Source organism: Oryza sativa, chromosome 4, assembly GCF_034140825.1.
Source record: "Oryza sativa Japonica Group chromosome 4, ASM3414082v1".
NCBI lineage: Eukaryota > Viridiplantae > Streptophyta > Magnoliopsida > Poales > Poaceae > Oryza > Oryza sativa.
The window spans coordinates 4,383,176-4,454,620 of record NC_089038.1 but is presented as its reverse complement, the minus strand read 5'-3'; the positions used below and the strand labels follow the sequence as shown (position 1 = coordinate 4,454,620).

Genomic DNA, 71,445 nt, shown 5'->3' with positions numbered 1-71,445 from the left:
TCGGTCTATCTAAACCCTCTCCCGTTTTCAATCTCTATAGTTCAAACCTCAATCCCAAATAGAACCACCCGACTAGATCTAACCTAGGTGATCCTAGTGCAAAGTATAACAGCCGCTATCTGGGTGTCGGTCCGGCACCTATCGCCTATTCTGTAACCCTGGGATGTAAGGGCACTCAGCCGTAAAATGTTTCAAATTTGATCTCGATCGATCATTTTACACGCTCATATCAGATACATATAGATCACTAATCAGCAATGATTCGTTTATGCCTCATCATTGGGATCCCCTTCAAGGCTACAGATTAAATTAAGCTATATATACGCGGCTACTAGATAGAGATACAACATCTCACGTCGATTCAATTGGCAACAAGTAGGCCACATGTTTGGACGCCGTACGTACTGCTTAACTATGTAATCGCCTGAACTAATCCAAATTTACTACTGAACTGCGCTACCTAATGATCACATGACGATCGATCGCTGCAGTGCAATGCTAATGCAATATATAATCACAGCATGACTTGTCACATGCATGACTTGTGTCACCGTTTCTGCCCTCAGAATCCCTGCTAGCTTGTCAATTTATTTTTCTGTTAAATATGTAAGATATGAAGATTGTACTATCTTTTATTGCTCATTAGCTAACTACTCTCTATGCGCTAGATAGTATATACCTTGTACTGTATGTGCTACCTTCCGGCCTCCCAATTCATCTTTCAATATTAAGATTAGTGTGTGGGGAAGTGGTTTTTCCCCTTGAGGTATCAATCAAATCAAATAGTTACAAAAATTTCTTAAAACATTGGCAATCATGATAAATTAGTCATCTGTCATCCTTAAAATATTCAATTCGAAATCTGACCCACAATATGAGATAAAAACAAATTATAATCACGATATGTTTTTTTTTGTTTTGCAATTTGTATAGATTGAATTTGAATATACATGCTGGTGAAGTGGTGCATATCATATAGTAATATCTATGTTCTCATTTCTTTTTTAAAAAATATAGCTATAACTTGTAAAGAATGAGTTTACAAAATGACTTTTAGATTCCTAGTGGTGAAAGTGAATATAGCTCAATTATTGGTCAACTAGTTAGGTTATTACTTGTGGTGAAAACCAACTCACGGAAGTTCAAGTTTCAGACTTAACATGGCCGTATTTACGGCTAATTATTTTTTCAGGGATAGCCTCCCGTGAAAAACTAATTATCCCTGACTACTACATGTTTATGTCTAATTAGCACACAGGTTTATGTCTCCATCTACATGTGCCCTCCCCTCACTACTACTAGTCCTCTATCTCTGCCACTTTGTCGCAACCGGAGCAGCTAGCTAGCTCGCTGGCCAACAATGGCGGGGGACGGCAGATGGGTGTTGGATATCATTTGGCACACGCTGTTGCTCGGCGGCGGCGCCGTGGGCAACCTCTGGAGCAGCTGGTCGATGGAGATCCTGCTCGGCGTCAGCTTCGCGGCGCAGCTGGTGCTCACCGTCACCGCCGGGTTCCGGTGGCGCAGCGCCTCCGCCGCGCTGCGCCGCGTCATCTGGCTCTTCTACGTCGGCGCCGACTTCGTGGCGACCACCGCGCTGGGGCACCTCTCCGTCAGCGGCACGGCCGGCAAGCGCCGCCTCGTCGCGTTCTGGGCGCCCTTCTTCCTGCTCCACCTCGGCGGGCCCGACAGCATCACCGCCTACGAGCTCGAGGACAACCAGCTGTCCGCGCGCTACGTGCTCGAGCTCGTCCTCCGCGTCGCCGGAGCGGTGTACATCGTCTACAAGTCCACCCATGGCAGCTGGGCCTTGATCTCGGCGTCCTGGCTGATGCTCTTCGTCGGCGTGGCCAAGTACACCGAGAAGACGATGGCGCTCCGCCGCGCCAACCTGGCCAGCGTCCGGAGCTCCGTGGAGAGGCAGCGCCGCCGGCAGCAGCGCCACCGCACGGAAGGTGGCGGCCGGCGTTCCACCAAGCTCGTGTTTGCCGGAGACGACGATGGCGCCCTTGTGATGAAGGCTCACGCGCTGTTCCACATCTGCAAGAACTCCATGGTGGACTCGTCGGTGGAGACGGCGTCGAACACCTACGACGCGGCGGCGGCGGCCGACACCAAGGAGACCCTCTTCCAGCTCGAGTGGCCGCAGCTGTTCAGGGTGATGGAGATGGAGCTCTCGCTCATGTACGACTTCCTCTACACCAAGGCCGCCGTCATCTACACCTGGCACGGCTACGCCATCCGCGCCGTGTCGCCGGTGTTCACCGCCGTCTCGATGGTCCTCGTCGAGCTCAGCAACGTAGGCGGCCACCACCGGCGATCCGACGTCGTCATCACCCGCCTCCTGCTCGTCGCCACCTTCCTCCTCGAGACGGCGTCGCTGCTCAGAGCCGTCGGCTCGTCATGGACGGGATTCTTGCTGCACCGTGGCCTCCGACACGGCTGGATTCGCCATGAAGCCCTGTGCGCGAGCCGGTGGCTCCGGTTCCATCACGCGATGGCCTCCGTCGGCCGGATCGCCAACTCGCAAGCTCACCGGAAATGGTGCGGCAAGATGGGCCAGCTCAGCGTGTTGCAGCTCATCATCACCGGCGCCGGCAGCGACAGGGGGGAGAGCCAAGATCGGTCATGGGACAAGGAATGCGCGCGATACTCGGAGAAGAACACGATGGTGATCCCAGCTGAGGTGAAGGAGGTGGTCTTCCGGCGAGTGAGGCAGCAGCTGCTCGACCTGAGGGCGAGGATGAACAGGGAGGCGGCGGACATGGACCTGAGGAAGATGGCGGCGAACTTGAGGACGAAGAGGGGCCAGCTCGCGCTGCAGGGCCGCAACCTTCTCGGCGAACTCCGGTGGAGCCTCGGCGACGAGCTCCAGCTGGGCATCCTCACGTGGCACGTCGCCACCGAGATCTACCTCTTGCTGTCCGGGAGAACCGCCGCCGCCGCCGTAGCACGGCTGGTGAGGACGATCAGGACGCTGTCCGACTACATGATGTACCTCCTCGCCGTCCGCCCCGACATGCTCCCCGGACTCGTCACCCGCAAGCTGTTCGAGCTCACCTGCGACGATCTGGCCCGGGTTTGGTCCAAACACCAGGCCGCCGCCGCCGCCGCCGCCGCCGCCGTGCCGAGGAAATTCTTCTTCCGGCGGCACAACCGGTGGCGAGTTTCTCCAAGAATCAGCGACATGAGGAGCTGGGAGGAGGAGGAGCTCGCCAAGATGCTGATCGATCAATGGCGGCGCGGACGGGACGACGACACCGGCGGCGGCGGCGGCGGCGGAGTTGCGCTAAACAAGTACCTGTCTCGCGGCGTGGAGCTCGCCATGAAACTGCTGGACCTGGAGAGGGAGGGGAAGGCGGACATGGTGCAGGTGATCCTGGAGGTGTGGGTGGACATGGTGTTCTACGCGAGCTACCGGTGCAGCAAGGAGGCGCACGCCAAGCAGCTGAGCCAGGGCGGCGAGCTCACCACCGTCCTGTGGCTCGTCGCCGAGCACGTCGGCCTCTTCCTCGTCGGCAAAACCGGCAGGGGAGTTGAAGAGGATAACTGGAGGAGGAGGAAAGATGCTAAACGAGGGCGCTGAAGTTTAATTTGATGGTACTATATTAATTTACCAAGCTACTAACTAAGTTATTAACTTTCTAATTGATTTTTAATTAATTAATTAATTAATTAATTGCATGTCCTCCTGTTTGATTATATAATCTTTTACCAGGTAGATATGATATACTCCCTCTGTCAGTTTGTCCCTAAATATTTGACGCTGTTAACTTTTTTAAATATGTTTGACCGTTCATTTTGTTCAAAAAATTTAAGTAATTATTAATTTTTTTTCCTATCATTTGATTCGTTTAAATATACTTCTATGTACACATATAGTTTTACATATTTCACAAAAGTTTTTGAATAAGACGAACGGTCAAACATGTTTAAAAAAGTAAACGATGTCAAATATTTAGGGACGGAGGGAGTACGATTTTATTTTTATGAAGTTCAACAACAGGCGGCAGCAGATCTAGGCGTGACAGCCGGCGGCGACGGATTATAGGGTTTGAATTTTTTATCTAGGGTTTCTAGATTTTTGGTTACTGGAAACGATGTCAAATATTTAGGGACGGAGGGAGTACGATTTTATTTTTATGAAGTTCAACAACAGGCAGCAGCGGATCCAGGCGTGACGGCCGGCGGCGACGGATTATAGGGTTTGAATTTTTTATCTAGGGTTTCTAGATTTTTGGTTACTTGAATTTTTATTTTCTTTTACCAAAATTACTTTTGCATTCCGACGGCTTAGCGCTCGCATCACATGCGGTCTGCTTTAGCAGCATGCAAAAGTACTGATTTTCGCTAACACCTGAGCGCATATGGATCACTCACCCACATGCGAGAATCGAATTTGACTGCATGAAAAAAAAATGTTTCTACTGTAGTGAACAGACACACATCATACCCTTATGAGCACCTCTGAAAACTAGGACGTCGTATCTTGAAACTGATAAGTTGCCACGGGAGTCTACAACTGGAAAAATAATTCATCGCCTTAAATGCAAATACACATGTCAAGTAAGTATATAGAACTTGAACTCGGGTGAGTTGTTGTTCACCACAAGTTACCTAACTTGTTGAGCTATACTCACTTTCACCACAGAGAACCTAAATGTCATTTTGTCCCTCAAAGGGATGTAAAGTCATTCTTTACAAGTTATAGCTATTTAATAAAAAAGAAATGACAACATAGATATTACTATATGATACACCACTTCAATCTATACAAATTGGTAAAAAAAAATACATATCTGAGTATGGATAATTTGTTTTTATCTAATATTGTGGATCAGATTTCGAATAGTATTTTTTTTAAGGGTGACGGATGACTTATTTATCATAATTGCCAATGTTTTAAGAACTTTTTGATAAATATTTGATTTAATTGATACCTCAAGGGGAAAAACCCACTTCCGACACACCAATCTTAATATTGAGAGACGTTAGAGATACTCTATTTTAAATCAACAGGACTGAACTGCTCCAGGTTGGGAAGCCGGTGAGGCCGGAAGGTAGCACATGCAGTAGATAGTACTATCTCTGTATTCCATAAAGAAGCAACTCCTAGCTTCCTAAGAAAAAATTAAATAAGAGGATAAATGATTAAAATACCCCTCATTAATAGCAAATTAGTATTGGTGGATAAGTAGGTAAAGGGTATTGAAGGAATAAAATTTTTCGATTTGCGAACCAAAAGTGGATGAGAAGGTAGAAGTTGATTTATTTTGGAACATAGTTTGAATTTCAGAAGTTGATTTATTTTGGATGGAGGGAGTAATAAGTAATACTTCCTCCGTTTCAGATTATAAGTCGTTTTTTTTTTGTCAAAATGAAACTGTTTTAAGTTTGACAAGTTTGTAGAAAAAAGTAGTAACATTTTCGACCCAAAACAAATATATTATGAAAATATATTCAATTATCGATTTAATGAAACTAGCTAATTTGGTGTTGTATGTGTTTAGTTGTCATGTCCACTTTAGCGTCTTATGTGGATTCAACTAACATTTTAAACAAAGGGAAAATTTAGACGAATCGTTTGAACAATAAATTAAACATGAAGGCCCTTAGCTAAAACTCTAAGGACTAAATTGGGCTATGTTTCCCTAAATTAATGCCACTAGAGAAATCATCTCTGTAAAGTATGAAAAGCACCTTTTGAAGTGCCCAAATTAAGAAAAATGTCTGATGATTGTTCCGTATGGTCTTTTTGTCAAAGATTTGGAATCAATGTCTCCATCTTTGTTTCTATTAGGGGTGAAAACGGAGCGGATATTATCCGATCCGATTTGCTCTGAATCCGTCCGAAGTGAGGACATGGTAAGGGTTTTTATATATCCGGCCGGATGTGGATGCGGATAGTTACATGCGGTTGCGGATATGATATCGGTAATATCCGGCGGATACGGATTATCCGATAAACGTTTTGGCGGATAATCCGAAATTCACAGCCCATATAACCACTCAAATTGGCCCATTTGACATGAGCATTTTCATCGTATAAAGATTCAGCCCATCCAGGTCCACCTTATCCATCAATTTATCCAGGAGTTCAGTCTGTGACTCCGTCGGCGTCGCGTCAACCAATTTTTTCATCGAGACTTCTCTCGATCATCTCCTTCTAACCTTACTTGGATATGTGTTATTATGTAATATGCAATATGCAACTTATTAGTAGTACTGTATGAGAATTGGACATCATTTCTGGACCTCCAATGTTCTATCACCTATGTCATGTGATACTGTTTTTTTCTAACATTTGTGAACTTCTATGTCTTACGTGTTATGTGAATGTGATATATCGTGATGTCAATACTGTATGTGTTGATTACATGCTTTTGGACAGAAGACAAGTCAATGTTAACAACTTGACATTATATTATGATGTGATCGGTGCTTTCATGAGTCATACGAATTGTGATATTGGTACCTCATTGTTGCTCATTGTACAGATGATCAGATGTTATATCGATTGTATATACATGTCACATCCGATTATTTTCATCCATTTCCGAGCCGAGTCCGCAACCACTCCGCACCATTTCCGATATCCGAAATAATCTGCTCCGCATCCGCATCCGCACATTATCCGCACCGCCTCCGAATCCGATTAAAAAATATGGTATAGGATATGGTATGACTAATATTCGTCCGAATCCGATCCGTTTTCACCCCTAAGTTTCTATGCACGAACCGACGGCCAAAAGCTTAATTACTATATATAAAAAGGATGCAAGGATGTGGATAATATAAGATAGGTTTATTAGCAGACAGTAGTGAGCAATTATATTACCTTAGGGTATGAGCAAGAGTTTGTTTACAAATTGCAATCCATGGAAACTATTTTGGCACGTACAAAGTTATAACTTGCCACTCTATGCAATCAAATAGGAGAATGATAACAAGAACTCTATGCAATCAAACAGGAGGACATGCAATTAATTAATGACGGAGGAGGTTAACTTAGCTTGTTAACTGTAGCATCAGACGTTCCGGCCTCTTTTTTCTTATTAGCTTTCCTTTTCCTCCAGTTAGCCTCTTCAGCTCCCTTTCTGGTTTTGTTGACAAGGAACAGGCCGGCGTGTTCTGCCATGAGCCACACGATGGTCGTCAACTCGCCCCCCTGGCTCAGCTGCTTGGCATGGGACTCCTTGCTGCACTGGTAGCTCGCATAGAACAGCATTTCCACCCACACCGCCAGGATCACCTGCACCATGTCAATCTCCTTGCGCAAGTCTACTAGGTCGAGCAGTTTCTGGGCGACATCGATTCCACGAGAGAGATATTTGTTAAGGGCAGTTTCATTGTCCCTTTCGATGAGCATCCTAGCAAGCTCCTCCTCCTCCGCCCTGCCGTGACTGAGCCTGGTAGAAACTCGCCAACGATTGTGCCACTGGGAGAATTTGCCCCGCATGAAGACCCTAATATTGCAGAAGCTCGGAGAAGACGACGACTCTAGGTCATCGACGGCGGCAGGTGCTGCCTGATGTTCGGACCAAATCTGGGCCAATTCCTCGCAGGTCAGTTCGATAAGCTTGCGGGTGACCAGGCCCGGCAGCATGTAAGGGCGAAGAGCGAGAAGGTACATCATGTAGTTGGACAGTGTCATGATTGCACACACCTTCGGTCCTTCGTCACCCTTCGCCTTGGCGGCTTTGCCGGACAACAAGAGGAACATGTTGGTGGCAATGTGCCATGTGAGGATGCCTAGCTGGAGCTCATTGCCGAGGCTCCAACGGAGATCCGAGAGCAAATTGTTCTTTTCTAGTGCCTGCTGACCCCTCTTCTTCCTCAAGTACACTGCCATCTCCAGCAAGTTAACGTCCTGTGACAACGCATCCGCCCCTTCTTGCGCCACCACCTTTTTCACATAATCCCTCAACTCCTTCAACTGACGGCTGACAAGCTCAGAAACCAGTTTCTTGACATTTTCTGGGATCATGGTTTCATTTGAGCATCGCTGATATTCCTTGTCCCAGAACTGACCACCCTTTGGCGCCGGTCGCTCTAGCTCCTTCTGGGTGATGACCAGCTGCAACATGTTGAGCTGCCCCATCTTGCCTAACCACTGCCGGTGAGCTTGCACCTTGGCGGGCCAGCCAAGGGACATGATGACGCTATGGAAACGATGCCACCGTCTCATGCACAGGACTTCATGGCGAATCCAACCCGGTTGCAACTTGCTATGCAGCAAGAAGCCGGTCCATGTCGAGCTGAGAGCCCTGAGCAGCGACGCCGACTCAAGGAGGAAGGTGGCCACCAGCAGTACACGGGTGATGACAATGTCCGATTGCTTGTGGCGGCGGCCGCCCTCATTGCTCAGCTCAACCAGAACCAGTGACACGGTGGTCGCCAGTGGCGACAACGCACGGATGCAGTAGCCATGCCAGGTGTGGATGATGGTGGCCTTGGTGTAGAGGAAGTCATACATGAGGGAGAGCTCTATCTCCATCACCCTGAACAGCTCTTTCCACCTGAGATCGAACAGCGCGGTGGAAGGAGATGTGGATTCTATATCCACCGACGAGTCCACCAAGGAGTTCTTGCAGATGTGGAACAGGGCATGAGCCTTCATCACAAGGGCGCCATCATTGTCATCTGTCGCAAACGCGAGCTGCTGAGAATGGTGGTTGCCACCTCCCATGTGATGGCGGTGCTGCTGCCTCTCTAAGGATCTCCGGACATTGGCCAGGTTGGCGCCGTGGAGCGCCAACGTCTTCTCTGTATACTTGGCCACGCCGACAAGGAGCATCAGCCAGGCTGCCGGGACCAAGGCCCAGCTACCGGAAATGGACTTGTAGACGATGTACACCGCTCCGGTGACTCGCAGGACGAGCTCCAGCACATAGCGCGCCGACAGCTGGTTGTCCTCAAGCTCATAGGCGGTGATGCTGTCGGGGCCGCCGAGGTGCAGCAGGAAGAAGGGCGCCCAGAACGCGACGAGACGACGCTTGCCGGATGTGCCACTTACAGAGAGGTGGCCGAGTGCGAGCGTCGCCACAAAGTCGCCGCTTACATAGAAGAGCCAGATGACGTTGCGTAGCATGGGGGAGTCCCCGCGCCAACGGAACCCGGCAGAGAAGGTCAGCACAAGCTGCATCAGGAAGCTGGCGCCGAGCAGGATCTCCATTGACCAGCCGCCCCAAACATCGACAATCGTGTTCCGGGCAAGTACCAACACATGCCAAATGATGCCCATCACCCATCCTTCTCCGGCCATTGTTTGCCTAGATTGCTCCTCCAATCAAGACAAGTGTTAGATATAGTTGGTTCCCTGAAGAGAGTGCAATTAGTATACATAGGATGGTAGGCAGCACCAGAAGATCGAGATCACGACATATGCAATCCAAATTATGCAATCTTGCACAAGTTGTCCTAGGTTAGCTACTATTTTAGGAGATCATAGTGCATGTGAACTCATTCCTTGCGTACCATTGGAATAGTTATGACTATGTTCTAGAAACATTGGAATATACTAATACACATAAGATGAATCACAGTACGATATGGATAAGTTGGGCTGTAAAGAGGTCACACATTGAGCCCCAATCATATAGTAACCATAAATATTCTGGTTAAAGGACAACTTGAGACCATACTAACTTAATGGATTGAAAATGAAACCATACTAATTACAAGGCATGAACGAGAAAAAATACAGGTGAGTATAGGACAAACAAACCAACTTGGCTTATGTATTAATGAAAAATTGTAATGTGGAGGTCCATTTAGTTAAATGAAGTGTTAGGTGTTGCACTGCCTCTTACTAGAAAGGGACTAAGACATACAATATGTGTTGCATGATTGCTCGATTACTACTTTTAAGCACTAAAATAAAAAGGCCCCCAAACAAGGATAAAAAAAAGGGTAAGATACCAAGGCAAATACCATGCTGTTCATGTCTGCAGTGTCATGACAATAATTATTACTCCAGTTGAGAAAGTGTTTATAATGTTGCATTTTTAAAAAAAACTTATAATCATCTGATGTTACTCATAGGTTGCTGCTAAACAGCTCCTCCGATTCTCATACAAATATTCTCAAAGCTTCAATTTCAATCAAGTATAAGAAAATAGTTTTAAAAGGAACAATTTAAATGGAAAAAACTTATACCATGCAATGATTCATTACCTCAGAAGATGTCCATGTATATATCCTAATCTAACTGGAACTCCATTCTCTTAGCTTGTCTTCAGGGATATTACACGCTGAATAAGTACCATGAAACTGCAACGGGACTAAAACTTAATTTGCTGTAGACTGACACTTGCAAACCATGCACCATGTAGTCCATTCTCCAACGAAATGACAGGTAGCAGAGAGTAACTGACCCCAGCCAATCTATCAAAGATGATCATCAATTACAACCTTTGCCAATATGCAGAAAGACATTGAACTTGGCTTAACTAAATAATTTGCTACTACAAGCAAATACACGAGATGGATTACATGATTCCATCATGCTGGTTTTTCCAACCAATAAATTCCACTTTACTTCAACTTATATTTTTTCATTACCTGCATGTTCAAAATTCAACGGATTTGGCACACAATTCTCCTTGCGATCACTTGGAACATTTGGAAATGCCAAAACAACAAAGCCTTCAACAACACGGACGAATTCGATCGCTGTCTCCGACAGTGCTGCATCAACGAGCTCCTCCTCTGGTCTCACAGATGCCCCCTTCGCCTCAAACCTCACCTAATTTCGTGGGTTGATAATCTTCTTGTAATACAAAATCCCTAGTTCAAAACCGCTTTAGTGTTTACTTTTAATTTCTCTTCCTCTAATATATTAGGCAATACTCTTGCCGCTTTCCTTTCAAAAAAAAACCCGCTTTAGTGCTTTTCTTATCCCCTTTGTAATTCCCTTCTTTGTACATTGTTTTACAAACAACTATCAATAAAGTTCAGGCCGGCGTCAAACGTCTGCCGTAGTTTCCCTCAAAAAAAAATTCAACAGGTACTCCCAGGCTCTTTTAAGTTTTGTTTAAACTATATATGTTGATCCATAGCTTCTCTCATGAAGTCCATAGCTTCTCTCAGAATTCATGCAAATGCATACCTTGCCCTTTATAATCCAGTACCGACTATCAACATAAAAAAAGGATTGTCCCATGGAACCAACTAAAACATTAACATGCCACTGAAGTGAAATGAACACAATAGCCGTCTCGAGAAGATCAATACCTCAATTTCTTTTCCTTTCTTACTGACTTGATCTAGCTGCCCATTTCATAAATCTCTGTACACTCTTCCATTCTGTCATCTTCTCTTGGTAGTATATTACTCGACCAATGCTATATGAAAGACACCGAATATATGCTCCAGGAACATAAATCTATTCGAACACCAGATAATGGAGTTGATCATTTATTCAATTATCTATGCCATATTGCCATGACAGATCTGATATTCAAGTATATTGGCTATGCTGAAAAAGGAAAATAATCATTATTCCTTTCAGTCACACAGATCCAATTAACCAAATGTACTTAATTAGCATGTACCTTAACAATTATCACCACTAATGCCTGGTTTCTTGGAAAATTGGAATGTGTGAACTATTGGAGTATACATGGTCAACAATCCACATAATTGTTCCAATCTAAAAAATGAACAAGAATAACATTGTTCCTGAAAACATTGCTTTCAGCCTTTCAGTTGTGATCTTCACAGGTTATAAAATCTAGCACCACAGTCTCATATAATCAGGAGAAAGATTCTAAAATCAAATAAATTTTCACCTACAATGAAAGAAATTTTATACATAAAGAAGGGATGTACCTGATTTTTATTTCAAGTAGCAGGGCAAAATATGATAGAAGAGAAGTCAGTTACAGGAGAAAACAGTACCAGAGGCAAAGTTGCAAGAAACTAGAATTTGGGCAGCCGCCACTGCATGCATATTGTTGTTAATTAGCAACCACCCATTGATCCTCATACATCTTGTGATTGGGGCGAGTCTGCCATTTGTTCTTTTCTGCCAGCTTCTTAGATAGTTCACCGATGAAAGAGCTGGCAATATGACATACCAAAAAAATACATCTCAAGGAAGCCCTCCTTACACAGCCATGTTCTCGGTGAACTTGGCAGTGGCATATTGCCAGACATAGCTACCACATACGTAACTCAGGAGAAACTAGGGCAAAATCTGAACCTTGATGCACTTGACGAGGAAGCTGCTGTGAAAGCTGAATGTTGCATAAGTTGAAGAGGTAATGCTTCCACTGTCTTCTCTTTGAATTGCTCGGGGGCATATGTAATCAAAATTCAGATGGCAAGGTGGTTAGCTGACCCTGCAAGCAACAAAACTTTTCCTTCCCAATAAAATCTTTAAATATTGCAGCAACTTTGAAAAGAGACATATTTTTATTTTCATAAATAAGTATCGGGCTCTAAAGAAAGCATGAATGAACAATGATGTATAAACTGAAGCCAGATTTTTATCAACCACTAATTAACTGTACAATTGAGTAATTTATATTCAAAAGAAAGATACAGATTCATGTGGATTTGACCAAAAGCGTTGAAACTCAACGTTCCAGATATTACTTAAGAAAGAAAATCAGCAGAAAAACCTAGTTTAAGTGATAAATAACCTTCAAATGCGCCTCCATTAGTATCACAATCGTTGTTGCTTCTATCATGTTTCGAACTGTTGAAAGTTGAAACAAGAAAAGCTAAATATTCTTTGATTATTCAACACAAAGAAGGCAACTGTCACTAGAATAGAGGAGCAAGATTCTCTTCGATAAATGCAGTGAGAACTTAAATTGAAACAGGGGGGAAAAAGTTGTGTAACATCTGATAGATTTGTCTAAACCAATGGAAACAATTCCGTAACAAAACTATTGTACTACTTACCTCCAATGGAGCAGCAACCCGCGACCGGAGTCCTCATCACCAGAAATTTCACAACCAGAATAATCACAATCCGTCACAAACCTACACTTGAAAATCAATTTGAGTTAAACAAAATTTCCAAATGCTCGCCTATCTATGAATGGATTTTATTTTATTTTTTATTACCCCTAACAATTGCAGGTCCACCTGTGAACCGAGATTGGCCTCGAATCCCCACCGCGGATGCGGAGCCACCGTCGCCCCGCGCCGTCCCGGGCCAGCGACAGCAGCATCCTGCTCGCGGCATGCGGCGCCATGGGTGGGGTGAGACGAGGGGCGGAGATGGAGGAGGAGGAGGGGGGGGGGGGGAGCGTGGCCATGGCGGCGAGGAGGGGAGGAGGAGGGGGAGGGAGAGGGGCGCCGCGTGGAGGAGAGGGTCGCGGAGCTGGATCTCTGCATGCGCGCCACCGAGGATTGGGCTTCTGATGGGCCTGTTTGGCTGGAACGTCAAAGTGAAAGCCCATTTGCATTTAGGGCAAATGTAGGCCCTAAATCAGGCCCAGTTACGAGCCCAACATAAGGCCTACACGTCTGGTATATAATTCCCGTCTTGTAATTAAGTTTTCGCTAGAACGTGACTTCGCTATGCTTACTGCTGCTACAAATCTATGTTTTCTATAAAGTTAAAGTCCACTAAATCTAAAACTCAATATGTAGCTCTGAACAAAATAAAGTGACAATGAGCAAACAACGATGGTGCAGACCTGCTGTGGGTAAACTGAAGATAAATTCTGATGGAGCATATATAGCTGAAACAGGGGAAGGAGGATGGGGTTTTGTAATTCGGGATTCGGAGGGAGAGGTTATCCTGTCAAGTGCTGGTTGAATATCTTATCTGCTGGATGCTTTCCAGGCAGAAGTTGTTGCGTGCTTGGCCGGAGCAAGGGCCGCGAATGCACTAGGAATGGGCCATGTCGTTTTTGAAACTGATTCCATTAACTTGAAGCAAGCTATAGATGCCGATGATCATAGACTTGCAGCAACGGGTGGCTTGATTTATCAATTGAAGAAGCTGATCGGAAGTAGTTTCCTTTCTTGTTCCTTTGTTTTTGCGCCACGAGAATGTAATAGAGTAGCGCATGCTTTAGCAGCTTTGGGTTGTAAATGTCCTCGGAATACTGTTGAACAATGGGACATGATGCCTCCGGGCATGGAGGACTTGGTGGCCAGCGATTTTGCTGAGTCCTTAAGTTAATGGAAAGTTCTTTTCCTCTAAAAAAAAAAACTCAATATGTAACTATGCCGCATCATCACCCACTAACAGTATTACATATTTAACCTTTTACAAGCACACAACATCATCTACAATTTATTTAAATTTACAAATCAATATACAAGCATATCCAATCATCACCCCTCACATCATTGTTTAGTTATTCCCGCAGCAAAGCATGGAGAATTACATAGTAAGCTGAAAAATAAAGGCCTAATTTTAATGGTCTTAATCTGGGACCACCTATGCATCACTCGGGTGATTTTTGAAAAAAAATCACCCAGATTTTTTCTTCCCTTGGATTTGCATCCAACGGACTACAAAATAAAATAATTAATACAAATTTACTTACACAACATTTTTATCATAATTACAGTGCACTTACATGTCATATCAACTAAATTTACATATATAATTTTAGTTATATAGGACTGCAATTTTATATTTGAAATAAAATAACTAATACAAATTTACTTACACAATATTTTTATCAAAATTACAGTACACTTACATGTCATATCAACTAAATTTACATATGTAATTTTAGTTATATAAGACTGTAATTTTATATTTTAAAGAAAATAATAAGTACATATTTACTTACACATTATTTTTATCAAAATTACAGTACACTTACATGTCATATCAACTAAATTTACATATGTAATTTTAGTTATATAAGACTGTAATTTTATATTTTAAAGAAAATAATAAGTACATATTTACTTACACATTATTTTTATCAAAATTACAGTGCACTTACATGTTAAATCAACTGAATTTACAAATATAATTTTAGTTATATAGGACTGTAATTTTATATTTTAAAGAAAATAATAAATACATATTTACTTACACATTATTTTTATCAAAATTACAGTGCACTTACATGTCAAATCAACTAAATTTACAAATGTAAATTTAGTTATATAGGACTGTAATTTTATATTTCACGACAACGACAAGAGGGACGGTGTCTCTAGCTGATCAGTGTTGGCCGTGCTACGGCGGCTGGCTCGACGGTCAGAGGCCACCGTGTCACCGTGCTTCTCCAATCTCCATTATCGTGTGCGCTTGGGCTAGCTAGACAGGAAGGCCGACGTGCTGGTGTCCGACGCGCCGGCTGACGAGGCTGAAAAAAAAAGTGAAATGTGAGAAAAAAAAATCACGTGAGTGATCGATAGCAAAATCGTAAAAGAATTACTTATATCTCAATCTGGCCCAATTATTTCCTGACCAATGAACGTAAATGGGCCTAAATTAGGCCCAAATCTGCAATTATATTGACCTAGGAATAAGTTCACTTTGGGTCCCTTTATTTGTCGCCCAGTCCGATTTTCGTCCCTTGACCGCAAAACCGGGTACGACCTATCCCCCAACTTCCGAAAACCGGGCAAACGAGGTCTCTCGGCGGTTTTAAAGGCGGTTTTTGCTGACGTGGCGCCTACGTGGCTTGTTTGACTAGTTCTCCGTCCCACGTGGCATTGATGTGGCGCTGATGTGACAATTATATCTTGGAAAACTAATAAAAATGGTGGGCCTAAATGTCAGCCACAGAAAACATAATTTAAAAATTGTGGGTCTCACATGTCAGTAAAAAATAAATATGGTGGGCCCCACATGTCATTCTCAAATGACCAAATCCAATCCTCTTCTTCCCCTCTCTCCGGCTCTCCCCATCTTTGTGCTCCCTCCTCTAGCCGGGCGGCGTCCAGCACGGCGGGCAGACGGCGGACAGCGCGGCGTGGCGATGGACATCGCATGGCCAGCGGCGGGCGACGGCGTGCGAGAGGAGGCAGCAAGCTACAGCAGCCATCGACTACACCCGCGGCAGCAAGCTACTCCAGCCAGCAACACTAGCAGGCTGCAACAGCCATCGACTTTGAGTTGCTATGGACAAACGAGCGAGCCAGACATCACCTCGGCACCAAACAATAATGCACCCCGATGGATAGCAACGGATATGATTCGACGACGCGCAATAATGGCGGCAGCGACGTCCCGCCGTGTCGTCAGGTCGCCGCCGGCTACCAGACGATGTCCTTGAGCGCCGGCCGGAGCTCCTCACTGCATAACGACCGGTAATCCATGGCGTCGCTGCCATCCTTCTTGACGTCCACCACGAGGCACGAGCAACAACGACGCCACGCTAAAGACATCGGCCGCCACGGCGAGCTGCACTCCGCGCGCGTGGGCGTGGCGCCGCCCGTCGCGAGCGCCTCCAGCCGCGCGACCACGCCGCTTGCCGCCTCCCGCGCCGTGAACCGCGTGCCGCCCGCGCGCGCCGTGGCCCGCCCCGGCGACGTGGCGGAGTCATGCTCGAACAGCGGCGACAGGTCGAAGCCCTCGGACAGGGAGATCAGGTGGAAGGCGTTCAGCACCTCGGGCGGTTCGTCCTTGTCATCGCCGGCATTGCCACGCGTGTCCACCGGCGCCGGCGCGGGGTCGGCGATGATGGGGCGCGGGACGGGCGCCGTCTTCCGGAACCACAGCGTCTCGAGGAGGCTAGGGACGGCGATGCGGGTGCCCGGGTTGGGGTCGAGCAGCATCTTGATGAGCTTCCGCCATTGCGCCGGCTGCCGGACCTCCCCGGACCTGCCTTCACGCGGACCGGTGGCTCTCCAGTCGAGGGGCGGCGCTGACCATGCCCGCCGCCGCCGCCGGAGCTCGCCTGCTCTGTTGCCTACCCGCGCCGTTTGCCTGGGAAGGAAAGAAAGAGACGGGAAAAGGAAGAAGAGAGAGAAGGGAGAGGGAAGAAGAGAGGAGTGAGGCTGACATGTGGGGCCCACGTGGGCCTCACCATTTTTAAATTATTTTTTGTGTGCAGATGCCATGTGGGGCCACGCTTTTTATTATTTTTCCGAGATATAATTGCCACGTAAGCGCCACGTCAATGCCACGTGAGACGAAGACCTAGTCAAACAAGCCACGTAGGTGCCACGTCAGCCAAAACCGCCTTCAAAACCGTCAAGGGACCACGCTTACCCGGTTTTCATAAGTTGAAGGACGGGTCATACCCGGTTTTGTGGTCAAGGGACGAAAATCGGACTGAGCGACGAATAAAGGGACCTAAACTGAACTTATTCCTATTGACCTATGAACGCTCCACTCCGCTCCTAGCCTCCTACCGCCGGCCGCCCTAATCGGCTTCCCGCCGATGCGTGCGCCGCCGCAGCCGCCGGCGATGGCGGGGACCGCCTTCTCCGACCTCCCGCCGGAGCTGATGGCCAAAATCCACGACAACCTCGCCTTCCTCGACCGCCTCGCCTTCGCCGCCGCGGTCTCCGCCCCATCACGCGACGCGTTGAAGCCGGAGCCGCCGTGGCTGGTCCTCCCGGGCGAGACGCAGGAGACCACCAGGGTCTTCTCCCTCGCCGACCGCCGCTCCGCCACCGTGCGCGCCCCGGACCCCGCGATGCGCGACCATGTCATCATCGGCTCTTCAGGCGGCTGGATCGCGACCGCCGACGAGCGTGGGCGGATGCGCCTCGCCAACCCTGTCACCGGCGAGCAGGGCGACCTCCCGGCCATCGCCACCATCCCCTTCCTCAAGGCCGACCAGGGAGGTCGCTACTTCGTCCTTATCATGGAACCCTTCGTCCAGCTCCGGTACAGAGGCGAACTCGAGTCGTGGCCGCTCAGGCCGCACCCGTACGGCACGTTCACGCTCACCGACGGCGACATGCGCCGCTGGTTCTACCGCAAGGTCGTTCTCTCTGCCTCGCCGCGCCCGGGCGACTACGCCGCCATGCTCCTCTTGGGCAACTACTTCGGCACGCCGGCGTTCGCCACGGCTGAGGACGGCCGCTGGAGGGTCACGCCCTCGCGCGACGGCGTCGAGGACGCGATCCACCACAAGGGCAAGTTCTTGTCCGTCACGTACACCGGCACCGTGGAAGCGTGGGAGCGCGACGGCGTCCACGGCGAGTTCACCAGCAAGGTGGTGACCACAAGGATGGCCAACGGCGGCGACCACCGGCATTGCAGCAAGTACCTGGCAGCGGCGCCGGATGGGCGGCTGATGATCGTGCTCAAGAACGCCAAACGCGTCAAGGACCTCTTTGAGTTGCAGGTGTTCGACGAAAAGACACAACGGTGGGAGGCGGCGGAGGACGTCGGCGACCTCGCTATCCTCGTGGGCATCAACAGCTCGCTGTGCGTGTCGACGACCGAACACCCGGAGCTCAAGGCCGGCTGCGTGTACTACACCGACGACAAGATTGGGAAGGCCTCGCTGCGGAGGGGCGCCAGGTGCTCGTCGTGGTATCACCGTGGTGACGAGTCCCACAACGACGACAGCGACCGGAACGTGGCCATGTACAGCCTCAAAGATGGGACGGCGGAGAGCATACCGGAGCTCGGCGAGCACCTGAGTTGGCCACCGCCAGCGTGTTCATACCTTCCTTCCCATGACAGGTGTGCTGGCTTACGTTTCCTCGACCAGCGAACGCCGGAAAGTATTTTCCGTGTATACATATAATTTAAATAGTTATATAAAAATTCCATAAAAATTGGTAAGATAGACTATAATTATATAAGACACTATACTGACATGCAAGTTCAAATTCGATCAACATACGAAGAAACAAAAAATAACAAATTTTGTCTGCATTATACGGGTACTATTCACTGTGATTTTATTATTTTTGTTTCTCTAGTTGTAGATCAAATTTAGCCTTGCATGTTTGTATATAGACTCATATCATCACAATCGATATTACTATTTTTTTAACTTTTTCTATAACTTTTTGATTTGCATGCAAATAATGGGTGCGATGGCACTTAGTGTAGAAAATCCCATCTCAGCGAACGCAAAGTAAGCATTAATAAGCCAAAATGTTTTCATGATTATAGATGATCTGGTTAGTTTTAAGTGGCCATTGCTAGTAGATGATCTAGTTAGTTTTTAGGACCATGCTAGTAGATGATATGTTAATTTGTACTACCATTATAATGGGCGCAAGCATGGGGGACTGTGGGAGGACCCTTCTCATGGATTTGATTAGACTATCGAGAAGCTTGCCTGAGGCTCCTATTTGGATTGTATTTGAAATCTCCAAATTTCATTTTCTAGTATTATGATATGTCCTCTGGATATAGAATTAAGATTTTTCGCCAGCTCTGGTTTTAGTTCAAGTGCTTAGTAAAAATAACATGTTTGGCTTCGTGTTGGAGTTGGTGGGGATCTTCGCAGAGGTTCTTTTGAGAGTTCTGAACAATGTAGGTACTCTTACTCTTCAATCATAACATCAGTATATTCTACTTGATGTGTAAAATGTTGTACCCTTATGTTCAATTAGTACTTGTGCAATATTGTTGAATTATCCTTTGGCACAATTTTGAGAATTGTTGCGCTTGATAATCAGAAAATATAGGTGGGACCTGGTGGATAAGTAAGGAGATTCTAGATTTCAGGATGTTCTCCTTAGATCAATAATTTTACTTTGCTATGACAACTGTATGTGAAAGTTTTTGTCTGGGCGTTGCCTTTGGTACAACAAACTGTTAGTCCAACTTGTAAAATGTATTAGTTGATCATACAGCAGGCAGTCACTTGCTTCTGTGTTTTCTATTTTTTTGGTTATACAATGGGTTACCAAGATTCAGGAGAAGATGTATGATTCTGGTTTTCTTAAGTTTTGTTTGCTATGTTCATTAGTATACATATATTTTGGTTTGTTTGTGGAATTTCAGTTATCTTAAAAGTTTTAGTTCAGCGTAAAGACTGTTTTTTTAGCTACTTATTTCATATAGCTAGAATGGCGCTGTGTTTCAAATTCTAATTGTATAAGCGATGATGCATTGTTCTAGCTTTGGAAATCCGTGAGAACTCTGAACTTAGTGGCTGGAATGTTTTGGTTATTGTCCTGTTGTTATACATAACTCATGTTTATCAGTAACTGGAAATGTATCTATATAAAGTTGTCTTATTTTATCTTCAGTTCACAACTTTGATACAAAGTAATTCTCGAATGACAGTGATCTATGCGAGGCTCTTATTTTGAAGGCTGCTTGGTTTACAAGTAATGGTGGACCTGTGCTCTGCTTTTGTGTTCCAGAAAACAACATATACAACATTCCTTTTTTTTTTTTCTCAAATTCTGTAGGCAACATATATTGATATATATCAGGTAGTACCCGGCCTTTTAATAATAGTATTTTTTGCAATTTCTGCTCACTACGCTAGAACCCTACATCTGTGACGGCATACCAGTGACGGGCCTATGAATTGGTCACAGATGACCGTCACCTTTGACGGGTCGCTAGGTTTGCCGTCATCGGTGGGGCATCCGGCCGTGGCCCGTCACAGGTATCCCCTCACCTGTGACGGGCCAGAAGGAAAAGCCGTCACAGGTGAGGAAGTGACGGGTTTTCCTCCCAACCCGTCACAGGTATCCCCACACCTGTGACGGGCCGTGGCATTATGAGCCGTTACAGGTGGTGGTCCGCCACCTGTGACGGATTTTCCTTCCGGCTCGTCACAGGTAGGTCAATACCTTTGACGGGCAACTCAATTGAAGCCCGTCAAAGGTATGACCAACACCTTTGACGGGCTTTTTTAATCTAACCCGTTTGAGGTGTGTTGGGTCTATAAATACCCTCCGAACTGCCAACTGCTTTCCATCCCGACTAGTTCACTATTCACAAATCGGTTGGGAGGGCAAGGGGGGCGATTTTTTTGCTAAAATTCAAGGTAAAAAACACATTATTCTCCATTCCTTCTCAATATATCGACCATCATATATTTTTCTTCATATATTGTTGATTTCAGATGGATCGTAGATGGATGTACTATGCGCATCATTCGTCTACCTAGTATAGAGAGGGGGGTCACTGAATTTGTCACATTTGCGGATAATGACAGACAAAGTAGGATGAGCATGCACATGTTGTGTCCATGTAGGGACTGTAAGAATGAACAGATGATCGAAGATAGCGATGAAGTGCATGCTCATTTGATAATGAATGGATTCATGAAGAAATATACTTGCTGGACCAAGCATGGAGAGCAAGAGGCGCCTGATGTCGCAGCTGATGAAGTGTTGGATTAGGATGTAGAGAACACCGTCGCAGCTCGAGAAGGCATGTTCGTACCTTCTCCTTTAGGTGGAGAGACCATAGATTTGGACACTCAATGTCTATCTACACTGTTGCATGACATTGAAGACGCAGAGGACAACGACAGAGATTTTGAGAAGTTTAGTAAGTTGGTGGAAGATTGTCGGATGCCCTTGTATGATGGATGCAAGTCGAAGCACAGCAAGTTGTCATGCGTGTTGGAACTCATGAAGCTTAAGGCTAGTAATGGCTGGTAGGATAAGAGTTTTACAGAACTTCTTGAGCTGTTAAAGGACCTGTTGCCAGAGGGGAACAATTTACCGCAGACGACATATGAAGCGAAGCAAGTATTATGTCCATTGGGCCTGGAGGTCAGAAGAATTCATGCATGTCCGAACGACTGCATTTTGTATTACAAGGAATACGCTGACTTGGATGTCTGCCCTGTCTATGGGGCATCAAGATATAAACGAGCAACGAGTGAAGGTGAAGGAAGTAAGTCAAAGAGGGGAGGCCCAGCAAAGATGGTGTGGTATCTCCCAATTGCGGAGCGCATAAAGAGAATGTTTGCGAATAAGGAATAAGCTAAGCTAGTGCGATGGCATGCCGAAGAACGGAGTCGATAGTATGCTGAGGCACCCAGCAGATTCAGTACAGTGGAGGACAATCGATAGGATTTACCAGGAATTCTCAAATGACCCAAGAAACATGCGCTTCGCAATGTGTACGGACGGCATTAATCCATTTGGTGATTTGAGCAGTCGTCACAGTACATGGCCAGTTCTGCTTGTTAACTATAACCTTTCTCCCTGGTTGTGCTTCAAAAGAAAATATATTATGCTTGCCATGCTCATTGAAGGACCGAGACAACCTGGTAATGATATCGATGTGTTCCTTGAACCGATAATCGATGACTTCGAAAGGCTATGGAATGAGGGCACACGGACATGGGACGCATATGCACAAGAGTATTTCAACCTCCATGTGATGCTGTTTTGTACCATCAACGATTATCCGGCCCTTGGCAACCTTTCTGGCCAAACTGTGAAAGGGAAATGGGCGTGTTCGGAGTGTATGGAGGAAACAAGAAGCAAATGGTTGAAGCATTCACACAAGACGGTCTACATGGGTCACAGGAGATTTCTCCCAAGGTATCACCCGTATAGGAATATGAAAAAGAATTTCAATGGACACAGAGATACAGCCGGACCCCCGGCAGAGCTAACAGGGACAGAGGTGCACAAGTTAGTGATGGGAATAATCAACGAGTTTGGAAAAAAGAGGAAAGTTGGAAAGACAAAAGAGAAGAGCACGTCGAAGGAAAAAACAGAGGAGCATGTGGAGAAACAAAAGACAAAAGAGAGGAGCATGTGGAAAAAGAAGTCAATATTTTGGAGATTACCATACTGGAAGGATCTTGAAGTTCGCCACTGCGGATTTGATGCATGTCGAGAAGAATGTATGCGAGAGTTTAATGGGATTACTGCTTAACCCAGGTACTACAAAGGATGGTCTCAACGCCCGACGAGATCTGGAAGAAATGGGTGTTCGCTCGGAACTACATCCCATAACCACGGAATCCGGCAGGGTTTACCTTCCTCCAGCCTGCTACACTCTCTCAAAAGAAGAGAAGATTGATTTGCTAACATGTTTGAGTGGTATAAAGGTTCCATCTGGTTACTCATCAAGAATCAGTAGGCTCGTTTCACTGCAAGATCTTAAGTTGGTAGGAATGAAGTCACATGATTGCCACGTTCTTATCACACAGCTGTTGCCCATTGCACTAAGGAATATTTTGCCTCCTAAGGTGCGACACACGATCTAGCTGTTGTGTTCCTTCTTCCATGCAATCGGCCAGAAGATCATTGATCCCGAGGGACTAGATGAACTACATGCAGAACTTGTGAGAACCCTATGTCATCTTGAGATGTACTTTCCTCCAACTTTCTTTGACATAATGGAACATCTTCCCGTGCACCTTGTGAGGCAAACAAAGTGCTGTGGTCCAGCATTCATGACGCAGATGTATCCTTGCGAAAGGTACCTGGGGATCCTTAAGGGTTATGTACGGAACCGTTCACACCCCGAGGGGAGTGTCATAGTGAGTTACACCACCGAAGAGGTCATCGATTTTTGTGTGGACTACATGTCAGAAACATCTTCAATTGGATTACCACGATCTCATCACGAAGGGAGGCTTGATGGTGTTGGTACTATTGGAAGAAAGACTGTTAGGTTGGATCGGAAGGTGTACGATAAAGCTCATTTCACGGTAATGCAGCATATGACTGAGGTGGTGCCGTATGTTGGCGAACACCTTGCAGTTCTCCGACAGGAGAACCCAGGCCGATCAGAGAGTTGGGTCAGAAATAAGCACATGTCTTCTTTCAACGAGTGGCTGAAGAACCGAATTGCCAGGTTGCAGAACTTGTCTAGTGAAACACTTCAGTGGTTGTCACAGGGTCCTGAATGGAGTGCCACCACCTGGCAAGGATATGACATAAATGGATACACCTTTCACACGGTAAAGCAAGACAGCAAATGTACAGTGCAGAACAGTGGGTTACGCATCGAGGCTGCTAGTGACAGTGGTCGTCGTGATCAATACTATGGTAGAGTTGAGCAAATATTGGAGCTAGATTACTTGAAGTTCAAAGTCCCATTGTTTCGTTGTCGATGGGTCGATCTTCGCAATGTAAAAGTTGACAATGAAGGTTTCACCACTGTCAACTTGGCTAACAACGCGTACAAGGATGAACCGTTCGTTCTCGCCAAACAAGTTGTTAAGTGTTCTACATAGTTGACCCGTGTAACAAGAAACTACATGTTGATCGTGAGGGGAAAAGGAGAATTGTTGGATTGGACAATATTGCAGACGAGGATGATTACAACCAGCATGTCCATGGCATAGGTCAAGAAATACCTCTAGAAGAGGAGGAAGAAGAAGATGACGTTCAATATGCACGCGTCGGCCATGAGGAAGGATTATTTTTGTAATTTATGTACGTAGTTTATGTCTACATGTCTGTTATCTGTATGACTCTAATATGTTCGCAATGATCAGTAGTATATTGCTGATGAAATAGTCAAATAAAATAATTAAGTGAAGCACCCACTAGAAGTGAAATAAAATAATTAAATTAGTATAACCATTGCAAATAAAATAATAAAATAAGTAAAATAATGAAGTGCAATTACTACTGTTAGTGAAATAAAATAATTAAGTATAACAAAAATATATAGTGTATGTGGAAATATGTTAAGGAAAATAAAAGAACTAAGTGAAATAAAATAAAATAAAATTGCTGTAGGCAAACTCACCTGTGATGGCCCAGACTGTTGGGCCCGTCACAGGTAAGGCCACCTGTGACGGCTCTAGAGTTGGCGCCTTTCACAGGTGAGGTCACCTGTGACGGCCCCATTATTGGCGCCCGTCATAGGTGAGTTTGACTAGGGTTGACCTAGGGTTGGACCTCTTCTAGATCGATCCAGATCCGGCACCCACTCTCACTCACTCACTCTCTCGACCGCCGCCGCCACACTCGCTCTCTCCACCGCCATCTCCACCGCCCTCTCTGCCGCCATCTCCGCCCTCTACGCCACCCTCTCCACCGCCGCCTCGACCTCTCCACAGCCCTCCTCGCCGCCGCCCTCTCCACCGCCGCTGCCTCACTCACTCTCTCGACCGTCGCCGTCCATCTCCACCGCCATCTCCACCGTTGCCGCCTCGACCTCTCCGCCGCCATCTCCGCCGCCCTCTCTGCCGCCATCTCTGCCCTCTACGCCGCCCTCTCCACCGCCGCCTCGACCTCTCCACCGCCCTCCTCGCCGCCGCCCTCTCCACCGCCGCCGCCTCACTCACTCTCTCGACGGCCGCCGGGACCTCCTCTCAGTCGCCACGCCAGGACCGTCGTCGCCGCCACCGGGATCTCCTCTCCGCCGCCTCCTCCTCTCGACCGGGACCTCCATGGTGAGCCCACTCCCCCCGCCTCCCCTCGTTTACTATTGGTCACCGATTAACCCCCTCTTCTCCTCCTCAGCGCCGCCGTGCCAAGAAGCCGCCGCCGCGCCACCGTGCCGAGAAGCCGTGTGCCGTGCGCCGCCTCCTCTGCTCGTCGTCTCCTCTCCAGGTACCCCTCTCTCTCTGATGCCGATGAATGGAATGGTGCAGTGGATGGATGAATAAATGATGCAATGGAATGGATGAATGAATGATGAACTTTGGATGAACGATGAATTTTGGGGATAATTGTGCTGTTTTTGAAATGAAAATGCGTATGTATAATTGTGCTCTTTTCTATGTGAATTGAAAATGCATATGTATAATTGTGTTCTTTTTTGTCATTCCGTTCAGATTGTTGCAACTGTTATTTAAAACTTGAATGAGTAGCTAGTTTGAAAGTTGAATGTGGATTTAAGTGCCATTTTGACATGTAACCATTCATGGAGTGTATACTGCTTTATATGTTGTTTTGTTCCCTTTTGCTAGAACTATTGAATTTTGGGGATAATGTTTACATTTAGCTGAAAAAGTATGGATTGATAGATTGGCAACAGTGTTTCTAGCTAGGTAGGGTAGCTAGCTAGAAATAGTGTCTAGCTAGCTAGTTAGGGGTTATGTTCCCTTTTCCTATAAATAAAGCATATACAGGATTTGAAATTTAGTTCAAATGGAAGAGTTGATTGATTGGCCGCAGATTTAATGTAGTTCCGAGGTTATCAAACCATCACAGAATACAAAATGCATGGGGAATTTTGGTGGATTGGTCAGTGTAGTCCATGGACGGAACCGACCTAGACACCAAAATTCTCCATGCATTTTGTTTTCTGTCATTCTTTGATAATTAAGGAACTTTATTAGGTTTAGGGTTTGAAATTTAGTTCAAATGGAAGAATTGATAGATTGGCTGCAGATTTAATGTAGTTCCGAGGTTATCAAACCATCACAGAATACAAAATGCATGGGGAATTTTGGTGGATTGGTCAGTGTAGTCCATGGACGGAACTGACCTAGACACCAAAATTCTCCATGCATTTTGTTTTCTATCATTCTTTGATAATTAAGGAACTTTATTAGGTTTAGGGTTTGAAATTTAGTTCAAATGAAAGAATTGATAGATTGGCCGCAGATTATCTACACTTGTTGATTTATATACCCTTGTTGTCTATGAATAGGTGAATTGCATGAATTGTTGTTTATATACATGATTTATATACCCTTGCTGCTGCTGCTGCCACATAAATGATTGTGGGCTATTTTATTATCTACACTTGCTTGAATTGAATGGATGAATTGCTGTTTAGATGAAATTAGTAGTACTGTCTCCTTTTTTTTTTTATGAAATATATGCATATTTGAGATGTGAAATATATGAGGTGATGAATCACTGTTTGTGGATGAAATATATGCAGTATTAGAGGAATTAGTCTTTTTGTATTAGATGATTTTAGGATTAATTTTGCTGCATTGGTTGAATTTTGCATGATTTTAACTAGATAAATGGCCAGTGATGTTTTATGTTAATACACCCCTGCTACTGCTGTTATTGTGGGCTACTTGCTCATTTTTTTTAATCTACAATTGCTACTGCTGCTGCTGTGTTCCTTGTTAAATGGCCAGTGATGAATTGCTCAATAAGAACAAATTATCTACACTTGTTCATTTTTCTGGATTGATATGAGGAGACTATAATGTTGTTTTAGTTAATTTGCCCCTATTGTTGCTGCCCCTGTGGACTATCTTTGCCCCTGCTGTTGCTGCCCAATGTGTTCCTTGTTAAATGGCCAGTGATGAATTGCTCAATAAGAACAGATTATCTACACTTGTTCATTTTTTTTATCTATTCTTCTTTTTTCTGGATTGATAAGAGGAGACTATCTAGACATGTTGTTTTAGTTAATTTGCCCCTTTTGTTGCTGCCCCTGTGGACTATCTTTGCCCTGCTACTGGTCTTACTGTGGCTACTTGTTCACCCTGCTGTTTTATGTGAATTTCCCCCTGCTGTTGCTGCCCCTGTGGCATATATACTCCTGCTGCTGTTGTTTTATGTCAATAACATTCTATCTGTACCCTTGCTGCTGCTGTTTTTTAAATTTGCATGATTGATTCAGTGGTTATATACCTCTACACTTGTTGTTTATGGATAAAAACAGAGTATCTACACTTGTTCTTTTTTTATGCATAAGAACAGATTTTCTGCACTTGTTCTTTTTTCTGGATTGATAAGAGGAGACTATATACACTTGTTCTTTTTTTATGCTTAAGAATAGATTTTGATGATATGATTTCCTCTTTTTTTCCGTTCATGCAAATGATGGTAATTGATGCATAATTTCTGAGCAAAACTGAGGCCATATCTTTCATAGTATACCCCGTATTACATTGGATCTAATGCTATTTAGTATAATGGTAGGAAATTTATAAGCTTTTTCGCGAAAATTAGACCATGACAACGCCCGGCGCAAACCCGCCCTCCCCAACACCTGCGAGGATCCAGGAAGAAGCAAACCCAGCCACGGAGACAGTTGCCGAAGGTCATCCCTCGACAACGGCGGTCGAACAACCCGAAATTCATGGTAATTTATAGGATAAATTTTCACCACATGACCACATAAATTTTAGCTAGCACCCCTTAGCATATGTTGCCTTCTGTTTGTGCTGCAAAATTGCCGCAGGAACAACATACATCGATGTCGGGCGGGACAAGTGCAAGTAGGTCGAGTAGAAATCCCCGGTCACAAAATATATGGCTGACCACAGTGCAAGTTATAAGAGAGGTTGACGCTAGTGGTAGGCCCACGGCGCCCAAGACTGTCATTGGAAGATAGTCTAACTGCTGCAGGCTGGCGGCACGTGAGAACTTCGGGATCCTCCATAAAGATATCAGCAAGGTCACAGAAGCCGAGAAAGAGCGAGCTTGGACGGCAATGGAAAAATGGTTCACATTTCCGGCTGAAGCAAAGGATAGGCTCAAGCGGAAGGCATTCCAGAAGATGGGCAAAGCTTGGAAGAATTGGAAGTCGAAGCTCTTCACCGAGTTTGTCAACCAGCCCGGCAATCATACGCCGTTCGATGAATACCCTCAAATAACCGAAGCAGTGTGGGAGGAATTCTGCTCTCTCAAGAACACCCAAGAGTTTAGGGAATCAAGCGAGGCACATCGCCTACTGCAACAGCGGAATGAGCACCCACATTGGCTAGGCACCGCAGGGTACATCGGCAAGGAGGCAATATGGTCCCAAGAAGATGCAGCCGCTGCAGTAGCGAATGTCCCTGCCCCGTTTTCAGACATCTCTGAACAAAGAGCTCGCAACTGGGCGCGGGCAAGGGGTAAGGTCAACCCGGACGGCTCTGTCACATTTGAGAACAAAAGTGATGCCGTCGTCTATCAGGAACTGGTGAGTTCACTACTTAACCTAACTAATTTCGTATAAACGACTCATTTTTTTCTAGTTGGGCTTGGTTGTTGAACAAGCTTCACAAAGCGAGGTTGAGTCCGCGCTGAAGAGGCGCGAAGATGACATCCTCGCAAAGGTGCTCGGAACCAAAGAACATCCTGGCCGGACTAGGGGAATTGGCAGCGATGTGCGTTGGAAGCATAGACTCCCGCAGTACAGCTCCCAATACAGGAAACAGAAAGTCTCCAAGGAAGAGAGGGACGCTCGTTTGAAGGCCGAACTTAAGGTTGAGGTCATTGAAGAACTAGAAGCTAGCATGAACGCTAGGGTGGAAGAAAGGGTTAACAAGGTCCTCGCCGACATGAATATACCCCGAGGCACAACACCTGCTGTGCATCCAACTCCTCGTGCACAACACGACGCGAGTCCGTCACAGCATAGGAGTAGTTGTGCATTCACAGAGGTGCCGGCCCCTGGTCTCCCGGTCGCACCACTAGCTGCAGTGGACCACATAGAGGTAATTGATGTTATCTAATCCATATCTAATAAAAAAACCTTTACACGTTCCAATATTAAATTCAGACTTTCACATATGCAGAGCGTAGCACAGTGTGTCCTACTGGCGAGGGTCCACCCAACTTTCGCTCCCGAAGTCGCTGAGGGCATGGCTTTCAAGCCCTCGGTTACAGACAAGGTCCACGGTGCAGACCTGCTAGCTGGGTATGCCAAGGTGTCCATCGATATAGTAAAGGACACCTGGTCAGGCTATCCGCTGCCCGTGCCCCCCAATGATGAAATCATGACTTTGGGCGATGCGCGCAAGACGTTCATACAATGGCCTAGGGCTGGATAGCGAGCCAGCTCGGCTCGGCTCGACTCGGCTCGGTCTAGCTCGTTAGGATAACGAGCTGGCTCGGCTCGGCTCGTTATCCTAACGAGCTAGGATGCTGGCTCGGCTCGGCTCGTTGGAAAGCTCGAGCCAGCTCGTTAAGCTCGTGAGCCAGAGCAATAAAACTGCAAGGTTCAGTCAGTACACAGCTAGCACATATCAATCCAGTGAGCAAAGATGGCAGAAACAAATAAAGCAAATGCATATATCCATAATATGATGTTCCAATCCATAGCCAATCAGCGATTCACCCAAAGAAGTACCAAAATATCAAATAGTAACTATGAAAATTGCAAATGAAACAAGCCAATAAAACAAAAAAAAAGAGAGAAAACAACAGATCCGGTCTTCAGTGTTGGCGGCAATGAAAGAAGTAACAGAACGGCTGGAATACAAGCTTGCTCGATGTTGACGGCCTCAGATCAGTACTGATGCCGACGGCGGCGAGGATATAGGCTCGGGGTCTTCAACCGGCCATTCACCGAGCGATGACCGACGGTGAGATATGGAGGGCAGCCCGCGGCCGGCCACGACCCTGCTGTCGGCAGCGCGAGATTGGTGAGATGGGGGAGGGCGAGTAGGCGCTGGGAGCGTTGGAGGCTCGAAGTGAGACGGGGGGAGCGAGGGTGCGGCGCTGGGACCGTAGGCTAGGATCCAGATCGATAATGGGATGGGGATTTAGGGTTTCTATGCATATATACCTGATGTCTAGTTGGGCTGGGCCTCCAAATATTTTTGTTGGGCTGTCTTTTGACCTCAGCTCGTTTAGCTCGTGAGCTGCTCGCGAGCCAGCTCGAGCTGGCTCGTTATGACTAACGAGCTAAAACATTGGCTCGGCTCGTTAGGAATTCACAACGAGCCGAGCCGAGTCGAGCCGAGCTAGTGACGAGCCGAGTGAGCTAACGAGCTACGAGTTTTTCGTCCAGCCCTACAATGGCCCAAAGAAGACATAGTTGTGAAGATGACTCCTCGTCCAAGTCGACCGATGGAGCTTACACCTCCCAAGTCTAAGCTATCAATTGAGGCTCCCCGTGGACCGGCATTGTCAGTACCTCATTCTCCTGGTGGAGCTGATATGGACTTGGCAGATATAGCTCAAAGCTTGGCTCCAATAAAGACCACAAGAAAGGCCGATAGCTCCCCACCACTTGTCAAGGGCCAGAAGCGTGAACGCGGCAAGGGGAAGGTCGGGGAGTTGGCGCCGGAGCCAAAAAGGGGCAAGGCTGCGACGTCGATGCCAGTGAGCAAAGCGGGGAAGGTCGTGAGTGCGCCAGCCTAATTTGAGCTAGGCATGCCATTGGTGGAGGACAATGTGTTAGCCGTGATGGGTATTGCTTGCCGAGAGCTACATAAGCAATACATGGAGCTAAGCAATGCCAAGCGGAAAATAAGGGAGTCATCCATAGTTGGACATCACGACCACCAGCCGTTCCTATCGTCGCCTGCCTATATAACTATAGGCTTTGATGACCTCTTCGACCTTTTCAGGATCCGGAAGTTGGACACTGGTCTTCTAAAATGCTACTCCTTGTAAGTGCATACCTTCTATACTTGTGATATGATTGGACTATATCTCTTAATTAAATTAGTTCTAATACGTAAATGTTTTAAGGTTGTGTTGGATCGAGAGTCGTCGCCTTGGTAATCAGGTTGGGTTCCTTGATCCATCCATGGTGAACGAGGTTAATTTACGACAGAGCTTCACTGAGGTGGTTGACTATGTCAACCGGTGTTTATGGGCCCATCAAGACAAGGAGTACATCATGTGCGCACACAACCAAGAGTAAGAGGACAATACCCTTCGTGTATATTATTTTTGAAGTTAAGGTTCTTAGTACTAATGCTACATAACCACTGCGTAGGCGACATTGGATTCTCCTAGTCATCGTACCTAAGTGGAGTAGGGTTACCTACCTTAACTCCAATAAGTCCAAAGATTATGATTTTACTGAAATCACCAAGGCCTTAAATATGGCTTGGGACCCATATGTGGAAAAGGGTGGTAGGCACAAGGAGGGCAAGGACGAACTTTACCATGACACCAAGTTCGCATGCGCACAACAGATCAGAGACCAATGTGGTTTCCACGTGTGCCACAACATGTCAACATTTCTAAGAGAGGTGAAAGATTTCGACCCTGAGGTTGTTGCTAATGGCGAATAAGCTCATTTCAATACCAACATTGCTATTCAAAACGTGCCAACATCTTATTTATTAAACAGAAAGGTAGAGCTGGCTTCAAGATCTCACCCATCAACCCCCCCCCACTATCAGAGGCGAAGTGTGCGCCTTCATTCTGGCAGAAATAATGAACAATAAAGAACGTTTTCACGTCAAATAGACTCATGAACTTGGCTAGATAATTTATTGTGATGTAAAAAAGATGTTTTCATAATTTCTTGTGATGTAAAAAAATATGTTTTTATGGAGTGCAATGTAATTTACTTTCATATGTGCAATATTTATGGTAGTTTACTAAATTGTCATCAAATTTGATCAACTGCGATTTATGTTGTACTATTCATCTGTTTTCTCCTTTTTTTTCCTTATTGTCAGGTTGTGGAGGTCGAGGACATTATGACTTTAATCCATTTGGTAAGTATATATGCGGTTATACGAGCAACGACCAAAATTGTGGCTTTCAAGGGATGTGAATTTGCTGTGCAAAATTGTGGCTTTTGAACTGCATATGTGAATGATGACAATTTTTTATATGGATCTGTGTTGTTGGGGATCTGTGATGTTTGAGATGGATCTGTGATGTTATATTGGGGGGTGACTGGAATATATCTGTGATATATCTGTGTTTCAGAGGGCATGGCTAGCAAATCCTGAGGCTAGCCAATATTTAGCATTTATTTTTTTCTGGAATTAACTCATCAGTGACGGGTCGGAACAAAAATCCGTCAAAGGTAACATCACATTTGACGGACTAGCAAATAAAGGCCCGTCAGAGGTAACCTACCTGTGATGGGCCTTTACTTTTGGGGCCGTCACAGGTAGATCGCCTGTGACAGCTTCTAACTACGGAGACCATCACCTCTGATGGCCTTTATTTAAAGGGCCGTCAGAGATGAGTCACCTATGACGGGTCCCAACTCGCCCTAGGCAAGCGGAGACCAACACCTCTGACGGCCTTCTAGTAACTTGCCCATCAGAGGTGGGTGTCACTTGTGACGCCCGGCCACCCGTCAAAGGTGACCGGACTCACCAGTGACCACTGATCACTGACCATGCGCGAAGCCGTCAAAGATGAGAGTTTGGGCCCGTCACACGTGACCTTGGCCAGTGTAGTAGCTAGCTAAGATAGATGAGACTGCGTATGCTATTTTGAATTTGCTTGTAGGATATTTTATTCCCAAGTTTGAAAATTTTGAAATTGAATTGTGGCTTTTGCATTTGCAAATTTATATATGGTTTAATTCTATGGTTAGAAATATTTATATTAGAATTATTGTAGCATTAAACTAGGTTTAAACATATACCGTGTAGGTTGAAATAGAATAGAAAAAAAGAAATGGGAGCTGATAAGCCGGGGTTGGAGATTTTTTATTTTTTGTCTTTAGGAAACGAGTAGCCCCTAAATAGGGGACTATAGCTGAAGATACTCGTGCATGTCTAAGAGCAAGTTTAATAGTATAGCCCACTACTGGCTCCAAATCATCTATAGCTAATGTAATAGCTAATTCATATAATAGTTGCTTACTTACTATTAATATCTGGTTCCACCTGTCATACACACATTATATCTTGAAGTCCGTGTTGCAGCTGGTTACAGATCTGTAGCCAGCTGCTCTTCTCTCTCTTCTTTTTATCTCTTTAAAATATGTTTATAGCTAGCTTATAGCCTGCTATTGTACCTGCTCTAACATGATTCAATTAATTGCACAAACTTCAAAAAAAAACTATGTACTCTCTCCGTCCCAAAATATAAGAAGTTTTAGGGTTGGATACGGTTATTAAGAAAGTAGGTAGAAGTGAGTGGTGGAGGGTTGTGATTGGATGAGTAGTGGATATAGGTGAGAAAAATGAATGGTGAAGAGTTGTGATTGGTTGGGAAGAGAATGTTGGTAGAGAAGTTATATTTTGGGACAAATCCTAAAAGCTAAAAGTTGTTATATTTTGAGATGGAGGGAGTAGAGTATTGGCTGTATTATTAGAGTCATGAACAAGATTTAAAATTTTGGTTCAAAATTTCTAAAATTTTGTTATATTTTCAAATAATGCCGTGAAAAAAATAGTACGAAAATTCCTGAAACTTTTGGGAACTTTGCTGTCATGAACGCCAAGTCCCCGCCCGTTGACCCCGGCTCCGGCCCACCGCCGCCGTAGCAAGAAGGGGAACAGCCGAACAGAGAAACGATTAGAGAGAAGCAACACGTTTGTTATCGTTCGTTCCCTTGGTCCATGGTGGCCGCCGGCGGCGAGGTATGGCTCACGAAGGTGAAGAGACCCGGCCAGTGTGGAAGAACATATGCAAATAACAAGCTCGCCTCCATCAGATCCAGCTGACGTGGGACCCACAGTTTTGACCAAACGTAAATACACTACTAAAAATACATTTTTTCAGGCCGACTAAATGGGTTTTTCCAGGCGGACAATGGAAGCATGCGAAAATAGCTCTCGGCATTAAAAAAAAATGTGCAGCCACCGCCTACTGTGGCGGCAGCTTCCCATTCTCCTCCCATTCCCCATCCAGATTCATAATCAAACCAAATCAAATTCACAAAGCATCACAAATTCACAATCAAATCAAATGCATTACAAATTAATATTCAAAATCAAAACAAAACGCCGCCGCCTCCACCTTCCTCGTCGTCACTGCTGGTAGCTGTCGCCACGACCGCCCTTCGCTCCGCCGGATCTGGGAGGAGAGAGGGGAGATGCCGTCGTGGCCCTCCCTCCCCCTCCCCCGCCGCCCTCCACCCTTCACGCCGCTGCCCTCCGCCCCGTGCCGCCAACCACCGGCCTCCCCCCTTTCCCCCCTCTGGCCAGATCTGGGTGGGAGGGAGGGAGGGGAGCCGCCGCTGGGAGAGGGATGGGACAAGGCGGTGGCAGTGGGGACAGACGGTGCTAGCGGCAGAGAGCGCGAGGAGTGGCATGGGCAGGCAAGGGCAGCAGGCTGAGAGGAGACGGGGAAAAGTGGAAGAAGAGGTTGAGGTTTCACTAACATGTGGGGCCCATGTGGGTCCCGCCCCTAACTCAGTTGCCATATCGGATAAATCGGAGTCAAGACCGCTTAAGGATTGAGTGACCTGATTTTGTAATTTGAGGGATGATATATCTCTGATTTTGTGATTGAGGGACGATTTTGTAATCCGATGACAAGACGAGGGACCTTCTGTGTACTTTTTCCAAGGAGATATAGTAAAGGGAAACTCAAGAATATTCTGTCAATCCCACGCTCCTCCTGGTGCCAGCCCAAATCTCGGAATAGTCGTTACCGCCTCCCGGAGATGCGCGCGCCGCCGTTGCCGCCGCTGCCGGCGGCGACGACCGGCTTCTCTGACCTCCAGCCGGAGCTGATGGGCGAGATCCACGGCCGCCTCAGCTTCCTCGACCACCTCGCCTTCGCGGCCGCCTCCTCCGCCGCGACACGCGACGCGTTCAAGCCGGAGCCGCCGTGGCTGGTCATCCCTGGCGACACGCCGGGCACCGCCACGGTCTTCTCGACGAGGGTCGCGCCCTCGCTCGACAGCGTGGAGGACGCGATCCACCACGAGGGCAAGTTCTTGTCCGTCACGTACACCGGCATCGTGGAGGCGTGGGAACGCGACGGTGTCTCCGGCGAGTTCACAAGCAATGTGGTGACCACAAGGATGGCTGACGGCGGTGACGACGACCACCGGAAGTACCTGGCGGCGGCGCCGGACGGGCGGCTGATGATCGTGCTCAAGAACACCAAGCGCATGAAGCAACAAAACCACTTCAAGGTGCAGGTGTTCGACGAAATGACACAACGGTGGGAAGCGGCGGAGGACATCGGCGAGCTCCCTATCCTCGTCGGCGTCAACAGCTCGCTGTGCGTGTCGACGGCGAAACACCCGGAGATCAACGCCGGATGCGTGTACTACACCGACGACGACATGTGGGAGGCCTCGATGCGGAGAGACTTCTGGTGCAGCAACAGGAAGCCGAACGTGGGGGCGTACAGCCTCAAAGACGGCAAGGCGATGAGCATCCCGGGGCTCGGAGAGCACCTCAGCTGGCCGCCGCCGGCGTGGTTCACGCCTTCCTTCCCACGATGACATTCATAGCTTCTTTTTCTTATTGGTGCTCTTCCTCCATGGTGAAAGAGTTATGCATGTACTACTACGTAGTACTATCAGACATAGTGTTTACATCTTCTAAACTCCTGAGGTAGCTATAATGTAGGAGTAATTTAGTAAAATGGTGATCAGTTTCTCTATGTTTTTTTATAACATTTTTATTCATTAGGACAATTCATAAAAAGTGGTTTCATGCGGATGGATTGATTTCAATGTTACAGTGGGCACTGGGCAATGGTCTTTAATGGGTACGACAAGAAAGTGAATGGGTAGCATTGTCTTTAGGTTCGGAGTGGAGCAGTGGAGTTCTATCACTCTAGTTCATTTTTTTCATATCGCTCCACCCCATTCCGCTCCCATTTTTATTGAATCTGTACCGTTTGGTTGGACTTTAGCTCCAGCTAAGATGGATATGGAGCTAGAGCTCTACCAATCAGGCCTAAATGCACTTTAACTCCCTTTAAACACTAGGTCCAATATGATCGGTACCCCCTAACTATAATACCACATATCTTGACCCTTCATCAACTATTAATTCAACTATCAAAATCGGTGTATTTTGACTTTGAGTGCAGTGTTAACATTTGTGTTCACAGCATCCGAGCCATCATGGAAAAGAAAAAAAATAAGGGGGGGCCCACATGTCATCCTCCCTCTCCCTCTCGTTCCTTCTCTACCTCAATCTCTCGTGTTGGCGATGACATCTAGGATGTTGCTGAGGAAGTAGCTCTCCTCATCCGCCGCATGATGTCGGTGACGACGTCATGCCACTTCTTGAGCTCCAGCACCGCTGCGAAGTAGCCGTACGGTGGCGCATTAATGACGCATCCCATGAACTTAGGAGGCCTCGCCATGTTCGGGCGTGTTGACGTGATGGGAGTGTACTTACACAAGCCAATAGCGACAACCGAACGACGTGATGCACTACATTTCTAGTGGCAAGGAGCCAAGAGACGATGGCATGCACTTGAATCGATCAGAATTGGAGATGTGATCGAGTAGACAGGTGGATTGAATTGTTTAATCATGAGAGATTGATGAGTAGATGGATGAGTGTAGTACAAGGTGCCAGTAGCAGAGACAACGATGGTGCAGTTGAAGGCGTTAGTGGAGATGATAAGGAAGGGTGTCAGGCACGGGGAGGTGTCTCCATAGTTGGGCGGCTCGCAAGCGTTGTAAATGAGCACCTCTACAGGGCCGAGTGAGAGAACCCCCCCCCCCCTCGAAGGCCTTGTGCATGGAGCGTGCGTCAGCGCAGACGACAAGGAGCACGAACACCTTGCGTTGTTGCCTCTTGGGTGATCTCCTGAGGAGATTCTGATGGTGAGATCGATCTTGCCGTTGTTGTTCTCTTGGGTGAGAGGAGGGAGGCTGCGAGGGAGAAAGAGGAGGATGAGGATGTGCTCAAAGCAGTCATGTCATTGCGATCATCATCGCTGGTTCGCACTACTGCTCCTCATCCCCACTCTGCATCATTGCGGTTTCACGCTGCCGCTCCACTTCACGGCTCCGCATTGCCGGTCTCTCATCGTTGGTCTGCGCCACCGCGCCTTGTCCCCACTCCGTGTCAGCGTACTTCATCCTTACTCTGCACCACCTCTCCTTGTCACTGCTAGGGGTGGTCGTTTGGTTTTTTTGGTTTTATCGGCTCAGTTTTATCAGTTTTGTAGAAGTTCGGTTTCCACGGAATGACAACCGAAGAGCATACAAATAAAATAAAAACCGAGGAAAAAAATACCGAACAAAATCGATTCGATTTATTCGGAGTACGGTTTTTACCGAAGAAACTAACGCTCTCGATCTCCAGTTCTCTCAGTGCGCATCACACGAAGCGAGGCATGGGCCCATGCCATGCATCCATCATGTACAGACCAGGAATGTTGTGGGCTTCACAGCCCATGTGTAAAAGAACAAAGCGCGATGGCCAAACTCCAAAAGGAGCCAGGTTCGCTCAGACCACTCATGCGAGCATGAGGACTACGGTTTATTCGGTGAGATCGGTTCGGAGCAAGTAGAAACCGAAGAATAAACTGATCACCAATCTAGATCAAAATCAAAACCACGCCACAAGCCGAACATCCAAAAAAACCGTCACTTCGGTTCGGTTCGGTAGTTGGTTTTCGGGAAATTTATGTCCACCCCTAGTCACTGCTCCTTGTCACCGCTCCTGGTTGCCACTCCGCGCCCTACCCCCTACGACCACATCGGGTTGCCACCACGGTCGTCACCTGCTGCTGTTTGTCGCCGTGCATTTCTCAACCTTGAACCGTCCTAGCTGCCACCCCCTGTTGGCTCCGAGAAAACATGGGGGAGATATAGAGAGTGGGGTAGAGAGGAAGAAGAGAGAGGGCAGTATGACATTCGGGCCTCATTTTATTTCACTATTAATTTTTTGTGTCCAGGCTGCCACATAAGGACGGACATGGTCCAAGTATACCCATTGGTCTCGTAGGCCCATCCCACGAATTTAGCATCAATGGGTAGGTGGGTCAGGCCACGATTGATCGGAGAATATGAGGTCGTTTACTATCTCCTTGACTTTTTTTCGGTAGTAGAATTATGAAAGTGTAGCAAAAGCAAATTCAGATTTCAGAACAGGAACAAAAAGCTTCAAATCAAAATTATGAAAGTCCAGGGACTTGGCTCTACTTGATGTTTGCACTAGGACATGATAGAGATCAATTCCTAACTTATCACAGGACAAGATGAATACAGCAAGAACTAGAGGGTTATAAGGAGAGAATACTCACTTCATCATTCTAGAATTGCTGAATTGGAGGAGGAGGTGAGGCGATACCCGCAAAATGAAAATAAACCGTGCAAGGAAATTCAAAATGAGATGAATTACCTGGCACGATAAACTATACCATATAAAATCTTCCAAATAAAGTACTAAACATCTCAGATCAGTAGTGCCATTTGATATAAGCCGATGCGACTCTAAAGAAGAATTAGTCTCCTCCAACCTGGCCGAGGGGTTGATGGACCCAACCCCTCGGCCCCTACCTATGACACTACATCCCTCCTTTCGAGCAGCTCACCCTCGATCCGCAGTACTAACCAGCTGAAATAACTAACTTGATCTAAGCTAGATTTATCCACCTCTTAATCCTATCCTATCACCTAACCCACTGTATTGTTCACTCGCCAAGGGTTGGGTCCATGGGCCTCGACCCCTCGGCCCCTACCTATGACAAAGAGGGGGACTTAGGTTGGAGGAGACTAATTCTGATTTATTGCTTAATTCCAACTATTACAATCCTATTCCTTACATAGAGATGGTATGACCCTAAAATAACTAACTTGATATAATCTATATTTATCTATCACTTAATCCTATCCTATCACCTAACCAGCTGCTACAGTACTGTCGGTACTGTTCACTAGCCAGGGGTTGGGTATAGATGGCCAAAAGGCCCGAGGCCCGACGGCCCGGCCCACGGCACAGCATTTTGGCCCGACCCAAGCACGGCATGGCCCGACAGGGGTCGGGCCCGTGCCGGCCCGGCCCGACCACCGGGCCGTGCCTGGGCCCCTCCACCGGTACGTTTATTTTGCACAAAAGCGAATACAAAAGTGCAAGCGAATAAATACTTTTCAGGATTGATCATCTCGAGTCGAGGATGAAAATCCCATAATAAATAAGTCTTAAGCAAACTTGCTTATTTCCTTTTATCGAACTATATTTCATTATTTTCATTCATATGATATTCTCTTTTTTAACCATATTTCATTTATATTTCATTCATATGATATTCTCCTTTTTAACTATATTTCATTCATATGATAGAATATGGGTTTAAATAAATTGTGGAGTCTTTCCCGATAAATACTTAATTTCTTTTATTCATATTTCTCCATAGATAGCAAAGGAGGTTCGCATTAGTATAAAAAAACTAAACTAATGATTATTCATGATTCCATCCATATTGGATCAATTGGCCTATAACACTTTGCAATGAAATTAGAGGAATGTTATGTTAAAACTTCCTTAAAGTGTAAACGAATTAACGAGAGAGTGCTACGGTTGCTTCATCCAATATTTTGCTTTGCTTTGTTTGCCCCTTTCCTTCGTACATGCACTGCTAAGTTGCTGCTCCTTGCATGCGCTATGCTTGCCGGTATGCTCCTACGGCATTGCAATGCCATTGTTTGCTTGCGCGCTCTCTCTCATATGAATTTACTTTTTCACATGCTTTAAACTATTTTTTTTCCTAAAATACATATCCGATTTATGATTTGATTATACTATTATATTCTTCATAATTAAATATTCATAATAAGATCTCACATGGTTATATTTTGGTACATATATATGTATGTGTTTTTTCAAAAAGTCCACTACCATTGTTTCACTACTTATAAAAATTTGTTTCATCGTTTATACAAAATAGTTTCAACTCACCTTATAAAATGTTTAAGAAGAATGCAACTTATAAAAAATACCGACTACAACAATCATAATCATTACACGAGACATTAAATATCAATGAGCGAAACATAAAAAAAAATCATAGAAGAATAACAAGCATGTATATGTTTGACAATGTTGCATGTTTTATGCTTTTTTATGCAATGAATATTGTTTTAGTGTTTCATGCCTAAGTATTTTAGTATTTTATGATGTTTCATTATTTAATTTGTGAATGTTGCATGTGATGTTCATTGAATGTTCCAGCAAATACACCATGGGTAACATTTAGTCATTTACAAAATATAATAGTGAAACATTAGAAAATACCTATTGAAACATCTAAATAATATTATCTGCAATATTCCATAAAGATCCATTGCAACAAAAAATTCAAAAATTTGCAACAAAGTGAAATGCTAATTGGAACATTCATTTCTGACACACGGAACATTTAATTTGAACCGATGAAACATATATTTATTTTTTCATTGGAATATAATTGTGTGATTTATCTTGTTTTAAAGATTTAATTGCCATGAACATAGTGGTGGTTCAATTGGATCGTAAATCGGATAAATAATTTAGGAGTAAATTCTTTTTGAAAACCAAATCTATAGTTATTTGCATGTATATGTATGCATGTAGCCATGAAGGAGTGGGAACATAAGTGTCCGATGGTAGCTATTTGTATACGACGTTCGGCGCCAAGTATTTTCCTAATATATAGGGTACACAAACTGTCTTAATGAATTAATGTGTGGTTGTTTTTTTCTTGTGCTCCCTGTATTGGATATGCTATGCGATCTCGATCTATTAGTGCAGACTTTATTAATGCGTAGTATGTCTCTCAACTCTCAACCGGAGGAGGAAGCAAAGCTAGCTTAGCCAGTGAACAATGGCAGGTGACGGATGGGTGATGGACATCATTTGGCACACGCTGTTGCTCGGCGGCGACGCCATGGGCGGCATTTGGAGCAGCTGGTCGACGGAGATCCTGCTCGGCCTCAGCTTCGTGGCGCAGCTGGTGCTCACCGTCACCGCCGGGTTCCGGTGGCGCGGCGCCGGCAGCAGGATGCGCTGCGTCATCTGGTTCTCCTACGTCAGCGCCGACTACGTGGCCACCACCGCCCTTGGCAACCTCTCCATCAGCCGCACGGCCGGCAGCCGCCGCCTCGCCGCGTTCTGGGCGCCCTTCTTCCTGCTCCACCTCGGCGGGCCCGACAGCGTCACCGCCTACGAGCTCGAGGACAACCAGCTGTCGGCGCGGCACGTGCTCGAGCTCATCCTCCGCGTCGCCGGAGCAGTGTACATCGTCTACAAGTCCACCTCCGGCAGCTGGGCCTTGATCCCGGCGTCCTGGCTGATGCTCTTCGTCGGCGTGGCCAAGTACGCCGAGAAGACGATGGCGCTCCGCCGCGCCAACCTGGCCAACGTCCGGAGAACCGTAGAGAGGGAGCGGCGGCTGCAGCGCCGCCGCAGCCGCACTACGAAGGCGAACCTCTCTTTTGCCGGCGACGATGACGAAGGTGGCCTGTTGATGAAGGCTCACACCCTGTTCCCCATCTGCAAGAACTCCATGGTGGACTCGTCGGTGGAGACGGCGTCCAACACCGACGACGCTGCTATAGTTCACGCAAAGGAAACCCTCTTCAGGGAAGAGAACTACAAGAATGTGTTCAGGGTGATGGAGATGGAGCTCTCGCTCATGTACGACTTCCTCTACACCAAGGCCGCCGTCATCCACACCTGGCACGGCTACGCCATCCGCGCCGTGTCGCCGGTGTTCACCGCCGTCTCGCTGGTCCTCGTCGAGCTCAGCAACGTCGCCGGCCACCACCGGCGATCCGACGTCGTCATCACCCGCGTCCTGCTGGTGGCCACCTTCCTCCTCGAGACGTTGTCGCTGCTCAGGGCCCTTGCCTCGTCATGGACCGGCTTCTGGCTGGACCGCGAGCTCCGACCAGTTTGGGGTTGTGGTTGGATTCGCCATGAAGTTCTATGCAGAAGCCGGTGGACCTGGTTGCGTCGTCAGGTGGCCTCCATCGGCCGTCTCGCCGGCGCCAAAGATCACCGGAGATGGTGCGGCAAGATGGGGCAACTCAGCGTGTTGCAGCTCATCATCACCGGCAGCGCCAGCGAGCAGGAGGATCGATCTTGGGACAAGGAATGTGAGACATACTCCAAGGAGAAGACCATCGTGGTCCCACAAGACGTGAAGGAGCTGTTCTTCCGGAGATTGTTGGGGCAGTTAATCGACCTGAGGAAGAGGATGAAGGCGGACACAGGTACGGAGACGGAGCTAAGGACTATGGTGGCCAACATGAGGTCGAAGAGGGGCCAGCTGACGCTGCAGAATTATGATTTGTGGAACCAACTCCGGTGGAGCCTCGGCGACGAGCTCCAGCTGGGCATCCTCACATGGCACATCGCCACGGACATCTACCTCTCCCAGTCCGTCAAAGCCATCGTCGCCGCCGTGGAAGATGATGCCGTCCTAGCTCGATGGCTGATGGGTATCAGAACGCTGTCCAACTACATGATGCACCTCCTTGCCGTGCGCCCCGACATGCTTCCGGGCCTCGTCACCCGCAAGCTGTTCGAGCTCACCTGCGACGATCTGGCCCGGGTTTGGTCCAAACATCAAACGTCGACATCGGTTGGTGCCGCCGGTGGCGACGACCTAGAGTCATCTTCTTCCTCGCCAAGAAATATCTGCCGGCTACGCGATCTGTGGCGAGTTTCTCCAAAGACGATCGAGCAACAGAACAAACTTGCTGGGATGCTTATCAAACAATGGGAATGGGACAGAAAACAAGAGTCCGGCGCCGTTGAACTAAACAAATATCTCTCGCGCGGGATCGAGCTCGCCAAGAAATTGCTCCACCTAGAGGTGTCACGTAAAGACATCGACAAGGTTCTGCAGGTGATCCTGGAGGTGTGGGTGGAAATGCTCTTCTACGCGGGCTACCGGTGCAGCAAGGAGTCGCACGCCAAGCAGCTGAGCCAGGGCGGCGAGCTCACCACCATCGTGTGGCTCATGGCAGAACACGTCGGCCTGTTCCTTGTCAACAAAACCAGCAAGGGAGCTGAAGAAGATTACTGGAACACCAGGAAAAGACGCTACAGCCGGCAGCCAGCCAGCCAGAACGTCTGATAGATGCTTCAAACTAGTAGTACTAACTTGCTTTGCCATTATTTGCTCGTACTGTCCTTGTTTGGTTGTAGCAAGCGATACTTTATGGAATTGTAAGTTTCATACCACAACAGGTATATATCAAATTATATCTTTCAAAGGTCTTATCTTTTTCTTAGGCTTATGTTTATATATACTTATTAGCTAAAATTTAAATTTTCAATCTTAAATTTAGAGCTAATTTTGAGGGGTTTTTTTCGGTCGAAGTTTATTTTTTATCATTTGCTTTTAGATCGATAAAAAAAGTTATATTCATAAATTATTTTCGTTTGTAAATAAGCTGTTTGGTTTATTCCACGAATAAGCGAAGCAATGAGGCCGAAATGTACGTGCTGCAATAGTTTCCATGCATGGGTTGTAAATAAAATCCTGCTCATAACATAAGGTAATTGCCAATTACCTGAATATTATATATCACTCGCATCCATTTTTATGTATAGTAAGCCATTTTGGCTGTCAGTTCGCGCAAAAATAGTCATGGGAATCATGGACAAAACACCATATGGTATATAATAATCATGATAGTACACTTCAAAAGGTGCCAGCTTGTCATACTTTAAAGAGAAGATTCCTCTACCGCTTCAAGAAAGAGAAACTGGATGCCCGCTACAAAACTATTGAGGTACAGAATCATATCATGCAAACATGCAAGTGTTTCACATGATCATCCAATAATAATTATTATCTAGAGTATTTTAGATCGCATACAAACGTGCTACATCATCACACACTAACAATTATTATCTAGATATCACGCAAATATGACATGATTTACGGTTTTCTTATATCTTTATAACTAAATATGCAAGCAATGTCAATCATCATATCCACATTATTTTCATATTATTTAAACATATACATCTACCATTTTATAGTGTATAATGTACATGAATTCATCCATATATCCCGCAACACAGCGTGGGGTATCAACTAGTTTAAAGGGAAACACGACCAATTTTCTCCTTTAAAGTTTCAGCTAACGGTCTTCATGTTTAACATGTTGTTCGAATGGGTCGCCTAACTTTGCCCTTTGTTTAAATGTTCGAATGGGTCGTCTAAAACGCCAACATTGGCATGTGAAGTCAACAAAAATGACCGTCCTTTCATGGTGGCAAAATTATGTATAAAAATATAGTGTAAAGTGCACGATCGTTTTCTAAACTTTCCCGCATGCATCATCTAGGTCCACATACTCTAAAATGCTGATTTAGGACTCAAAACTTGTTCATCTATATATTTTGGTCCAAAATTGCCATGACCCCTCCATGATACTAGTGCTAGTGTTGACGGTCGTTAAGTATAAACTTTAACCGTGAATTCCTGCATAAGAAAACATTAAATATAATATCAAAACTTAGTGGTAGGAATTTACTATTAATCACTTCCACTAGTTTTGATAAACATATGTATGCAGGTTATTTAAGGAGAAAATACACCCGACATGCGACGAAAATAAACCTCCGATCAATCATGCGTGATTACAAGGATTGGAGCATCCACAAGTCAGTCGAAACCGACTTAAAATGGTGCCAAACCATCCTCACCGCCATAAGGACCCAACCGTCGTATGAAGGCTTTAAAAGGAGGAACTCATACACACTTCAACACACAAAAATTTGAACTCAAGTAGAGTACAATTCACTTGTAGTTTCATATTTAGCATGTTAGTTCGATAGAGAACGAGAGGAAGCTTCAGAAGGAGTGCCCCGAAATATCGGAGTTTCTCTAAGAATTTTATGGAGGAGTGAGTGTCGGCATTTTTCCAGCGGAGTTCCGGAGAAAGCCAGGATTGTCGGTCTTCTTCTCTCGCTTGCACCTTGACGGATGCTTACTTCATCAAAGTAATTAAGTGTTCGAGTTTCAATAAAATGTGTATTTTATTGTGCATTGCCTAATGGATACAAAATCTAATGGGCCTTGGCTGAAAAAAATTAACTAAAAGACTAAGAAATTGGTGGTTGTTGGTATTGCTGCTTCCTTATGGTCAATCTGGGAAATTAGAAATAAAGCCTGTTTTGAGAATAGTCTACCTAATAACCCTGTGGATGTGATATTTCAAGTATCTCACTATATATCTGATTGGGCAATTTTTCAGAACAAGGAGGAAGAAACAAGAAGGCTGCAGAAGGGGGGCAGACTGCTAAAGTGAGTGGCAAGTGAAGTCTACGGTAGCAGACATGGCTGGGGCTTGAGGGCAAGGGGACTAGAACGAAAAGGAAGCTGTTCCACTGAAGTATTATGAATCAACTGACTGTTGTCCTTTGTTACTGTGTGTAACCCTGGGACATGTATGTTGTCTCGTAAACAAGAATGTTCAAAATGTTTCTGTAGCTAGTCTGAACTTTGCCACCACAACCCTGGTGTGCAATCTCGTTTTGCTTCTCCTGATTAGCTAGCCTTTCTTCCCAACCATGGTGAGATGGTACCTGGCGAGGGAATGAAAGTAGATCAACCGCTGGAACCTTGTTTTTGTAATCCTGTCATTTCTTCTAAATGGAAATGGGGGGAGCTGAAGCTCTCATAGTAAAAAACAAAATCGAACCAACTAATCCTATAATACTATATAAGTGATCCCCACTTAGTGTAGTTATTAGGATTTTCCTGAGTTCTGGTGAAGCCACGTCACTCTTTTAATCCCAGCCGTTCGATCAAATGCTCTCAACGGTTCGATGTGTTCCATCCCACAGCGCCTTTTGCCTCCCTCCTCCACCGAGCGCATCCTCCGGCCGCCGCCGACGCCAGGCGCGCTCCACTCCCCCATTGCGTGTGACTTCTCCCCTCCCCACCAGCCCGCGCGACGCGCTCGCTTCCTCTCCCCATCGCGCGCGCTGTTTCTTCCCTCCCCACCCGCCCGCGCGCGCGCCAGGCGCGGGCCCGCCGCAGGCTGCGCTCGCCTCTCCTCACATCCCCAGCGCGAGCCAGCCGCGGGACCGCCATCCTCGCCGCGCTGCTCTCGCTCCGCGGCCGCATCACCTCCCCACTCCAAATTTGCAGCCAGGCCCACATGGCCCGTCCCTCCCTCTCCCGCGATGTGCGAGGCCGCGGCGGCAAGCCAAACGACGGATCCCCTTCCTCTTCCATCTCTCCGTCCACTTCTGTAAAAGCACATGCCTTCTCTTCACCTGTTCGACTTCAGGGTAGGATCTCTAACGATTGAATGTTGCCGTTTTAATTTAGGACTTTACCAGGTCTCTTGAATTCCTATTGAATTTTCATGCGTCGTAGCTGCCCATATATATATGCTCACAGTTTACAGCAAGCATGGGATACCATGCAGTAGCCAGAGGAGGTCATGGCCTGAAAGCATTGGAATCTCTTGCAACTGCCAGCTCTCATTGTGCTGGTTGCAGTTCTTGATACTCGGATGTTGTGCTTTTTCTTGATTGATTTTTACACCACCACGCTGCCATTATGTTTGCTGCTTTGATATTCTGTTGTTCATCCAGTAGGTCGTCTAGGTAACTCCTTTCTTTCACCTATCTACATTCTATTTTCACTTGGCCATATCTCAATTTATTTGGTTTGTGATTTTTTTTCAAGGGTACAGATAGTTTCATTGAGCAGTACTTGATTCGTTAGTTTTTATATCACATTATGTGCGTGTTCTAATATATACTATAAATCTCTAATATCTTTTTGTTTTCCAGAAAAATGTTATCGGAAGCTATTGTCTTCATAACTTCGTCTATGATGTTGCCTGCGCATAATCTGATTGGTACTACATGCTTAACAGTTGCTCAAGATAATGCCTGGAACAAAATCACAGTTTGTTTGGCCGAATTTTTTCTCAGACATCTCTGCAATATCTGGCTTTCCTTTGTGCCCAACATCTATTTCCTCGCTGATACCAATTGCAAGAACAAGTTTTAAATTTCCAGCAAGTAAATGTCTTTGCAGGCGTTCTCTGCATCTCATATATATTTTTTTTATACATTTCTAACTACATGATGTGTTTTTTCTATTTGTGCAGGTGGTCATATGTAACCACTCCTTTCCAATTAACTGCAAAATGTTGAGTTCATTCTGAGATCTAATAGGCAGAGCTCAATAAATTCGTGGAGTGTATGATTATGTTGTCAGACTGTTTCCTATTCTCATTGGGGTATTATTTCAGTGTAAGCATATGACATCTCCCCATTGCCCATTCATAGATCTATAATAGTAATATGTATACCAGATTGCATCAAGTGAGTTGCTTAAGTTTAAATTAACCATATTGCAGCTCTATTATTTTTATTTTCCTTACCTCTTCAGTTTTGCATGTTGAATTGTTGTGATGGACAGTGGCCGGAGCTTATGTTCATGAGCTATATGAAAATAATTACTCTGTTGAAATGACAACTGGTTTGTTCAAAGATATAGACAATCTATGTACAGAATATTCAAATATGCTACCATATAATGTAATCTATGTTGGCATATTTTAAGTAATGTACAATCCTTCTATTGCTTTTTCAAAGCTATTGATAAAAGTTTGCTTAAGTGTCCGCAGCAACGCGCGGGGTATCATCTAGTTAAACAAAAAGACCGTCCAAGTCCACGAAAGTGACCGTGCATCCGCCTTAATTTGTACGTATGCTCATCATTCAAACATAATTTTTTTGAAAAGAATCATTCAAACATAATTCATTCTTAGGTAGCTCTGGACTAGTAATATAATAAACATGGATATATGTTTACAGAAGAGCAACGCCGACAACAATTTGGCCGGGGCTGTCCTCCCTGCAGAGTGCAGAGTACATAGTACTAATGTATGACGTCGTTGACTTTTTAACCAACGTTTTGACCTTTCGTCTTATTTAAAAAATTTATGTAATTATAATTTATTTTATTGTGACTTGATTTATCATCAAATGTTCTTTAAGTATAACATAAGTATTTTTATATTTGCATAAAAATTTTAAATAAGACGAGTGGTAAAAAACGTTTAAAAAGTCAACAGCGTCATACATTAAAATACGGAGGGAGGGAGTATGTTGATACGTGGCTTTCATTTATAGCATGTGAAATGGGAAGATATGAGGCGCTGTGTGTAGTCTGTACAAGTGATAACCGGGTCAAAACTCCATGTCCGGCATCAACACACAGTATCTATATATGTCCGTGCAGATACGAGATGGGGAAAATGCTAGCTAGCTGAGTATATATCCGTGGTATGCTGCCTGCCAATTCCTGTTAATTTCCTTGTGCGTGGATCGAAAACCATATGTATAATCGTGCGTCAATTTTTTTTTAGCTTTTGTAGGTAAATTTTAAATTGTGGATTGATATATATTATATACCGATTTGTCATGTTATTTTTTAGAAAAAAAATGATGAATTTTAATGGTATATATATGGAAAACGAGTGAAAATCCTCTTGAGAGATGAAAATAGATTTCCTAGTACGATATGATAATGCACTCCGCCGATCGATCGGCCTCACTAGCTGCCACTGCGGTGGCTGAGATATGCCAAATGGCCATCGAGGCCGAGTAGTTAACCCAGCCGCGAGCTCGATCACGATGGGATCGATGCGATGGCAGTGGAAATCATGGTAATTAACCTGGCAAGTGGCAACTCGCCAATGCAACTTGGCTAGTTGGCTGTGATTGTACCGGATGGCTGGCTAGAGGATGGAGCCCGCCGTCCGTACGTTAATTAAAGCGCTTGGGTGTACGGTTAATTACCTAACAAGTTAACACGTTTCGATCAATTAGTGATGCACGTGAGTCGGACCAACCCAACTACTCTCTCCGTTTCAAATATAAGTCGTTTGAGTTTTTTTTTCTAATCAAAGATTTTTAGGTTTGATCAAATTTATAGAATATATATATTAGCAACATCCCAAATTAGTATCATCAAATTTAACATTGAACATATTTAGAAAATGTGTTTGTTTAGTATTGGAGACATTACTATATTATTGTACAAATTCGGTCAAACATCAAACAACTTATCTCTACTATGATAAAAATTGAAGATGTTTTTTTATGTAAATTGAAGATGTTTTTGTCGGTACTTTGGTAAGGCATTCGTGTTTGAGTCGGTTTTTAAATTCATTCGCTTTTGGAATTATGGATTTACTAAAAAAAATACCCATGCGTTGCAATGGATGAATCAAAAAATAGTAATTAGTGAGTGGGAGCATAAAACCACCAGGTTAATTGAGGTCTATATAGTCAAATCAAATCTTTCCCGTGCAAATAAGACGCTAACATGGTAATTATTTGCTGCTCTAAATCCACGGACATGGATACTAAAGTTTGAAACCACAAAAATTATTTACTTTTTTTTTGTCATGTATTATTATGAGTCAGTTGCAATACATGAGTGTTTTTTGGTACTCGGTATTGATAAACCCTTTTTTTTCATATTGTAAAGAGTAGCCATAGTACAAGAAATATTTTTTGCTAGCTATCAGATCAACCTCATTGCACGCCAATTGCATAGTCGCTCGCTCAAAAGTTCAGATGGAAATGGTACAATCAATGAAAAGAAAAAAAAAGTGGTGCATCGCTGAATAACTTTCACTCTAAACAATATAATAAATCATACAATGAATGAAAAAAAGTGATGTGATTAGATATCCTATGGCGAATGAGAAATTGATGAGGGAAAAAAATTCGGATGTAAACACGATTCATTTTTTTTGGTGATTACATGTTTTTTTAAAGAAAGACACATGTGATTTTTTTTTATTTTTTAAAAATAATTTATTTTGTCGGTAAATAGTTCATTTCGTGGTGATACATGTTTTTAAGTAATAAAATTGCCTCTTTTTTTTATCCGATACCTAGTAGGAGTGAGTCCAAACTTTATTTCCTACAGTGTTGCACAGTACTGGGCTGTGCTGCAGCTCCTCTGCTCCGTGGGCTCGCTGGTGGGCTGCGACTGCTTTTTTTCTGGGCCGGCCTACTGCTTCGTTGGATGGGCTGTAATATTTCGCCACTAATCCACAAATCCGGGCTGCTTTGGATGGGCTGCTCCACGAATATGTGGCTCTCTCTCTTTTTTTTTCTCTTTTATTTGCGAGCGTAAGAGATCGCTGTCACGCTTCCGAATCGTGGATTAACAACGAAATATCGTGTTGGCCCACGCTTAATGACGTACGAAAATATTTACGGAAGCCTTACTTATTTTTTAATTTTTATAAGTAGGTATTGATTGATATCTGAGTGGGTTTTTTAATTAGTTTGCTTTAGAAAATAGAGGTGTCGTATAAGAAATCACTTTAAAAAACTCACATTCTGACTTGAGACGATCGGACTTCTAATTATAGCTCATGATCTTGTAAAAACAATATCAAGCAAATTCCTACAGTAAATTTCACTTTAACTAAACCGTATAACAATAATAAGATTAATATAAGCTTTAGCCATGGCTATGTTTGATAATACCACTCCCATATGGAGCAAGTGCACTGCGTACTAGCGCAGTAGCGCCGCCTGCGTCGTGGTGTCTTACACTTCCGTCCATGTGTAGCGCCTGCACAAGCCACAGCTCCACGATGGACTCAAGAACCGAATTATTTTTAAAATAATACAATTTTAATAGAAAATCGCAAAAATATACTCCCTCCATCTACTTTTGATAGTTATATTTCCAAATCTAAAAAATTTATTTTTGATAGGCATATTTCAATCCAACAACCTATTATCTTAATGTCTTTCTCGGATTTAATGCGTGACTCTCTATTCTTTCACACAAGATTAGCTATATGGGTATCGAGAAATGTAAATATTAATAAATCGCTTGTTTACGAGGAATGACTAATAGAATGTTTAAATGAGATAAGTAGAATTACTTATCCTTGATCTGTGTGCCAAGATAAAATATGACTATCAAAAATAGATAGAAGGAGTATATTGGATTGACGAAATCGTAAGTTTAGCATCCTGTGGTTCGACAGGGCACCTATCGAACAACAGCGGTTCGACAGGGTACCTATCGAACTGGGGCAGTTCGACAGGTGATAAAATAAATTTTAAAAAAGAAAAAACATTGTTGCGTCACTGTGGCATCAACCTATCGAACACTGCCTGTTCCATAAGTCCTATCGTTCTTTCCTTGTTCGATGTCCCTGCTGAGTACTATAGCACATACTTTTTTTTTTTGGACAAACAGGTACCTATCAAACTGCATTTGTTCGACAGGGTACTAAACTTGCGATTTCACCCAACCGACATATATTTTTGTGATCTTCCATTAAAATCGTATTATTTTTAAAAATATTCCTCAAGAACCACCTCACCGTAACGCCGCCATGGCATCCTCTTCGGTGTCCGCCATGCCACTCGACGTGTGCACGCGTAACAAATCTAGCGTGTATGTGCTAATTAGTCTTTTCGGTTTTTGAGATTACTTTTACACCGATTTTTTAGTTAAGAGACAAAATTGAAACTTAAACCTTAGATGAGGGACGAAGAATAGGCTTTTTCCAGCATCCCAAAAATCATATTTCTTTAAGCTTTATTTATTTGGACAGGCCTCAATCTGGCCCAAATATTTTCTACCTGGACGGCCTTGATTAAGGCCCAAGCAAAGCAATCCGATATGATCAACATTCTCAGAAAAAAAAAAAAGAAATCAGATCAGTAATCTGCGTACGCTCCTATCGCCTAACCCTATAACGTAATATTCGAGAAATCGTTCCGGCGATGCGCGCGCCGCCGCCGTCGCCGGCGGTGGCGAGGACAGGATTCTCCGACCTCCAGCCAGACCTGGTGGGCGAGATCCATGGCCGCCTCAGCTTCCTCGACCGCCTAGCCTTCGTGGCGGTCTCCTCCGCCGCGTCACGCGACGCGTTGAAGCCGGAGCCGCCGTGGCTGGTCCTCCCGGGCGAGACTCCGGAGACCGCCACGGTCTTCTCCCTCGCCGACCGCCGCTCCGCCACCGTGCGCGCCTCGGGACCCGCGATGCGCGGCCACGTCATCATCGGCTCCTTCGGCGGCTGGATCGTGACCGCCGACGAGCGTGGGCGGATGCGCCTCGCCAACCCCGTCACCGGCGATCAGGGCGACCTCCCGGCCATCACCACCATCCCCTTCGTCAACGCCACCTCGCCGTGGGGTCACCATTTCATCATGGACATGGAACCCTTCGTCCACATCCGGTACAGAGGCGACCACGAGTCGTGGCCGCACCCGTACGGCACGTTCACACACACCGCCGGCGACATCCGCCTCTGGTTCTACCGCAAGGTCGTCCTCTCCGCCTCGCCGCGCCCCGGCGACTACGCCGCCATGCTCCTCTTGGACAGCTACTTCGGCGCGCCGGCGTTCGCCACGGCGGGGGACGGCCGGTGGAGGGTCGCGCCCTCGCGCGACGGCGTCGAGGACGCGATCCACCACGGGGGCAAGTTCTTGTCCGTCACGTACACCGGCATCGTGGAGGCGTGGGAACGCGACGGTGTCTCCGGCGAGTTCACCGGCAAGGTGGTGACCACGCCGATCTCATGCCCCCCGCAGCGCCGCAAGTACCTGGCGGCGGCGCCGGACGGGCGGCTGATGATCGTGCTCAAGAACACCAATGGCGGCGTCAAGAAAGGCTACTTCGAGGTGCAGGTGTTCGACGAAATGACGCAACGGTGGGAGGCGGCGGAGGACATCGGCGAGCTCGCTATCCTCGTCGGCGTGAACAGCTCGGTGTGCGTGTCGACGGCGAAACACCCGGAGCTCAAGGGCGGATGCGTGTACTACACTGACGACGAGATCGGGAAGGCATGGCTGCGGAGAGAGTACGGGTACAGCAACAGCAAGCCGAACGTGGGGGTGTACAGCCTCAAAGACGGCAAGGAGATGAGCATCCCGGGGCTCGGCGAGCACCTCAGCTGGCCGCCGCCGGCGTGGTTCACGCCTTCCTTCCGGTGATGATATATAGTTAGTTCTTGGCCTCTTCATGGTCTTCTACATACATAATGTTTACATCTTCAGCTTTGCTTTTAGAGTGAACTTGCGCAGATCAACAGGCCAGGACAATAACTCATGAGGTTTAGTGGCTATCATATACGGAGTCATTTAGTAATTTGGTCTACTTGAAACTTCAACCATATGTGCAGATGTCAGTCGCAAAACGGTCTTGTCAGAAACTCAGTTTTCGCTATTTTGGGCCTTACAAGATTCTGGGTCGCGTTGGAGCAGTGGACTATCGTTTGGAGTTGCCTCAGGGCAGTCTTATTCACCCTGTGGTGCATGTTTCACTACTCAAGAAGGCGATTAGGCCAGGTATTCCAGTGTGCTCTGACTTGCCAGCCAGAAGTTGTGCTCCGTCGTCAGCTGATCAAGAGGGGTGGTGCAGCTGTGCCGTATGGGCTAATACGCTGGACCAATCTACCTGACGATTTGGCGACATGGAAGAACCTACGACAACGGTTTCCTCAAGCACCAGCCTGGGGACATACTGGTTGTTAAGGAGGGGGGGAATGTCACGCTGCTGATTCTGTTGTAGTTCTCTGTGATCTATTTTAGACTTCGATTGTTGCCATTGGGCCGTGAGCTATTGGGCCTCGAGTATGAGGCCTTGTAAGCGTTGTGAGGCGCGGCTATAGGAAAAAAGTACACCGAAGGTCCCTCAACTTGTCATCCAGTTACAAAATCGTCCTTGAACCGCAAAATCGAATATATGTCATCCTCAATTTATAAAACCGGATCACCTTGGGACCTCAGGCGGTTTATACCCTGGTTTTATCCGATGTGGCAGTTGAGTAAACGTGGGACCCATATGTCAGGGTGACACGTCATCACCTCACTTTTCCTGTCTTGTCTCCCTTCCTACTCTCTCTCAGTCTTCTCTAGGCCGGTAGGGCGGGGCGAGGCGGGGTGCGTCGAGGCCGGCTGGAGCAGCAGGACACGCCCGGCGTGCTCAGCGTCTTCAGGGAGCTCAACCCCAATGAGATGCTGGCCAGGAACACACCCAAGGTACATAGCTGCATCCATTAATTGCTGTTGCTGTTGCTGGATAATGAGGAGGATGATGGGATTAATGGAGTTTGTGAGGTGCAGTTCTTGGTGGAGAGGAAAGAGGGGGGGGGGGGGGGGGGACGGGTGGAGATGTACTGCGCGGCGAAGCCAGGTCTGCTTCTGTCGACGGTGAGCACGCTGGAGACGCTGGGAAGTGGTGGTAGCAGCAGCAGATCGAGCAGAAAGAAAGAGAGAGAGAGAGATTCAGAGTTCGGTGTTGTTGAGTAGGGCAGGAGAGGAAAAGTTCAGACCCGACGACGACGACGACGCGCCGGGGTGACCACCGGGAAGTACTGGATGGGCTTCTTCCTCGCCCTCAGCGCCGCCGCTCTGTACAGGCTCATCCTGTCGCTCGTCGAGCTCGCCTACAAGAACGCCGCCGCCGGCGGCCGCGCCGTCACGTATGCGCTAGCGATGGAGATGCAGCTGGTCAAGGGCTTCTTCGCCACCGCGTTCTGCACCGTCGGCATGGTCATGTGCTCGGAGAGGAGAAGGTCCGCCTGCTGGCTCGCCCGCCGCCTCTCTGCTCCACTCCACCTGTTGCCGCTCGCTCGCCTGCCGCCGCCGGCACTCCGCTCCACCGCGCGCTCGCCAGCTGCAGCTTCCGGTTGGGTCGGAAGGTAACATCCAATAGATCAACTCAGACTTGGTTAGGATGGGCTCAGCCCGAGGTCGTCAGGCAATGATGGGTCATGTTGGGCTTGTTTAGCCCTGCCGTTTTGAGGCAACGATGGGCCGGGCCTCTCTTTTAAAAGGAAGAGCTTTCTCCATTTCCAGTCCAATTGAGAGAAGTGGTGGATATGGTATTCCCTACGTGGCTACGTCACACTTCAGCATCCACGAATTATCAAATTTATTATGACCCGGAAACTTGTTTTTTTTAGAATTACACAGTACACGCAGACACTCACAACGCACGCGCACTCACCCCTATGAACACACGCACGCAAACCCTACCCCTATGAGCATCTTCGAAGACTGGGCCGGCAAATCCTAGAGAGATTGACGAAGTCACCACAGGCGCCTCGCTGTCGACGGTTACGTCGCCTACCACTGAAAACACAACGCCGTTAAATCTTGGAAAATTCGCTCCCATGGAGAGTCGAACCCAGGACCTCAGGTGCTACTGAGGCTCTTGTAACCACTAGGCTACAGGCCCTTTCGCGACCCGGAAACTTGAATAAGACAAACGGTTAAACATATGCTTAAAACGTCAACGGTGTCAAATATTTAGAAACGGAGGGAGTGCTATCTCCAAAATATACAATAGAGGGAGTAGTAGAGGTCCATGTATTATACATACTGGAGGTGTACTGGTGCCCGACGAGGAGAAGGCATCGCTTGGATTCAAGGCTGTTTTTGAGAAGGTTTATACGAAGATTGAGTGCAGAAAAAATGAAAAAAAAACATTAACATATAATTAATTGAATTTTAATTATTATTAATTTTAAAATAGATTGTTTTTTATATTTTAAAGCAAAGCAACTTCTATATATAAAAACAACAGAAAACGTGCTAACGAAAACCGATGCAAAATGATCTACATCTTAATAATATAAAAGTATGGGGCCTGCCAATGCATACTGAAATGGAAGGTAAAAAAAATAATCAAAGCTCAGTGGCGCACAATTTCTGTCCTAAATGATCAGGTGAATACACCGGACCCGCCAGCGTTGGCGCATTTCGTCATCGCTTGGCGATGTACTTGCTCCATGCCGGACTATTTAAACCGGTCGGACATAATGTGATTAAGCAGTATGGCACTAAAAACGTAGCGAGTCGAAACAAAGTGAGGCTAGGGGTCCCTAGTAGGGTATAACAACCAATGGCCCTTAGTCCGACCGTTGTGAGGTAGAGCGCTTTTCTACGGATATCCAAAGAAGTTACATTCATGTGGATTTAGTAAAAAACAATTGCCAAGTGATATATAAGTAGTCGCTTTCGATATTTGATTGATTTCAATGTGATAGCCGGCATTGCAGGGGATGCGGCTGTTTTCTGCTGGGAATAAGTTCACCTGAGTTACCTTAACTTATCGACGAATTTGACTTTCATTCTTCAACGGGTCCTTTAACTATATAAAAACCGGTGCAATATAGGTCCAATGGCGGGTTTGGCTGACATGGCGGCTTCACGGCTAATTTGAATCAGTCTTCAGCTGACGTGGCATATGAAGCAAAATTTAACACTTTTAAAAATAAAACAAAATATATGGGCCCACATGTCAGTCAAATAATAAGATTAAAAATAGTGGGACCCACTTCCTCCACCTCATCCCTTCTCTTCTCTATCTCCTCCCCTTCTCCCTCTTCTCTCTATCTCCTCATTTCGCCACTCCGCCACAACTGTAGCAAGCTCTGGTGGCTACTACTCACGCAATGGCCACCGGCGCTGGTGGCCTCCACATTCCTTGCGCTCCCCTCCACCACCGCGGTGTGCCGGTGCCATGACGCGCTTCTCCCACCGCAAGCCGCAGCGGCGTGCGAGCCGGCTCGCGCCAAGCGATCCTCCTCCTTGGCTGGCGCAGCAGGGGAGAGGAGCCGGCGTCGCCGCCTCTCCCCCGCGGCGATGAAGGAGGACAGCGGTGTGACCTGCGGCAGTGGAGGAGAATAGCTGCGTGGACCACGGTGGCGGAGGAGGATGGCGGCGTGGTGCCGGAGACTGGGAGGGTGGTGGAGGTCGCCGGCCATATCACTAGGTTTCATGCGCCTTCTTCTCCATCTTCTCGGTGGCGGTGCTCGCATTCCTTGGCCCGAAGGCAGTGCACGACACGCACTTGCCGACGAGCGCGCTGAAGGAGAAGGGTGGCGGCCGCCGGTCAGCGGGATAAGGGGGGGGTGGCAGCCATTGGGTAGGGAGGCCGGCGAACATGTGCGGAGATGGAGGCTGGGAGGCTGACGAGAGGGATGGGGAGGCCGGCGAGCGTGCGGCCGCGGGCCACGCCACCGTCCTGCCCCGCTGCAGCGGGCCACACCGGCTCCTCTCCCCTGCGGCACCATCCAAGGAGGAGGATCCCTAGCGTGAGCCAGCTCATGCGTCGCAGCAGCTAGCGGTGGAGCAGCGCGTCTGGTTTTGTAGTTAAAGGACGAAAACCCGATTCGTTGACAAGTTAAGGGACCTCAGATGAACTTTTTCCTTTCCACTGACTAATTTAGGTGTGCAACATAACGCCCATCAAAATCTGATGGGCCCAACATTAGGCCCATGTAAATCTTACAGGCTCATTTGGGAGTGCAACTGGAAATAGTCCACTTAAAGTCCCTCAAATAATATAGGTCGGATCTCATCCGCATCCCTCAAATATAAAACTAGGTATATCAACTCTCTTTTAACTATCAAAACCATACAAAATGACTTTCATGAATGTTTTGAGAGCGGTTTTCACTAATGTGGCGTCCACGTGGTAGGCTAGCAGCCCAATCGTTACAAGAATAAAAAAAATGACTCATGTGGACGGCACGCCAGCCAAAACCACCTCTTGAAACAATCAAGGGAATCGTTTTGCACAGTTTTAACAAATAAGGGGTCGATATATTCGGTTTTACAATTGAGAGATATAAATCAATTCCGACCTATGTTTGAGGGAGTCGAATTGGACATTTTCCAAGTGCAATTTAAGGCACATCATAATCTGATGGGCTTAGTTGCTTACTGCTAGCTGCTGCTGAGCTTATCTTGATTGATTACAAGAAGTGCAGATGAAGCCTAACATGATGATGACTGAATTCGCTAAGTTTGTATATAAAAAAAATTCTAAGCAATCACATAAACATATCACAAATATTGCGTATCACAAATATTTTGACAACAAAAGATTAAACTCTCAGCACAGATATAGAAGGTCTATGCAAAATGAGGCTGTGGTGCGGCTGGCTGTATTCACGGAATTTTGAGCGACTAATTTTTCTAGTAGAAACCAACGGGTTCACGCATAATTAAGGCTAATTTAGTTTAGATTATTAAGTATTTTATTGCCATGGATTATTTACGTGATCATAGTAGTTAATTAAAATTTAAGAGTAAATTTCATAAAAACTCACATATTGTGATTCAACTTACATGAAATTACTATGATTTTATAATGTGGCACATAACCTCAGGTATTATATACTAAAGTCTCATAAAACCACACCGCTAACTATTTTAACATACTCCTATATCAAAATTAAAAAGAAACTTTACTTGTACGATGTAACATTTATATAATGGATAGAAAATCCATAAATTTGAGTTGTGATTATAGAACTTAAAAAGTATGATGGATTAAAATTAAAATGATCAATAGTGTGGTTTTGTGTAACTTTATGTTCATTATATTAGGCTTATATGCCATGTGCCAAAACTCCCGCGATTTTGTGCAATTTCGACCATGGTGAAGTTAGTTGAAATTTACTCAATACTTAATTTAATAAATAGCTTAAAATAATTGGCTTAAGTAATGCAATAGAAGATTTTTTTTAAGAAAACATATTTATTTAAAGCGCAAAGATAAAAAAATCCGGTGAATAAACTGAAAAGAACATGACCTAAACTACCCGTTTGATCATCTGTTACTGCAAAATAATCTGAGTGTGCCTAGTGGAAGAATGTGAGCGTTCACAAGAAAGACCACCAAATCAAGGTAGGGAGAGATCCATCCAATCCAACCGGTGAAGCCATCAACACCACTACTCCACTCCACAGAGAGCTTTCATCAGCTATGTAGCTTTTAGCTACTGGATCACTTGGCTGCCATGGCACGGCACTAGGACGGCTGGGCCTCTAAATAATACCCCATGCACCCTGTGAAAAGATTGTGAGGTGCCTCTTGTGATCAGCTAGCTCATATGGCCTTTTGTTCTTCTGCCACTTGCCACTGAGCCCCATCCATATGCATTTTCATTTCCAATCAACAAAAGGTTCCAAGTAAACGGACGTAATCAACGATAGGAACAACAAAAGGGGGAATGAGATATATTCATGGCTAGAAACAAGCTATGTGTACACCTCGAGTTTTTTTTTAGCGTCATTATTTTGGTCTCCTTTAGTTCTTATGATTTTAGCGGCTAAAACCTAGTTAGAGCAATATGTCTTTTTAAGCCGTGAAGATGTATTTTTTCCACGATGCCATTCTTGCAAGGGATATAATACATTGGGCCTTAAAAATACTACAAAATTAATTATCATGTCACTATTAAAACTCTATGTCCATTATAGTTCCATAAATATTGATCAATCTATAGCCCCATCTACAATCATCTATGCCAGAGAACCATGGACCTATTTTAAGATAAAAAAAACAACACCTTTTTAATGCAATTCCTACATAGCAACAGTGCTTTTAATGCCTTTCCCACAAGTACTTTAGAATGATTGAAGAAGGTAGAATAATCATTTGTTCTCTGCTTCTGCAATCCCACTTTAGTTAGTGCATTTTGGCGCATTTTTTTCCTTTTAAGTGGCAAGTATGTAACCTCATAACTCTCAATGACAAATATGTAAGTGAACCTTGTTAAACTGAGACAATCCATGAATCTTTTCAAATAAAAAAAATGAAAGTAGAATAAAAATACCGGATCCTCCTATCTGGATATTATTAAAGTACAAAGAGTATGCTCCACATGCTTTAGTTCTCCCACTAATTTAATGACTCAAGGAGTCAATCAAGGTTGATCACATAGTACCACTATTGCTTTAGGTCTAACCATATATACTAACCTTTTGGTATAACAAAAAAAGCTTGCATAAAATATATATTTAATGCCACACACCACAGAGTGTACATTCATGTACTACTACTGTAGCACCTTAATTTTTTTTTCAGCTCTCACAAAACCTTTTGGAAGCTGGTGTAACAGTGTGTGTACATAGCATTTTAATTGTTGTGGCATATGGATGCTTGGAGGGGGGCAGTTAATTGTGGGCCCCACAAGGCAGTAGGTTCCAACGACCTCTAACTACTGGAAGAGAGTGTGGCTGCTGCTGCTGCTGCTTTAATGCCACTGGAAGTGAAGTCCACTTTGCTGAGAGTGTGAAGCACTCCACTCCACTAGCACTGCTACTACTTCTTCAGCTGAATCCAGCTGCTCTCACTGATCACTCACTGCCTCTCTCTCTCTCTCTCTCTCTCTCTCCTTTCTTAATTAGTAGGTGACACTCTGCTAATCAACTTGAGCTAACAGCACCCACCACTATTAGTACAACACACACACAAACACATGTGTCTTGACTTTTTTTCTCTTGTTCTGAAACCCCATCAGAAGATAAGTCTTCTGTTTGTAAATTAATTCAGATGAAAGGTCCAGTGCTATCTCATCAGAAAGATAAGTACATATCTTACTGAAAGTTGCACGGAGCTCTTAGGTCATGCTCTGCAAGAAAGCAACAAGAATTGCTTTTTTGTGTGTAGAAAAAAAATGGAGAGAGAGTTGAGAGATAAGATCGAATTGTGCAGGTATAGAAATACATATTAGGTCAGCTGAGTATAGTATTATATATGAATAATACTGAGAAAAACTAGCTTGTCAATGAAAAGAATATGCTAAAAACTGATCTCATGTATATGGATGGTCTAATTAAGCTAGCTCAAAAAATGCGAGATATATGAGACCCTTTTTTAATTTATCTTTGTTTTATAATAGGGATATTAATTCTGAAGCAAAGCAATTTACTATTTATAATTTCCTGGTTGTTGGCAAGTTAGAGATAATGGAAGACTAGTCCTAATTAATGGAGTGTTGCTCAATTGTATTAGAGTATAATGCCACTAGAGCATGCAGTAGGTTAGCATGTGTATGCATGCTTCAGAGATTAGGGCCAGTTGATGAAGTATACAAGCATATAGAAAAATTAACTAATCTTTGCATGTGCCATGCTCTGATCTCAAACACCTGACATTTACTCCACAGCTAGAGATATGCACTACTTGCATAGTGACAGATGGATCGCTCTTTAGTTTCAGCCTTAATTACTCCTCGATCTCCAGGTTAAACATATGCATAACACCCCGGCCACTTCGATGCATCTTCTGTTTATTTGGGAGAGATTTCATTTTGATTTTCTTCAGATCAATGTGCTAGCTAGCTAGCTTGGGATAATGCATGTATCTCTTCCAGGTAATAATTGGGATGTGCAGCTGTTGAAAGTAGTGTGTAACCAATCAATTATAATCATGTATATACTCTATAAATATAGTCATATGGTATACTCTCTCACTCTGATTCGAAATGTAAATTGTGGGTCATTAATTCTAGAGTTGTGCATAGGGATTAAAAAGGTGTTATGATGACATTATTATCTCTTTTATAGACACTACACTAGGGATGAAAATGGTTTGAAAAGTTTCCAATTTTCAGACATGTTTTTGGAAAAGGAAACAAATATGGTGAGGCTATACTATCCACCGGAAATCGGAATTGTCGGAAATTTTCCGGAAACGAAAAACTTTTCATATACAACTAATTAGCTTCAGCCTTACCTACTCTACTCTAGATGTTCATATTTCTACTGAGTATATTGAGGTGGTTAGTGGAATGAAAATATGTTTTTTCTACTACGGTTCTTTAGATCTGTTTTTCTTTTGCCTAACTACTGTTTTTAGGTCATGCCATACTAATTATGTTTATAGAGCGTACAACTAATTGTATTATTATTACAATTGATAAAAAATAGAAATGTTGATTTATTATTTTAGAAAAGATAAAGAGCGAAATCTCGTTTGTTGATTTGAGATGTTCACTTTGAGGGTTTTTATATTCCGATAATATCCGTTACTGTATTCGCTCTGCCTTTCGTATTTAATGATATTCACGTTTTCGTATCCGAGATTTCCGATTCAGATTCGGATTTCGATTTTGAAAAAAAAATATGGAAACGGAAACGGTAGAGGTGGTTTTCATTCGTTTCCGAGCCGTTTTCATCCCTACATTACACATTAGAAAGTGATATATAATTTATTGATAAGATTTGTACATAGTAATATTTAAGCATCGAGGACATAAAAGGGAAAATGGGAGAAAATATATAGAAATCCTATAGCAACTAACATATGAGACTCTAAAAATTGTAGATATATACCTCCCAAGAACGTAGAAGAACCTCGAAGTATATACGTTTAGTTATTAGAATCATATATATGGCGCACAATTTAATTTTAGTTACCCATGGAGATTATATTGTCAAAAGATCTTTATTTGTAAAAAAGAGAACAATCAATTAATAATCATTTGTTAACCATGAAATCCATGAGTCTAGCATTGAACTATCACGTGGAGACCTGTGGTTGACGAAAAGGAAGGCCTACTTAAAACTTTGAAGATCGATCGATCACAAAGCAAAGTGTTAGTGTTCACATGTTCTATCAATTTTCAACGCAATGAAGCATGGCACAGCATATGGTAGCATGCCTGAGACTGGTGTGGTTGGGAAGGTGGAGGTGATGTAGACCAAACCCCATTATTAGTTCTCTTGAAAGACCATTTCTACCATGCATCTTATTGATCAACAAAGAAGCGGTTGCACTAACCATTTTCGTCTATGTGTTCTCCAATACACTTTATCTCTTTCAGATTTATAGCAAATTCCACACATTTCTAGCGAACCATTCAACCAATGAAAGAACCCAACCTTCTTAGGCGGTTTGAAGGAAAAACAAAAGGATTTGGATTCCTAAGGGTTAATTCCTACAAGTGCCATTTGGTTTGTAGGAATGAGGTATATAAAAACCAAAGGAATTTTCCCTTTCCCTCCAAGTTGTAGAGAGAAAACGTAGGAAAATTTTCAACAACTCAAACCTCTTGAAAAAATTCCTATGAATTGATGTTTGTATACTTTACTATTCCTCAACTTTTCCTATTTCTATGAGTTGAAATTACTCTAAACCGAACAAGCCTCTGATTAATCTACACCGTACCATTTCGTATCAGAATAGAGCGGTTGTTACAATTTTAAACTAAAGACCACTGGCAAGTGATCCGCTATATGAACTGTTATCAACGAACGCGAGTTGTACAAAATGTCATCATACAAGCATTTTTCATTCTTTTTTGATATCTTCGTTAGTCTTCTATCAAACTCACTCCATCAACCCAATGCAAAAATATTCTTTGCACTAAATATGCAATACCACTACTAGAATTGCAATGCCAAAAATATTGTAAACAAACACACATTGAGATGGCAATAATACTAGAAGCCATGAGAAATTGGGAATATACATAGTTGTAGTATAGTAATATAAGTTGGGGGAGGGAGTGGAGGAGCAACACAAACACACTAACATGTACTGTTAACACATTGTTAGCAAGCAGGTGGTTGGAGTTGGGGGCCTCTCACTGATCATCAACTCTTTTCTTTCCTTCAGGCAGGAGCAGAGCAGAGCTGTGCCAGTTAGTTACCATGTTGCCTCGTTGTCCAACCCCGGGTGGGCCCCACTGCCCCCACCGCACGAGCTCACCCCGGATTCTCTGCACCGCCACCACCTCCTCCTCCTCCTAACCACACTCCTAATCACCCAACTAATCACACTTCCAATCCAAACCATTCATTAGCTGTTCCTCTTTCCTTCCTTCCTCTTACACGTTTCCAGTGGAAAAATAATGCCACTCTTTCATCAAGCCTCCTACACGTTTCGAAAGGAATACCGTACCAACATAGTATCTATATGTAAGACTCGCACCGCATACAAAATGTTGTGAAAAAATCGTGAAAAAGATTGGTGACACGATGTGTACGGTATATGCTATCGTGCAAGATGCAATGCTACAGAGAAAATAAGTAGGAGGAGAAAAATATGATTGTTGTATAGAGCTAGTGTTGTTTTGAACATGAGAAATTATCGGTGCATCATGAAATCTAACTATTTCGAATTGTATATGGATGAAATTGCGAATTCAACACGATGTCGATAGTGCGAGTTCGTGTGAGAGAATGTGTGAGTTTACGGTGTGCCACAGGTTGGGAAACTATAGAGGATCCAAGAGGATGATCACCCAATGTGGCATTGAAGAGTTGGGGTTAGGCATGTTCACCTTGCAAAGCAATTAACCAAACCAAACCCAAGCTAACCCTCCAAAAGGAGGATTAATTAGTAGATGACAACAATGTAGAGAGAGAGAGAGGGACATTGAAAGAGAGGGAAGAGAGAGAGATCACATAATAGCACACACCTAAAGAGAGATAGAGAGATCACTCCCTTTACGTGAGCACAATGCCTCCTTTTCCAGCTCTTTCCCTCTCTTGCTTGCTTGCCACTTTACACTCGTTTGCACTCATCACTACTAATCTCTCATCATCACACACATCCTAATTTGATCAAATCTTGTGCAAACAATCCAAATTTTGATCAAATCAAGTAGTAGTACTATTTGTACTAGTGATTATAAGAGAATTAATTAAGAGGAAAAACAGAGCAGAATATATTGGGACAGTACTCCAGCTGGTTAATTAGCTGTGAATGAATGAATCAATAGAATTAATCACACAAAAGGTCAAACTTCAAGCATCTGTAGCTGTAATTCACATCACCCTTTCCAAATTCCCCAATCTTTTGAACAAATTCAAATGGAATTAGAATGGCAAAAGAAGAAGAAGAAGAAAAAGAAGAAAAATATTTAGATCACAAGAGAGAGTATGTATGTGTGTGTGTGTGTGTGAAGTGTGTAAGCAATGAGAAATAACAGAGAATTATATCTAATTTGAATTGAATTTTGTGTTTAATTACTCTCTGTCGCTTGTGCTGCTAGTAATGGCAGCCGACCAGCGCCGCCGGCACCAGCAGCGGCGACCTGTCGCTGACGGCGAAGGCGAACGCCGGCGAGGTGGCGGCGGACGACGTCGTCGTCGTCTCGGCGGTCGCGTCGTCGCAGGGCGCCGGCATGTTGAGATCCAGCTCGAGGAGGCTCTTCTCCTTCTGCCTCGGCGCGTCGACGGCGTCGAGCACGGACACCACCGCGGACGACGCCGACGCCGGTATGAGCGGGCGGTGCCGCCGCATGTGGCCGCCGAGCGCCTGGCCGGAGGCGAACTCGGCGCCGCAGATGGAGCACTCGTGGACACGTGGCTGCTTGGAGACGCTGGCAATGGCGGCGGAGTTGGTGGCGTCGAGCACTTCTTGCTTCGGGATCACCGGGATCGCGAGCACTGTTGGATCGGTGGCGATCGGCCTCGAGGCCGGTGGTCGTGGCGGCGATGGCTTGGGCGGCTTCTCCTCGGCGGCGGCGGCGGCTGTCTCCGGGATGGTCGGCTTGATCTTGTCATCGGCTGCCGGTTCCATGGCCGCCGGCGGCGCGACCAGGCGAGGCTTCTTGTGGCTGGTGCGGTGGCCGCCGAGCGCCTGGAACGACGGGAAGCACTTGCTGCACGTCTTGCACTCGTACACGAACTCCCCGGCGCCGGCGCCGTCCGCCGGCCGCCGGCTCCGGAACTTGGCCTCCTTCGCCGCCACCGCCTCGGCGTCCGGCGCGCGCTCGCCGTGGCCGCCGCTGGCGAGCAGCATGAGGCAGAGCGCCATGTCCTCCTCCTCCTCGGTGACGCACCCGGACACGGCCTCGTCGCCCCGTGCGGCCGTCGTCGTCAACAACGGCGACGTCGTCGACGACCCCTCCGCCGCGGCGCCGCCCGACAGCGACAGCGACGACTCCATGGACTCCTCCTCCTCCGCCGTCGCCGACGCGGCGATCGGGACCACCGCCGCGTGCGCCCGCTGGCGCTTGCTCCGCTTGCCCTTGACGACGGCGGCGGCGAGCGCGGCCTCCTCCTGGACGCCCATGGCGCGCGCGCGCCGGCCTTCTTCCTCCAAGAAGGCAACAAGAAGAGAGGAAGGGAATAGGAGGTGGAGTGTGCAAGAGTGGCAAGGAAAAGGTTGGCTATGGCGAGAGAGAGATCAAGAAGAGGAGAGGAGAGGAAGAAGAAGGAGAAGATGGTGGTGGTAGCTTGGGGAGAAGGAATGGAATGGAATGGAATGGTCACTTGGTGTATTGGGTTGATGATGATGATGCAAAGGAAGGAAGGAAGGGAAGGAGGGAAGAAATGGAATAAAAAAGTGAATGTCAACAAGTGAGGGCTAGCAGCCAACACACATATATGTATGTATTTATATGTATATATGTATATATATGGCTGGCAATATAATGTGGCAATATGCTAGTGGATCATGGATGAGTTGGGGCATATATTGCTAGCTGCTGCTGCTTAATTCTTCTCCTTCTTCTTCTCTTTTCTTCATTTATTGTCTACTACGTGTTGCTTTATCAGCCACAACCAGAATTTTAATTTTGAAACTGTAATTTTAGAGTTGATTTCGAGGTTTCTTTTTAATCGTAGTGATTAATTTTGGTGCACTAGGTTTTAAATTATGGATAATACAGATATACTTCCTCCGAATTGATAATAGTACTTATCTTTTTTTGGCAAGAAGACGATCTTAAAAAAATAACTTTTGAACACTATTTTTTTATTACAATATATATAGAAATATCAATTAATATATAATTTTATTGAAGTGACTAATCTATACATATGGTATCCATATTTATAGGACACAAATATATTAGATGTAATTCATAGTTACAGTTTTTAAAATTTGAGCATCTCCTTGTTCAAAGCAACAAGTATTATTAATCTGAAGGGAGTAAAAGTTTTATTAGTACATTATTTTTATTACATTATTCGTATTTCTATGGCTTCATTCATATTTGGTTATTTTGGGGACAGGTGGAATTTTTGCAGGGACAATAATTCAACAAATTGAAGCAAAATTAATGGTGTGCATTCTTTGGGTTGTTCAGTACGTAGACGCATGTGTGTTTTTCTTTTAAAAAAAATGGTAGACGTATATATGTTTGCATTCGTATACGGTAGCGTTTATGGTTGGATATATATACGTATTGTAGCCATGTAGGTGACGGTAACGTATGTGTTTGTTAATTATTGACCGGTTGACCAAGTTTTGCTCTACGCATCAGTGATCAAAATGGTTTTATTTTTTGTCAATAGGGTGTTATTTCTACTTTGGCTCAATCATGTATATGTGTCCATGTGGGGTTAACGTATTACAAAAGCTATACATATTTGTTGCCAGAAATAGTGTTAGGTCACTGAAGGTAATTAGTAGTAACATGCATACTTGTACATATAGGATGGCCGGCACAATAATGAGCCAATGCTTAATCAAAATTAGGTTTGCAATATATCCCTTCGTCCACAATTTTAAGTATTTTTGGAAAAGTGCAAAGTCAAACCTTTTCAACTTTAGCGGTCAAAAGAAAAGTTCCATAAAGTCTGAGAATGTAAGAATAATATTACTAGATTTATCGTCAAACAAACTATCATATTATACAAGTTTTCTATTTAAAATATTTTATCTTCAAATATATTATATTGTTCAAAGTAGCATATTAAAGACTGTGGTTGATGTTCTAATTAACTTCTGAATGCTTATATTTGTGACCGAGGGTGTAACATGTAAATTGCTCAATCAAAAGTGCCAGGCCGTACAAAAATTGGCACCACACCAATGGAGGATGTAACAGCCATTGGGCGCCGCCGTCGCCACCATTGACAATATCTCTAGCATTGTACCACCCAATGTTTAATGGCTCTTGTGCTCCTCCTTGTAATGTGGAGATCATTTCAGGGTGTCATGCTATCAGCCAATAGCACAAGGCCAATGTGTCACTGGCAGATGAAAATTACAATGAAACAGCTACTATTCTGTTTGGATACATATTCATGTATGTGCCATCCGGTCCTTTTCCATCTAAATAATTTCATCACTATACTAACTAGCAAATTTTGTTTTAATTTACGAGTGAGAAAATTAATTAACAGTGTACAAGACAAAGACACACCAGTAACCAGTTGATCTGAGTGGGTCAGTGTTGACTGGCTGGTTCCTTTATACTCCCTTTGATTAATTCCACAAGAATTAAGAAAGTAGTTCAAATAATTTTGCTGGCCTTCATTAATAATACACTGGAATTGAAGGACGATTCATTTATTTGTGAGTATGTTATTATATATATTTGATAAGGGACAACATGGAATAAAAGTGAAAAATGCATAACATTTCTAAAACATATTGTCCTATTTAATTATTTAATTAGGAAAGAATTGAGGAGGCAGTTCTAAAAAAAAGGGGGCTAAAGTGATCTACATAAATTGGGAATCAGAAGGAATACTACCAATAAGCCCATTTTCTTGATGCAGCGATGTAACTTTCTTCCTAATTAATACTCCTAAGTTCTTTTGATTTTTTTTCAAATGAAACTAAATTCAGATTTAATCATCAATATATAGCATGCATCTGTGTGTATATGCTACGTTCAAGAATATACATACACAAAATCTGAGACTGTGCAGTGGTTGAGGCCTTCGTTTCATCATTGAACAACTACCGTGAAATTAATTAGGTTGTCAACACCCTGTTTGTCCAGCTCGAGAATGAGCATATCAATATACTGTTTTTGCATAAAAGATTAGAAGAGAATAGGTGGAAAGTCATGGTTGGGACTTGAAGTGAAAATGAAGTGATTTAAGCTCCAAAAAAGAGAGCCCTCTTTCAAATAAAAAGGACTACTTCTCTTTCTTTGCCTTTTCTTCCAACTCCATTGTTTTAATTCCCTGATTGCAAAGTACTAAAAAACAGAAAATATTTTTTCTCCTTTACTTGTTTTTCACATTAATTCATCATTGCTTCACTTTATGTTTTTTTTTACTTTTCATTGCCGCACTACATTTATAGTTAAATTCCATAAGAAGTTACTTAGCCTTCAATTCCTATATATGAGTAAACTATAAGAAATTAAGTAGCCGAAATAACGTCTTTTTTTTTTGCGAACGCCGCCGAAATAACGTCATTCTGCATATATTACATATAAGCTAGCATTGCTAACTCTTTTATAAATGATTTTCCAAACAAATCGCACATCTAGGTATCATTTGGAATTGGGCAGAATTTGAGTGTCACAAATATGGTGCATCTACTATAGGTCAAGTCATCATCAAGTGTTAAGTATAACTGCCTCCAATTCATCCACATTCCATATGGTCCCTTTTGATTATAGCCCCTAGAATCATTCAATTCAATTGTCACTCAACACTGAACATGCTAATGATAAAAGGAGTGATGATGTCATCTGATACCGTGTTAAACCGTTAATTAGCACTAAACTAATTGTGCAGGTCAGAGGTTAGGATGGATGGATGGCTTGCTTGCGCCCCACTTCTATTAAAAACAGCAGGCAGGCAGGCAGGCAGGCAGCTACGGCTGTTGCCTTTCCTGTAAGTTGCAGCTATACTTTATAGTGTGTGTGTGTGTGTGTGGTGTGTACTAGTAGCCTAGTAGTGGAGATGGTGTAAGTGTAAGCAACTGCCTCACTATCCCCAAATCTCTCTCTCTCTCTCTCTCTAACCTCTCTCTCAAGTGTCCTGAAATGGAATTAATTTGGGAATAATAATCTCATTTATAATTGATTGGCATCCTATAAATGCATCCTTGAGAAGATCAGGGATTAACACTCAACAATTAATAAAAAGGTTAGTTTTTTTTCTTGGTAGAGTGATAGCATGTTGTACTAGCTAGCTAGTAGCAAGACATGGCACCCACCTCTCTTCTTTTTCTCATGGCATGGCCCAAGTGGCAGCTGTTACATTTTATTTTCTGTCCAAATAATAAATAGAAAAGGGAAGATTCATACGGATACAAAGTCTTGTATGTATCCATTCAAGTGGAAGCTGCTTGCCTGCTTCTACGGAACTCCACGGCCAAATGGATCACTAGCATCTACTCTGAAATCTGAAGTTTTTTTTTTTACTAAGCTCTACCTCTGAACTCAACAATTCATTCTTCTTAATTTCTTGCTTGATATGCATTCCAAAATATATCCGTCATCTTGGACCGTTTAACAGTCCAAGATTTACGTAACAGCATTGCCCGTTCATAGCAAAACACACACCAAGTCTTGCTGAATTGTATTAACTATTTTAACTGATATCTACTACCTCCGTTTCAGGTTATAAGACTTTCTAGCATTGTCCATATTCATATAGATGTTAATGAATCTAGGTACATATATATGAACGTGAACAATGCTAGAAAGTCTTATAATATGAAACGGAGGAAGTACCATAGTTTAAATTAACAGAACCCTCTGTCTACTACATTATGACACTTTGGTTGCCTTTTAGAGCTTTTCACAGGAGAATGTTAGCTACAATTTGGTTGCCAGGCTGCAGCTAGCTGAGTTGGGTCAAGTGCTGTGATGAGCTAGCTGACCAGTTCTTGCATTACGTACAACCAGCTTGTGTGTGTGTTCTTGACAATGACATCTCTTTGAGAGAGAAATGACGCCTATCTTTTGCAAACTAAGAAAGAACATGCTATCAATATATTGTCAATGGACAATGTGGCCCTGTTTGGTATGGAAGAATTCCATGTTCTTTTGAAAGGACTGTACTACTGATTGCAAGAAATCATTTCTGCATCCCAAACAAACCCCATATCTATTTGCAAGAGTTATTCTTTTGTAACAGTCCCAATAAACATTATGCAAGATGCTTTAGTAAATTCCATTATCGAAAAATTAAACCAATATGCAAGGGTGTTCCTTTTGTTCTCACCAGTAATAAAGTGGATCAGGCACAGCTATATATAGCATCATAGGAGCAGAGATTATAAAATTGGAGCCATCAGTTACCACCCATTGACTTGTACATAGTATGGGAGATAATGCAGAGATTAAACAATTAGACCGACATGAAGAACTTCTCTTCATCAACAGATCAAGGGAACAAGAAGAGATGGTGAAGTTAAGTCACTTAAGGTGTTTGACTTGGGCAATGTGCTGTGCATTACCTCTAGTTAATTGTGATTGGCATATGTTTGCATCCCAACTAACCCAACCCATGTTCATCTCTATGATTGGAAGATTTGGATTAAATCCTAGTTGACCTAATCAGCCATAACTAATGGGATCAACAACTAAGAGTCTAAGAACGTGTCGTGGAGACATTGGATTGCCATGAGTTTGCCAAATTTCACATGTGGAGTATTGTGTCTTAGCTTAATGAAATATGAACTGTATTCTGTTTTTTTTTTCTTTTCTCAACTTCTGGGATTTGCTTGGATTATGTTGTTTAACTG

The 71,445-nt window shown here is 44.8% G+C and overlaps 7 protein-coding genes and 1 long non-coding RNA gene across 27 annotated transcripts; 5 read left to right on the top strand and 3 right to left on the bottom strand.

Moving 5' to 3' along the window:
* The first annotated feature begins 1,360 nt into the window (after positions 1-1,360).
* On the top strand, positions 1,361-3,586 carry LOC107275490 (uncharacterized). The gene has a single exon (XM_015779220.1). It carries the CDS (start codon positions 1,361-1,363, stop codon positions 3,584-3,586), a length of 2,226 nt encoding a protein of 741 aa, XP_015634706.1.
* Positions 3,587-6,804: 3,218 nt separating this feature from the next.
* Positions 6,805-13,315, bottom strand: LOC9270447 (uncharacterized). Of its 20 annotated transcripts, none has more exons than XM_066309973.1 (8): positions 13,078-13,313; positions 12,913-12,993; positions 12,206-12,703; positions 11,556-12,063; positions 11,236-11,479; positions 10,564-10,788; positions 10,177-10,386; positions 6,805-9,319 (listed from the first exon to the last, which is right to left on the bottom strand). In XM_066309973.1, the coding sequence occupies exon 8, from the start codon at positions 9,263-9,265 to the stop codon at positions 7,004-7,006; it is 2,262 nt and encodes a 753-aa protein (XP_066166070.1). In that variant the 5' UTR covers positions 9,266-9,319; positions 10,177-10,386; positions 10,564-10,788; positions 11,236-11,479; positions 11,556-12,063; positions 12,206-12,703; positions 12,913-12,993; positions 13,078-13,313; the 3' UTR covers positions 6,805-7,003. The 20 variants fall into 20 exon arrangements, with proteins under 20 accessions (XP_066166070.1, XP_066166068.1, XP_066166077.1 ...); XM_066309971.1 differs by having other exon boundaries at positions 10,564-11,479; positions 11,556-11,682; positions 11,833-12,063; XM_066309980.1 differs by having other exon boundaries at positions 10,564-11,474; positions 11,556-11,682; positions 11,833-12,063.
* A 2,558-nt stretch (positions 13,316-15,873) lies between these two features.
* Positions 15,874-17,160, bottom strand: LOC107276730 (putative CBL-interacting protein kinase 27). Its single transcript, XM_015779219.3, has 2 exons — positions 17,150-17,160; positions 15,874-16,864 (listed from the first exon to the last, which is right to left on the bottom strand). The coding sequence occupies exons 1-2, from the start codon at positions 17,158-17,160 to the stop codon at positions 16,192-16,194; spliced, it is 684 nt and encodes a 227-aa protein (XP_015634705.2). The 3' UTR covers positions 15,874-16,191.
* Positions 17,161-17,321: 161 nt separating this feature from the next.
* LOC107280588 (uncharacterized) lies at positions 17,322-18,644 on the top strand. The gene has a single exon (XM_015779218.3). The coding sequence runs from the start codon at positions 17,322-17,324 to the stop codon at positions 18,642-18,644; it is 1,323 nt and encodes a 440-aa protein (XP_015634704.1).
* Positions 18,645-41,057: 22,413 nt separating this feature from the next.
* LOC9267881 (uncharacterized) lies at positions 41,058-43,480 on the top strand. Its single transcript, XM_015779217.3, has one exon. The coding sequence runs from the start codon at positions 41,089-41,091 to the stop codon at positions 43,345-43,347; it is 2,259 nt and encodes a 752-aa protein (XP_015634703.3). The 5' UTR covers positions 41,058-41,088; the 3' UTR covers positions 43,348-43,480.
* Positions 43,481-46,110: 2,630 nt separating this feature from the next.
* LOC107277303 (uncharacterized) lies at positions 46,111-47,721 on the top strand. The gene is made up of 3 exons (XR_001545127.3): positions 46,111-46,523; positions 47,034-47,267; positions 47,357-47,721. It is a non-coding gene; the product is annotated as an uncharacterized lncRNA (long non-coding RNA).
* A 4,235-nt stretch (positions 47,722-51,956) lies between these two features.
* LOC4335040 (uncharacterized) lies at positions 51,957-53,371 on the top strand. Its single transcript, XM_015779819.3, has one exon. It carries the CDS (start codon positions 52,026-52,028, stop codon positions 53,235-53,237), a length of 1,212 nt encoding a protein of 403 aa, XP_015635305.1. The 5' UTR covers positions 51,957-52,025; the 3' UTR covers positions 53,238-53,371.
* Positions 53,372-64,748: 11,377 nt separating this feature from the next.
* On the bottom strand, positions 64,749-66,380 carry LOC4335039 (zinc finger protein ZAT5). Its single transcript, XM_015778948.3, has one exon. The coding sequence runs from the start codon at positions 66,070-66,072 to the stop codon at positions 65,044-65,046; it is 1,029 nt and encodes a 342-aa protein (XP_015634434.1). The 5' UTR covers positions 66,073-66,380; the 3' UTR covers positions 64,749-65,043.
* Positions 66,381-71,445: the final 5,065 nt, after the last annotated feature.

What these genes read in the sequence shown, in the direction of transcription:
- LOC107275490 (XM_015779220.1), top strand. Translation starts at nt 1,361, where the DNA reads ATGGCGGGGGACGGCAGATGGGTGTTGGATATCATTTGGCACACGCTG.
- LOC9270447 (XM_066309974.1), bottom strand. Translation starts at nt 9,265, where the DNA reads ATGGCCGGAGAAGGATGGGTGATGGGCATCATTTGGCATGTGTTGGTA.
- LOC107280588 (XM_015779218.3), top strand. Translation starts at nt 17,322, where the DNA reads ATGCGTGCGCCGCCGCAGCCGCCGGCGATGGCGGGGACCGCCTTCTCC.
- LOC9267881 (XM_015779217.3), top strand. Translation starts at nt 41,089, where the DNA reads ATGGCAGGTGACGGATGGGTGATGGACATCATTTGGCACACGCTGTTG.
- LOC4335040 (XM_015779819.3), top strand. Translation starts at nt 52,026, where the DNA reads ATGCGCGCGCCGCCGCCGTCGCCGGCGGTGGCGAGGACAGGATTCTCC.
- LOC4335039 (XM_015778948.3), bottom strand. Translation starts at nt 66,072, where the DNA reads ATGGGCGTCCAGGAGGAGGCCGCGCTCGCCGCCGCCGTCGTCAAGGGC.